This window comes from Centroberyx affinis, unplaced genomic scaffold, assembly GCF_046629955.1.
Source record: "Centroberyx affinis isolate AG114_WGS23_722 - 3 ecotype Tasmania unplaced genomic scaffold, CSIRO-AGI_Caff_v1 ptg002557l_1, whole genome shotgun sequence".
NCBI classification, from domain to species: domain Eukaryota; kingdom Metazoa; phylum Chordata; class Actinopteri; order Beryciformes; family Berycidae; genus Centroberyx; species Centroberyx affinis.
The window spans coordinates 19,398-91,486 of NW_027280768.1; the positions used below are offsets into that span (position 1 = coordinate 19,398).

Here is a 72,089-nt window from a genome sequence, read left to right on the forward strand (position 1 = left end):
CACTCGCTCTGTGCCTCTCAAGACAGAGTGAATAACATGAACTCATACAAACTCAAATAATCACATTCAATTCTAAGGGGGCGATCACACCGAGTGTTGCTAGAAACGCGTCGCCACCAAAACCATTGTTTTCCTTTGGCGCGCGCTCTTCTCTTGCGACGCGCGTTACGTTTTTCTGGCGGTTTTTAGGCATTCAAATATTTTCAACTTTTCTTCATTGGTGGTTGTTCATTTAGCAATAAGTTTCATTTAGCATTCCTACCTGAAAGGTGTGACATTGCAGCAGACGTTAGCGTCACATTACAGATTGCTACGCAAGAACGCGAGAAACGCCCTTTACGTTGTTGCATACGTTGCTTACATAGAGTCTGTAACCGACCTTAGAGAGGAAGAAAGAGAAATGTGCCTTCATGAGAATCACACTATACACACACACACACACACACACACACAGAGCTTCCCTTTACTCTCACACCTTTACACCAAAGTCCCATCCAGTGATTGACTGAAACGAAAACTTTTCTTATCAGCGTCCGTTTGAAATGAAGAGAGATCTGAGCGGCACCGTCTTTTCCCTACAAAAAGATCAGCTGTCTTTGAAGCATCTTTTACTTTTTTTTTCCCCCCCCAATGGAAGCCCTCTTTCCCTTTAAGTAGATACATCCCTTCATTTTCCCCGAAGTCGTTTCATACCCGTGACATTTCGCTGGAGCTGGGCGGGGTCGCGTTTGTCGAAATGCGGTCGAGCTCAGAAAAGATCAGCGGGTCGGAGGGGAAGACCGGGTCGGTAGCGAGAGCGGGCGTCGTCCCGGCGCTCGGAGCCGGTCAGATGCTGCGTGACCGACCCAGACTTCCCTACCCAGTCTACATGGAAATGTTACGTTAGTGTTTTGCAGCCTGGTGAACTCGACGTCTTAAATAAAGTGAGAGAAATCTGTTTCCACAGCAGGAAAGGATTAGGCAGCGGAGACACGACTAGAAACAGAAGTTGTTTGACACTGAAGTAGCGCGGTGGAAAGTAAAGGTGGAGGAGAACAACACGTTTTCTACTCTGTTATAAAGGTCCCATATGGTGTAAAACAGGACTCCCCTTGCCTCTGTGATTATAAAGGAGTTGGATGGTCTATCTAAACATGGTGAAAGTATCAAAACGCACGGTCGCCAACTAAATCCACACAATCCATATTAGAAAAGCGAGCCTCTAAACGAGCCGTTTGGACTTCTGTAACTTTGTGGCGTCACAAAGGTTCGCTCATTATCATTTTGCAAGAAATAATAGACTAACAAAGTGTTTTTTTCAAAGCGGTTGAGCGCTTGGCATTGTTTATTACCGGAGAGTTTTCCCTACCTGTAGCTGCCGGGCCGCGGCGTCTCAGGTTTCACTCTTGAAACGGTTAGCCAATCAGAACAGAGGGGTCGTTAATAGTAATGAGCCTTAAAGACACAGCGACAGAAACAGCCTGTTCTTGGTAAGGCTCAGAGAGATGCTGGAAAATGAACGTGTAAAAATGGACTGAGAGTGTTTTTGGTACATGACACCACACACACAGCTTTGAATGGACCTCAAGACTCAAAATAAAACACTGGAAAGTGGAGGATATGGGACCTTTGACTGAAGATGTAGCTGCCCAAACTGAAGCGTTAGCTAACCTTTTCACATGGGTGGCAACAGGTGTCACTTACAGTTCCTGCTGTTGTCACATGATCCTTTCACGGTGGAAGAATTTAATCTTCATATTATTCCCGACCACAATATGTAAATCTGCGTTTCAAAGTTCAGGCTCATTTCACCAAATTTTGTGAGACTGTTTTGGGGAGAGACTAAAGTCAGGATCTATTTTCTTATTTTCTGTCTCTGTCTTGCCTGTCTGTGTTGAACTGCTGATTCCTCCTTGTCAAACTCGATCCTTGTCAGTCGTCTCGCACTATATTTGCAATAAAGATGCATCTAATGAGGTGTCTCTCTCTCTCCTCTCCCCCTCAGGATTGTTGAAATCTACAGCCGCCGGCTACAAGGTACTGAGGAACATTTTGCTGTCAAATCAATAAAAAAAAAAGTCTGTTGCCTTGACCTCTGCTGTCTGTCACTTGCTTCATGTTTGTCGTCTCTCTGGTTCACAGTTCAGGAGCGGCTGACCAAACAGATCGCCGTGGCGATCACCGAGGCGCTGCAGCCGGCCGGCGTCGGCGTCGTCATCGAGGCGACGTACGTCCACTCAGCACAAAACAGACAAACAGATTTATGTTCATATTGTACTTCAATGACTCATTATGTCCTTCTTTTCGTCTCTTTTCTTTTTTGTTTCCTTTCCTTTCCTCCCTTTCCTTTCCTTCCCCCTCCTTTACTTTGCCTTTGTTCCTTTCCTTCTCCCTCCTGTCCCTTCCTTTCCTCCCCCCTCCTTTCCTTTCCTTCTGTTCCCTTCCTTCCCCCCTCCTTCTCTTTCCTTTCCTTTGGTCTCTCCCTGTCCTTTTCTTTTCCTTGCCTTTCCTTCTGTCCCTTTCCTTTTCTTGCCCCTCCTTTAATTTCCTCTTTCCCTTTCCTTTCCTCTCTCCTCATCTCCTCTCCTCTCCTCTCCTATCCTCTCCTCGTCTCCTCTCCTCTCCTCAGTCACATGTGTATGGTGATGCGTGGCGTTCAGAAGATGAACAGTAAGACGGTCACCAGCACCATGCTGGGAGTTTTCAGAGAAGATCCCAAGACCCGCGACGAGTTCCTGACGCTGATCAGGAGCTGAGGAGGCTGCAGCTCTTCCTCCTCCTCCTCCTCCTCTTCCTCCCCTCTCTCTCTCTCTCTTTCTGTCTCTCTCTCTCCTGTTGCCTGCCTGGGGTTTACCTCCATCTGCGCTGGCCAGCTGCCGTGCAACCTGTGTGTCTGTATGTGTGTGTGTGTGTGTGTGTGTGTGTGTCCGTGTTTGTGTGTGTACATGTACGTTTTTCTTTCCCCACCTCGCTGTGTTGAAGCTCCAGCGGCGGTACAGAGTTTCATGAGGCCATGTTGACTCACAGGCTGTTGACTCTGGAGGGACGGACTTTATCCTGTGGATCCAGTGTCAACCTGCGTTGTTGTTTGTGCTTTTTAATCAAGTATCAGTCAAATTCATCGATTTGGAAATGCAGTAAGAGCTTTTAAAAGGAAAAATCCACCCTAAAACAGCTATTGGTGATGCACTTTGCATTCCTGGCTCCATTCAGTAGTTTGTTGTATTTTTCTTCTTCCTGGTGGGTAACCGGCCAATCGTAGACGAGGTGACGTCACCTCCAGATATCTCCAGAAGCTACAATGGAGTTTGATATGAGAAAATGTTTCAGCGATCTAAAACATCGTCAGGTTTTGGTGTCAGTCCCTCAGAATCAAAGAGCGAGGGCTTCTTTCTAGAGCCGCCATTTTGCACCGAGAGACGTTCAACAATCACACAGGGAGAAATCCATCGTAGAAGAAGAAGAGAGACCAATTTCTCCACCCACAGGAGCAGGAGAGAGACCAGAACGCAATGCAGCAGAGAGACAAGGTTCAGCTTTGAGTAAGGAGAGCGGGTTATGCTGGGAAACAAAGGGAATCACTCACTGCGGTAGAAGTAGACGAGGCAGGTTGAGGGAAAGTGGGTAAAATAAAAAAGGAAATTACAACACTTAATCACAAAATATCTCGTTCATTGAACATCGCAGACTGATGAGGTCTGACAGCATAAAAATATCTGATGGTGGATTTTTCCTTTTCGCTCCATTATCTGAACAAGAGACGTGGCATATGAAATGTGACTGTGAGGCTCCAGGTCCATTAGATAAAAGTGAGACAGAGAGAGCGTCCTTTACACCTGGACTCACATTCCTCTTCGGATCAAAAGTGCGACATGAAACGCCTCTGATGCTCTGCATGCTTCACCAGCCAGACACTCATCACACAAAACAGAAAAAAAACCTTAAACTCTTTCAGTTTCTCTGCTCTGTCTCGTCTCAAAGCGGTGTGTGTGTGCGTGTGTGTGTGTGTGTGTGGTGTTGTGGTGTGTTGTGTCCACCCGTTTTTTACTCCATCCTCCTGAGGTTTGCAGGCTGCAGCGACCAGTCGTCAAATTCTCATCATCACCATTTGTACTTCTACATGTCACTGCTGCCATGTGAAAACCTTGTAGCTCTGATTTTGGTGTCTTTCATGTTTTCACTTCAGTTAAAAGATCACAGGCTCCTCTGGGTTGAGGAAATTAGCTTCAGAAACCTCCGATGGCGTATCAGGGCCATTGTTGTTTTTACTGCAGCAAGAGAGAGGGGGGTAATATTCCGAGAAAATACTGAGATTTCCAAGATTGGAGTCAGAAATTTACAAGAAAAAAAAACTCAAAAATTTGCGACTTTCTGAGATTAAAGTCGGAAATTTGTGAGAAAAAAAAACTCTGAATCTGAATCATAACCTACCAACTTCATTCATTTCACCGTCTAGATCAGTAAACCTGTTTGTTGCTCCTCCTCCCGTGCAGGAAGCCTCTTCTCTGCCTCATTAATTCATTTTGATTTTCACTCATTTGTAAATCAGTGAGACAGATATTTTTTATTTATATTTTTAACCTTTATTCAACCAGGCAAGTCAATTAAAAACAAATTCTGATTTATAATGACGGCCTGGCGAGAGGCAAAATGTTTCTTAATGGGGAATCGGCGGGAAAGGGGAGAAAAAAAAAAACAGAAGGGAAAACAAAACAAAACAAAACATAATCATAATCAGGTTATAATCTGAGATGTATGATGCCTTCTGGAAAGCGATGCTCTGTCCTGCGCTCGGCTCACACAACATGACAGAGTGTGTTCAGTGTGTCTGAATCCACACACACAACACTGAAATGCACTGAAACTCAAAACAAACACATCCAAACTGGGACATTTCTCTAATTCTCTGTACAGTAAAATTGGAGTTTCCATACTGCTGCTTTCATGGATCAGTATGGAATTCCTACACATTACCAGGTCTGTGTGTGTGTGTGTGTGTGTGTGTGCGTGTGTGTGCGCTTTCCTGTCATGATAGCCACTCTTAAGCCACAGCCTTACAGATATGATGTGTGTGATGGGGAAAAGCAGACAGAAGAAAGTGGATTTAAACTTTTAAATCCTTGATCTTTACTTCCGTGATGTGATGTCATTTCCTGTTGAAACAGGATGTGGGGGCGGGACAAAACACAGAGAGGGAGCATTCAAAAGTCTAAACCAATGGGAGATCAGTTAGGGAGAGAAACAGTTTTATTTAACGGGAGGGGCGGGACTTAAAAAATCTGTGATGGTTTTATTGGTTGGAGTTCTTATTGATGCCTCCTGATGATCCTGCATTCAAGTGGTGTGGGGTTTACGGTCTGAAGGAGTTTCCGACCAGGAAGTGCCTCATGCACACCTTGTTCTGTCAGATGATCAAGTCGCAGAAATCAGGATTGTAGAAACAGCAGGAATTGGCCGCATTGTGATGTCATCGCTCTTTCCAACATAGAGAAGTATTCTGTATTCTGATCATTTATGTGAAATGTACAGCATATGGTGTAAATAACTTGTCGTTACCTTTTCACAGTTATCAAAGAGCTGCATCATCATTAAAATGTTTTTTTTTTCTGGAAGTCACAAAATGCTAACAAGCTAGCAAACTTCAGTGCAAACTTCCGTTAAAGAGAGCAGTCATGCTAGCATTTTGAGACTTCAAGAAAAAACGTTTTAATGAACTTGCTCGTTTGACAACCATGAAAAGGTAACGACCAACTATTTACATCTTATACATTTCACATAAATTATTAGAACACAGAAAAAGCAACCACAGAATATGTTGATTTATTGTTTTGCCCATAGAAAATGAATAGCGTTTCACACTTGTACCGCACTTTGTAGGCTTGGCCTTTTAGCCACGTCATCGCCGTTCTTATCTATGGCTGAACAGAGCGCAGAGTTGCACGTGAACAGAAGAAGTTTCATACAATAAAGCCCAAAATGAATTACAAGTACATATTTAAAAGACATGGATATTCCTTGGATGGATATAACTGTAGTGTTACACATAAAATTTCCTGTGGTGTTAACATTCATAATCCCCTGAAATAGCCGAAGATTGCTTGCTAGCTGGGCTATCGCTAGCTCGTTTGCTAACGTTAGCCTAGAAGGCTGCAATAGAGAGCCTAAGCCCCTCCCCTTCTGGTGGACCACCATGGGATTTTTTTTCGGAAAAAATATGTACGGTAGTCAACGGCGAGAGACAAATAATTGTTTGATCCCATTTGAATTGTGCCATGAATTACACATATGAGGTTTTGTCAATTTAAAAGATAATTTTGCAAGTCAAGAAAGTCGCAGTTTGTCGTAAAACTGTTGAAGTATAAGACTGTGAAAATACGTAATTAGAAAGACTACACACCCAAAAGTGGCGTGATGTCATAACTTTCTCTCTCCACAAGCTCCCCAGAGCCGCTGAAGCTCAGTCCCTCTCAGATAGCAGTAGTATTATACACAACCTGGAAGGTAGACAGTAAGAACGGGTTTAAACTGGTTTAGGATAGTTTTAGTACAGTGGGGGCTAACGTTAACGCCATGCCTGTGTGTTTCCTATGTTTCCTTCATGTTGGTGTGTTGGTGACGTATATTGCAAAAACTACAAGAGATGTAGTTCACTGAGCGCTTTCACACAAAACTAAACATTACTGTTTTACGACAAACTGCGACTTTCTTGACTTGCAAAATTATCTTTTAAATTGATAAAACATCATATGTGTAATTCATGGCACAATTCAAACGGGATCAAACAATTATTTGTCTCTCGCCGTTGACTACCGTACATATTTTTTTCCGAAATAAAATCCCATGGTGGACAGCGGAAGGGGAGGGGCTTAGGCTCTCTATGTGTGTAAACAGTTGTGACAAATTTGTGACAGTTGTGATGAGTTGTGACATATTCCCGACATCATTTGAATGCAGGGTGAGGTCGCCATTAAAGATAATCTGTTTTCCAGGAAGTGAAAGTAACGGGGGTTCATTTCACACGGGGACTTTAATAAATCCGAGTTCAGCTGTTGCTCTTGGTGTTTCTGCATGTCGTCAGTCGGCCTGTCCTAGTTTCTGTCCCAAATACTGCTGCACTTTACACAGCACTACATTCCATGTTATACACATATCATCTGTGTCCTGGGAAGTCCTTGAAGCTCTGTTTGTCCGTTAAAAAAAGAAATCTTGATAGAGGAAGAGCTGTGGAAATGTGTTTTACCACGAACTGTAGTCACCTGTCCCGACCTGCTGTGTGTTTCGTGTCATCACAACTCTCTTCCTCCCATTTTTCCTGTAACTTTAACTTTGTAATCATCTGCCGAATTAAGCAGAAACGCTGCAGATGTAATCTTAAAGGAGAATACCGGTGTCTTTTTTTTTTGTTAAGTCAGTTCCAGCGGTCCAGCTTCCTCTCTGGTTCTGCACACAGTCAGCATAGTTGCAGATATCAGCGCTCATTTTCCTCCTTCATTCATTCCTGTCCTGTATGAAAAACAAACTTCCACAGAGCGAGAGAATCCATCGGATAAACAATTGAGCCAATCAGAGCCTTTGTGGGCGGGACTTAAGTTTGAACAGTTTGTGCAATGGTTTTTCAATGGCATTTCAGCAGAATAGATTTGTTGACATTATCCCCTTAACCAACAGATTGTCTTTGCAAAGATGGACGATAGGAGGAGGAAATCTCAGGCTGAATAATGGAGTGCGAACCAGATTGACATTCAGTCTGAATATCAGGCTAAGACGGGACAGCAGTTCATTTCATTTCACATTTGACACTGTAAAGTTTGTATTTTAAAATCGAGGGGAAAAAACAAGGAAATGTAAAAAAAAATCAGATTACATCCAGCATGCTTTGCAAAATGATTGGTGGAAATGTAAGATAGACGTAGACAGAAGTCAATGAGCTTTAACTCTAAATGACACCGGGGTTCTCCTTTAAAAACGCCCTGTCAGCGGATCATATTGTCCTCTGTGTTCTCTATGTGCCAAGCTGTCTCTCAGATGAATCAAAGCAGATGGTTTCGGGGTTTCAGAGCGGCTGCCGTGTGACAGCAGACGGTCCGACCTGGTCCTGAAATGTTGATTTAGGAGAGATTTAGGAGGACTACTAGGCAAGTACTAGGCAAATTATACGTCTGCAGTGTGTGTGTGTGTGTGTGTGTGTGTGTGTGTGTGTGTTCTCCACATTGTTTAGTAGCTATCCATATGTTTGCTCATGTGTAGTGTATTTTTGCATTTTAATGAACTGTAGTGCTCCCAGATTGATTTTGCAAAGTTTTAACTGGTGTCATTTGGTTACTGGGGTCTTGTGTGTGTGTGTGTGTGTATGTGTGTGCGGGCGCATATGTGTGTGTGTGTGTGTGTGTTACTTGGGTTGGGGAGAAGATGAGCGCTGTAGTTGAACAGACGGCTCCTATGTTGTTTCTGTGGCCTTGTTGAGAAGGAAGGGCTGTTGTTTGGCCTCTTCACCACCATTGTCACTTTATGTACTGTGCTCATTTAAAGACTTTTTATCAAAGGACAATAAATCTCTATGTGACAGCTGTTGTCCTGACTGCCGTGTTTCTCTTCCACCCTGCCTCTGGAGCCACCCGGTCTCACCGGTGGCTCCGGCTTTACAAACGCTGTTTCACTAACCCTAAACCCACAGAACTTTATTGTAAATTCAAGTCAAGATCCCAAGGTTTCCAAAGATACCAAACATGTCATGCTAAATACATGGAAATGTATATAAAATGGTGCACAAGACATCTAGATGTTTAGCCCCGCAACAGCAGCAGAGCTCTATGGATCAGTGTCAGTCAGTCGCTCTGTTCACCACTGTTGGTAACGTGGTGAAAGTGTGCAGCGGGGAGTTCAACTGCAGACTCTCAATCAGGAGAGCGGAGTTCGATTCCCGGCTTATTTATGCTATAACCCTAACCCAAGTATCGGGAGACGTCTGCACAAGCTGTCTCAAATACACACACAAACACACACACACATGCTAGCTAACGTTAGCGATATCCAGCATCTAATGTTACCATAAAAAAACAAAAAACATATAGCACGGTTTAATTACTGTTAATGCCAAGGATTGTTATTGTGATTGTGAACGGCTACATTTGTTGCCACATAGAGCTGCAGCAGCTAATAAAGTTGACATTACTGTAAATTAAACAGACATAATAGGCTTAAAGCTTAAACCTTCAACAATTTCAAAGGAGAGAAAAGAAAAGGTTCAAGGGGGTTCAGGTTTAAGTAACGCAGTAACGGAGCATTACTGGGATTAGTAACTGTAATGTACAGAGTTCGTACAGCTTTTTAAGGGTAAAATTCAAGCACTTTTCAAGCACTTTCAAGGTACCCAAACCAAAAATTTCCAGACTCTCGAAGCCTTTATCAATCTCCTTTCTGCAGGTCGTGCAGTACGCCTTCCTTTCTGTGGCTCCTCTCCGAAGCCATTTTTTTATTCTTCATTAGCCAGACAACAAACAAATATGACGATGGGATCATTTCATTTCAAATATTAAAAGATTTTTGGTTTACATGAGTGATTGTGAAGATGAAACACCAGATTATGTGGAAAATCAAGCATTTTTCAAGGAGTATATTTGAATTCAAGCATATCCCTAACCTTGAAAACATAACGGTTAAAATTAAGCATTTTCCAAACTTTCAAGACTTTGTACGAACCCTGAATGTAATTACTGAATTTGAAGTTGTAATCCTTTACGGCAGCGGTTCTCAACCTTTTTCATATCAAGGACCCCTAATTTAGTCCACATTAGAGCCACGGACCCCCATTTGATGAGATGTTGTCTCTCGGACCCAAATCTGAGAATATTTTTATTGTCAGATATGATTTTGTCCAGAATTCCATGACTATCTGTACTGTAGGTAGAGAGATAACAGAGAAACTATAATCAAAATAGTCAATCTAAAATGACAAAATAATGAAGTTTAACAATTCATCAATTTGCTGGTGACCCCCTGGAATGCCCTCAAGGACCCCTGGTGGTCCCTGGACCCCAAGTTGAGAACCACTGCCTTACGCTACTCGTTACTGAAAAAAGTAATCACATTACTGTAATGTGTTACTGAGTAACGCCTTACCGCCCAACACTGCTTGTCTTAACCATAAAACTGCCTTTAGTGTTGTTTACATTTGTTGTAATGGTGCAACCATAAAAAACGTCTTGGGTTTAAATATTTCACCCAGTATAAGCAGGTATGGTGCGTCCTGGTGGCTTAGTGATCTGTGGTGCATAACGTGTAAAATGCAAAGTCTTGGGTTCGAATCTGACTCAGGACCTTTGTCATGTGTTTCTCTTTCTCCCAATGTTTCCTGTCCGTCTCTACATTCAACTGTCAAATAAAGGCGAAAAATGCCCAAAAGACAATCAGGTTTTGTTTTTTTTTTACTTTGAAGCTACTTAAAGGGAAATTTAAGGGGAAAAACAGGGTGAGAGAGGTTAAATAGAGAACAGTTGTGCAGCTACTTTGCTCCCCAACCAAGGTGTTTAAACACAGGCAGAAACTGGAAGGAAAGATGTTCAGTGGGAGAATATGGAGTCCTTTATTGAAACTGATGTGCTTCAGCTGCTGTAGCCTTCCTCAGGGCGAAGAGATAAAGGACTCGTATTCTATCTATTCTTTCCAGCTGTGTGTTTCTTCAGGACAGAATGGGAGAAGTTAGGAACCTACAGCCAATAATCTGTGATTGATAAGATGGACTGATCTGTTGGCTTGAAGCCCCACAACAGATATTTGATAATGTGAATTCAGGGAATCTGTCTTCTCTGTCTTTGGTGAAATTCAAGGACACAAACTCAGCGTGTTTTGGGGTCAGACATGACAGTAGACAGATAGAAACTAGAAACAAGACATACAATACATTTCTTGTATAGCCTTACGTAGCCCATTAAGTGTGGCAAACAGTTTGATTCTTATGGCTTCTCACCCAGTGGGAGACATCATAGCTGTCAAAAATCCAGACATCTCAGACTATAAATTACGGTCAAGAGACTGACACTAACAGTTTTTCTCTATAGGGGCAACATATGGCCATGGTGCACCAGCTTCTTTCCCCTCGTCTCGACCTCAACCCTGTCATCTTCATCAGAAGTGGAAAGGAAGATGAAAAAGAAGAACAAAATGAGGAAGCAATGCAAGAAAAACATAGAAATAAAGAATTCAGTGCTATTTGGTCCTCAAAGGTTTATAATTTATTTTGAAATAAGAAGTATGTTAAATAAAGGTTTTAAGTTAAGGATGTAAGATTTGGTTTTTAATATTATACAAGGCGTACAATGTACACTTAAGATTATAGCCGGCGTATCCTGTAGTTACCCTGTAACTAAATGTAACAAGGGGGAAACTAACTGTGCTTTAGATTACAGCCCGCACACCCTGTAGTTAAGTACATGTAACTAGGGGAGAACTACCACCGCATATATATAACTTACTCCAGAGAACAATGTGAGAACAGTTTGTTTCGATTTTACTTGCCTCAAAACATGGAAGAACAAACTAAATTAACTGCACAATTTGCTGTCAGAAGAGCATATTAACCATATATAGCCTATGCGTTGTGATTCATACGTTGTGTTTTATCTTGCTATATTTGTATTTATTTCCTGGGATGAAAGGAGGCCATGCACAGAGCTGAAAAAAAGGTAAGCTTACACCTTGAGGAGCCGGCTGCTGCCCATGCTTGACAATTGTGTTCGACAAAAGGTCCAGTGCAATGTTCGACCAGCATTGCATGCATGACATGCTTGCCGGTCCCTAAATACCTACAGAATTAGCAAAACAAAACATTTTCCCACCAAACCCTGGCGTGCTCTCATAATTGAACTTGCCTTGTTTAAGAATTTATATATATATTGGCCTATTTACAAAGGAGCTAGGGGAAGTGGGGGGGAAGAGAGGTGAAAAAAATAATAAAAAAGGAAAGTTCGGGGAGATAACTATGGCAGAAATCTATATAAATCTCTTCCAGAGGGTTTTAAGCAGAAATAAATACTTAATAAATAATAATAAAAGATAGTTTGTTCCTTGTATTTCTTCATTCTCTCTTGTGCACGCATATAATCCTAAAAACATGAAGTTTCTTGGGACTGCCAACTCCCATACACTGAAGCGGGAGGCCAACACCAGCCTTATAATCAGCAAGGCCCATCACAGACTTTTCTTCCTGCGTCAGCTCAGTATATTTGCTGTGACCCTGGAAGCTGTGGTTCACTTCTACAGGGCTGCTCACTGAGACTGTGCTAACCCTCTCCATCACAACATGGTATGTCAATACAACAGCTCAAGAGAGGAAGCAGCTGGAGAGAGTTACAAGCACATCATCTAAGATCACTGGCTGTGAGCTTCATATGCCACCTGTATTCACAGGGAGAAACTGTCCACCAACCCATCACACCCTGCCAGTTCTTTCTTCAAACCCCTTCCTTCTAGGAAGAGGTACCAGAGCATTAGCTGTCCAACCTCACGCCTCCATATGGCTCCTACACAGAGACTGTTTGTCACCTGAATGTGCAGGCTAGGTGATTTTCAATGGAAGCATTAGAAGTCAGGTAAATGAAGGGCCTTCATTAGGTCACTTTATTAAAGGGTGGGCACTCTTATTTTAGTAGTTCAGTAGTTCTTATATTGCATAGTGTAAGGATAATGTGTAGGTGTGGATTTGGCACATGTTTTTTTGTATGTATGGTATGCTGTATGACTGTTATCTCATGTACTTAATTGTCATCTGTGTCTGTGTCTTTGTTTTTAATGGAGCGGCATCAAGGCAAATCCTCTGCCTCCACTGACCCCACCTATTGTTTTCCCTGTTCCTCCAAGCTGCCAGCATGGACTGGCCCAGAAATAAAATAAAATACAATACAATAAAATAAAATAAACACACTGAGCAATAAAAATAGAGCGTTTCCATTTTAGCAGCATCTCTTCAACATTGAACTGTGATGTCACAGGGCACAATGGAGAGTTGTGGAGTTTAGAATCTATGGAATCAGAGTTTCAGGTCCAAGATGCGCCTTGTGTGTCAGTTTACACGGATTCCCTCTGCGTACACACCACGTCTTCACGACTGCGTTTGACTGTGTTTACACCTTGTTGTCTGCTGTTGCTTTGAGCGTGCATTCACCACTTACTTATCAGTAACCACCTTCTCCAAGACCCTGCAAAGGTAGGATTTTCTTCACTCACTTATCTAATTTCACTGCTTAACCTGTAGCATCCTAAGTGTCAGTGAAATGTTACATGTTACAGTTAGTTATATTGTCACCAAATGAAACACTATGGGTAGACTTACACTGCAAAACTCAAATTGGACACTTTTCCCTCCCTTTATAACACAAATTTGATGTTGTAAGAGGGAAAAACAGGTGAAAACGGATAATTCTCTGTGTAGACAGCAATGTATTGGGATCAGGATCCCAAAAGCATCCTAGCAGCAAGATGCTCTTGGATAATACTAAAATGCCCTGATCAGCCTCACATGGGGGAGTTACGCTTTAATATGACTCTGTATCATACCATGCTGTATGTTATTTTCCATGGTGTTCAGGTTGCCTTGTCGAGATCATGGACTCCTGTCCCTCTGAGGTGGAGAAAGCTGAGGCCCAGCCCCACACCAGGATCCAGACCTGGACGGAGCTGGTCCACAGCTACTCCCTCAAACAAGTCCTCTCCCAGCTGGCAGTTCAGGTACATTATCATGGATGTGTGTTCAATGTGATATGAAATGAGAACCTTTGAATCCAAAGATAATCACAAGATGCTCCAGTAGTTACAGTTCAGGCTTCTGCAGAATTATTTACTATTAAACTTATTGACTTATATGACATGTATAGTTGATCAAATCTCACCTTATGTTTTTGCTCCCTCCCTTGGTGAGTTACACAGTACATGCATGCTTCTCCTTCATTAAATCTTCATGGTTGAAACTCAAGTTGTCTCATGCTGGTCTTCTGTGCTCTCCAGATCAGCCCTGGTGCCCTTGAGTCTGCAGATTGTCTGCAGGCCCATGGCCTTCTGAACACACAGCGCCTCCTCTCTCCCTCCTTCCCCTGGGTCCAGGTGACGGAGGAGAAGCAGGAGGCCAACTGTCTGCTCCAGCCCACTGCGCACTACCAGGTGATACTGTACTGCCGGCATGTTCAAATGTTGCAAGTGCAGGAGGAATCCCCTTTAATGTGTTGAAAATATTATGTCAAAATACACTGAATGACTTGTTAACACAAAAATAAAATGCATTGCAGTGTAAGATCAACAGCAGGCCTATATGTTGCCATCATATTATATCTAAGGTGTATATTTGCAGGTGGCCAAGTGCGTCCTGGGCAGCTTGGAGGAGGTTTTAGGGCCCAGAGCCGTGCTGGAGAAAGCTCTGTTGGTCTCTTCACCCATCCTCCAGCAGTATGTTGCTCACCTGGTGGCTCTGAACATAGCCCAGCTGGTCCCAGATCAGCTGTCACCTAACCAGGACAGACTGGTGAGTGAGACGAGTTAAACTTACTTTCAATTAAACTTAATCCTGTCTAGATTTGTTTATGTTTTTATTGTATTTTATTTTAATTTTGTTCAGCTGACACATTTTAAAATGCATGACATGAATAACATAAAATGGTCAAGTATGATGACAAAAATGATTCAGAATTGTGAAAGCACTGTGTTTGCAGTCACATATAATTTCAGTAAAGTTCATTAAAAAAAAACCAGTAGGTAACATTTACATTTTTAGACATTTTCAAGACAAAGTGTTTGCAACAGTAACATAAGCTTAAATTCCTACATCACCAACAAGCAACCAATAGTGAGAGTTCAAAGGTCAGAGCCATGGTGTCCTGACAATGGCCATCAAACTATTCCTGTGATCTCAGAATGATGATCTAAGACAGAGAAAAGGGAGGAAAGCTATGAAAAGAAACCAGAGAAATGCAAGCTGAGGAGAAAAGTTGAAAAGATTTTGAAGTCAGTTAGTTCTAACATAAAAGCTGATGAAGTAAACGCAAACACTTACCAGCTTGTGATTTGACAGAGTCTGTCGGCAGCAGACTGCCTCCCTCTCCCTGCTACACTCACTGTCAGCAGTGAGCTAGTGGAGGATCTGCTCATCCAGCTGATGCTGAAGCTCCACCCACTGAACGGCTTCGGTGTCGGACGGCTGGATCAGCAACAACTGCTGGCCTTGTGCCTCCATGTAGGTGTACGACTAATACTACTATTATTACTACCACTACTAATACTGCTGCTGCTACTGCTACTACTACTGCCCTTACTACAACTACTACTATCTAACTCTGTTCTTCTCTTCTCTTCTCTTCTCTTCTTGTCCAGATGAGTGCTGTGACTCTGGAGACCCTGCGGAGAGTTCCAGGCGTTGCCGTGGATACCAGTCTCCCTCCTCCATGGTGTAACACCAGGAGAGCCGCCGTGTTGCTCCAGAGCCGCCTCATGAAGAGCTTTGGTTCATCTATTCAGGTACAACTGGATATCAGGGACAATCGCATCCCATTTGTTGGATATGTTTTTCATGCAATACTGTGAGCACATGCATTTTCAGAATGGATTGTCCCAGTGGGATTTGAACCCCTAACGCCCTAATCCTCCTAAAACTTGTCCTTGGTCCAAATCTTTCTGGACTGCCTCTCACAAAAATGCCTGGTCTGTTGCTGTAGGTGAAGAAACTGCTGGCGATGAGAGACCCTGCTCTCCTCTGCTCAATCCCGCGTGTCATCATCGAGGCCGTCCTGACCATGTACCAGCCAGGCAGGCAGGCCGAGCTGTCAGGTGCTTCCAACCAAGGTGATCAAACGGAAGAAGCTATGGTCATTTATTGCTATACATCCCACAATACCTTGCACTTCATGCAATAGGTGTTCTCGACACAACCAGATTCATGTTGCGGGGAGGAATGGAGGTCTGGCCGGTCCCATGATTTTTTTAACTTTTAGAAATACTCTCCACTATGACACTGCTTTACCCCTCCTTGTTCTCTGCTCCCAGTGTTACGACACTGCTTGACTGATCCTTCTTTTCTGCTCTTAGCACCCAGCGAGAGAGATGAGATGGAGACCAGGCTGTTCTCTCAGCTTCTCCCTGAGTCTCTGCGGGAGAAAATGTTCCAGCAGTATGGAACTTGGATCCGGCGCACTAAGGTCTTCCAGAAGGCCCTGCGCCGGATCACTGACCAGGAGATCCTGGAATACCGGAGCAGAGTCACCAAGCCCCGCTCGTCCAACAGGGATGTGGTGTGGGTGGACGGCACCTTCTTTGTTGGTGACGACTATGAGGAGGTGAAGACATCGACGGACAGCGGCTCGCTAGCCAAGAACCCTGTGGCCCTCGACTGCAGCCTGGCTGCCTTCCTGAAGCAGTTCCCTGAGACAGAACTGTTTGCAGAGACCAAGCCTGTCACTGATGGGCTAGACGGTCGGTCTCTGCTCAGTGTCCAGGGAACTGCAGGAGGGAGAGGACACCAGGGGGTTGTGTATGGCTTCAGGTCTCTCCAGTCTTCTCCTCCCCAAACATGGGCTGGTGACTCTGCTGCTGTCCAGCCACTTCTGACTACAGTAGGTTTACTTCAGCTAAATAAAACTGTGCGTAAGAAAGTGTTTGTGAAACTATAGGTTGGGACCTCAAACTTGAACCCTTAAATTACAGGCCTGTTTCTACTGGCTCTTCACATGCCAACAGTACCAGCAAATTTATATTAGTCCAGGTCAAAGATTAGAAACCCCTAACTACCTAAGCTCCATCTGCACTGGGTTCAGCTGAGCCAACCAAAATCTGATGTTCTAACACAGGAAATAGCTGTGGTGCAGGAGTCCACCATCAAATCCATCCTGGTGGAGCTTTTCCGAGGCAAAGACGAGACTCTGTACCGGCCGCAGCACCTGCAGAACCGCACCTTTGAGAAGGAGCTGGTGCAGCACATCCACTCCCTGCTGCAGAAGGATGCGGCCAAGTACCAACGCAACAGAGTCTTCCTCCGAAACCTCGAACGCCTCACCGACCCCGAGCAGGAGGTTTGTTTTGATTTCATTTGACATAACGCAACTCAATATCAGGAAGATGTCCCCAATATTTTGTACATTCAGTGTATAAATTCAGTGTATAAACTCGCCCACTTTCTCCTCTCGCAGGTCAAACTGAGCCTGGATCTGTCCTGGCCCCTCAAAGTCGCTCTGAATCAGGCTCTTCCTAACGTCTGGCTGAGCAGACAAGGGCTGATGGAGGATCCTCAGATCGCCTTGCTGGCCTGCAGCCTCATAGCCACAGAGATCCTCAACCACCTCAAGCCCTCTGTGAGCTTCGCTGAAGGCACCAAGAGCGGAGATGAGACCCCGTTCAGCGTCAACATCCCAGTCCGGCGAGAGGAGGGGGAGACAGAGAGAGACCAGACCCTGCTGGAGCTGCGTCTGCAGAAGGAGCGCAAGGAGAGCAGGGAGGAGTTCTGGAGCACAGAGCTGGAGGTGAGCCGCCATTCAAAGCAACAAAATATTAGGGACACTTGCTCTTTTCATGAACTACACTGATGAGGTGAATCCAGGTAAAAGCCATTATCCCTTATTGATTTACCTCATTATAGCAAGCACAAATTGACATGTGGATTGTGGGGCTGCAACTCAATATCAGGAAGCTGTCCCTAGTATTTCCTACATTCAGTGCAGTTTTACTGCAAAGCTAAAACTTCTTAACCATGGTACTGTGTAAACTGTAACTTTACTGAAACACAGGCCATTTCCTACTGCTATAGTATGAACATGATGCAAAAGGAAACATCAGTTTTAGAAGAACAGACCAACCGTCCAGGTACAAATAAGATCTGACATTTTGTTTTACTCGACAGGTTGCTCCAGCGACAACAGAGCTGAAAGAGAAGAAGAAGAAGAAAAAGTGGGTCTCTTGGCTCTGTGGCCTCTTCAGGCGCAAGAGGACATAGACAGACAGACACACACACATTGTATTATTGTATTATTGTATTATTGTATTGTATCGTATCCCAAACATCTCTCTCTGACAAACTGAGAAACCTCACAGGATGAGGAGCCATGATTTGCCTCCATATAGTGCTTGGCTGTGGCATATCACCAGACAGATGACTGATTTTGACCAACATATTCAGAATAAGCCTGATTTGCTGATGCTGCTGATTGCTGGTGATATATCAGTAGAACATTGTGTTCTATTCTTGTAATATTGTATTGTATAATTGTGTAATTGTTCACAAGATTGTAAACCTAGTGAACATTCTCAGTGAATATATTCCCACCTTAACATGTCAAGGTGATATGATGATTCTTCTTTTTTTATATACTTTTTCAATTCAGAGCTTTATTTCTTTAAATAAAATGTTTCCTGAATATCAGCTGTGCCTTCAACTTTTCTGTGATGTTTTGGTCAAATTGGACCGTTTTCATGTTTACTATGTAATAACTACCAGATTATTTATCATGTTTACAAAAGGCTTCCTGATAGTTTCAGCATAGGTTTTTTAAACACAAAAACCCACTGTCACCATTCTGCTTGGGTTTAGAAAATAAATAAGCCACATTCCATATATACAGTCTCTATCACTCAACTTTGACCCAGAACTTTTATTTGCAATGCAGTAACACCAAACCCTACTCCAGGGGTACTCAAATACAAATCTTAAAGGTCCACAAAGAAAATTTTCAATTAGACAAAGGTCCGTTTATTAAGGTCAGTCAAGCTTTTAACGAATTATAATTAAATTATTAAATTAATAATATAAAATTAAATATAAAATATATATAATATAAAATTAAATTATATAAAATATATAAAATTAAATTAAATAAAACATAAAATTACATGTAAAATTAAATTAAATTAAAGCTACAAATCACCATTTCCCCATTATCCCCATCCCCCAAACCCGGTTCACACACCCAGCCACCAAAGGTGAATCAAACCATCCTAAGAATAAAAGTCCAAATAAGTCCAGAACTATTGTACATTGTGTCAAACACTGTTGCTTAATGAGAGAAGTGGCACCTTTGGTCTGCTGCCAAGACTTTGAACTTTGGCACAAAAGGTGTGATGGCCAGGCAGAGACACTGATGCAAGTGTTCATTGGTGAGTCGGCTGCGGTACTCGTTCTTCACCGTGTTCATTGTTGAGAATGCAGACTCACTGCTGTAGGCTGGCCACCTTTGAACACGCCATTTTAGATAGATTCACGTTCCAAATCTAGGCTAGTAGCTAACAGCTGACGAAACGAGCTGCGCTGTCAACTTGATTACACCGGTCTTTGTTCTCTTCTCTTGTAAAAATAAAGTTTGGAAAAAAAAGTGCGGCTCTACAGTATGACGTCGCGTCCGCGACTCACCGCTGTCATGGAGATGACGGGACGCTGAATGTGATTGGACCAAACCAAAGCAGAGTAGACGTCCTCACAGACAGTGGAGCAGTCGGGCATTCAGAGCGCTGCTTGCAGTGGAGAAAGCGGATAATTTTGACTCGTTGCGTTGCGGCGAAGTCTCGCAGATAATACAAATAATACATATGAAAAGTATAATTTGCTCAGAGTCCGGAGACAGTTGTGGTTCGGTCCGGATCCGGACCGGAGTCCGGACTTTGAGGATGACTGCCCTACTCCATACATATCGCAAATATCTGTGGTGACAAAGTTGTCTTGTCCCTCCTGTTAGTTTAAATACTTCAGAAAGTGTCCCGTTTACTCTAATTCTTGCATTTGGATGTTGATACATTATTTTTAACCATGCAATAAACTTTTCATGAAATCCAAATGCTTCGCACGTTTCAAATATAAATGAATGTCGAATTAGTTGACAGTCTTTTGGTCCTCTGACACTTTGGTTAAATCTAAAGAATTCAAATGTAACTTCAGTCCCTTATCATTCCTATCTGTTCCTTTATAGAGATTTTGGTAATATTTCAGAAAACGTGTTGCTATTTTAGATTTTTCAGTTTGGTACTTAGAGTATTCATCCTTAATTTTAGAAATTATAGTTCTCTTCTTCTGTTTTTTTTTAAACTTAAATTTAAACTTTAATGCTTTAATGCTTTTGGACTGCTATCGTAATACGTTTGTCTTGGGCCTCTGAAGACTGTCTCAGCTGTCGTTCACCTCACCAGCAAACTTCATTACTGGACGCTCGTTTATGGCCTGGTGAGCTGAGACAGTCTTCAGAGGCCGACAGTATCCATGACAATACACTGTCCCCTGGACCTTTGTTCCGAAGTAAACGCACAGATGAAGCCTAACCCGTAGTTATTTTAAGTAGGCCAACCCCAAAATTATAAAGGAGTAATGTAGTTTGCCTGTGTGTTGGTAATAAGGTCATTTTGAAATAAAATCACATCAGATTTATTAAGTGCTGCAGAAATCATCACTCCATCTTCCCTGAAAGGTCCAGATTTTTGTTCAGTTTTATGGTCATACTGTACCCTGAAATAACAGAATACGTACCCAGTAGTTAAAAATAACTACAGCATAAGTTCTCTATAAATTGCCTCCCAAACTTCCAGATTATTGCTCAGTAGGTCATACCCTGTAATAATAGAATAGGTACCCGGTAGTTAAAAATAACTACAGTATAAGTTCTTTGTAAGTTCCCGAATTGTTACCCCCTTATTCCATAACTTCACATCTTGTTCCCCTGTACCTACATATATGTCTTGGTACGTACTGTACTAGTACACCGTTAGTATAACCGTAACTCCGGAGTAATTACGCTGTACGTTGCGGGCTGTAATCTATAGCTTTACCAAATCCCAACTCTACAAACTCGTCTAGCTGCATCTGATCTTGGTGAGTAGTTTATATTCTGGTTTTCATGGCGGTCAAGTGCCAAATAACCTCCATGTTAAAACTAAGCGGAATGTTGCTTAAAAAGTGTGTAAAATTTGAACAGGCAGATCTCATGTCCCATTTCAGGTCTAGTCATGAAAATGTGAAACAAGTTGGTAATGTGGCATGGAAGAAATTATTGACTTTTGGTGAAAATACGATGTGGAACTGGCATATATTGACAATAACATAGTGTTGGTGGAGGCATATTAACTCACTCATAATGTCAAGTCTAGAAATCAGTGGTTGACAGAAGTTAATGTTCACTAAAAAAGAACAAACTGTCCCATGGAATAAGATAAAGCTCTGTTAACTGAGATGGAACGAACCTGCTGTGCGTTTGGTTTTCCAACAAACTTACATGGAGTTTCCACTGACAGGCAGGTTAACAGAGCATCCTCTAATTCTATGATGCTCGATCTGTACAAGGGTGGAAGGATTTACATTTGCTCTCGTTATTGTAATTTTTTTTGTGTACTTGTACTTGAGTATTTCATAAAATCAGTAATTTTACTTTTACTTGAGTATGTTTTTACTGAAGTATTGCACTTCACTACATTTTAAAATCACATCCATTACAAAATACACATTTTGTGGCTCTCCATAAACATCAGAAACTGGATCAATGGAAATTGACAAATTGTGGATCCATTCACAGTGGGAAGAGGAATCTGACGTTATTTTGTTTCTACACTTTATTTTGTAATTTCCAAATTTTCCAGTTAAAAGAATCTCATTTGAACTCTGTCCTCTCTCTGTTTAGAATCACATGGAAGATCCACCACTGATGTGTAGCACCCACCTGGGTGATGCACGGCAGCCAGTTTGCACCAGAATGCTCACCACACATCAGCTAGCTCAGTGGAGAGTAGAGGACTGAAAGAGCCAATTAGGTAACGAGGGATGATTAGGTGGCTATGATGGAAGGAAGGCCTGTTTGGGAATTTTGCCAGGGCACCGGGGTTACTCCCCTACTCTTGCGATGAGTGCCGATGGGATCTTTATTGACCACAGAGTCAGGACCTCGGTTTAACGTCTCATCCGAAGGATGGTGCTCACTCACAGGACAGAGTCCCTGTCTCTGCCCTGGGGCATGTTACTCATGAGACCAGAGGGAAGAGCACCTCCTACTGGTCCTCCAACACCACTTCCAGCACCAGGTGGTCTCCCATCCAAGGACTAACCACAGCCAAACCTGCTTAGCTTCCCAGGCAAGCTAGCAATGTGATGCAGGAGCTATGGTGCTGGCATAGCTGGCATATTTATATACTGTATATGTGTATATATCAACTCCCACCACTTATCCTGAAATTTGAATGCTACACTTATCTGCAGGAGTTGACCTACAGGGACAGGAACAGACAGAGGAGAGGACTCAGCATCCTCATGGCCCTGGTTCACCCTGATGGATGAGGTCTTGGGGCAGAGGCACTCGATCAGTCCACCAGTGGTGCGTGCCTCAATGCCCCTGGCCTCCTCCTCAGATGAGCCAGGGCCATCAGATGCTGTGGCCATTAATTTGAATGTAGAGGACAGTGAGCCTCTGCCTCTGCTTCCTCGCCCTGCGCCCCAGCGCAGGGCGAGGAAGAGAAACTCCTTTTTGGCGTTTCTAAGGGAGGAGGCAGAAAGGGAAGAAGCCAGGGAGGAAGCCAGGCAGAGGGCGGCTGCTGAGAGGGCAGATCGGCTCTTCAGCCTCTTGGAGAGGCTGATTAGAATGATTAGTAGTGTTATTGTTAGATCAGTTCTAAATTTGTTAGTTATTTTCAATTTTGTTTTCATTCTTAATAATAAAAAACCCTTCAACTTTCACATTTTGTGTATGGTTAAAATCAAATTAGGTAAACTGAAGAGGAAGAACATAGACAAGTTCAGTAGGCTATTACAGTTGAATATTTGTGTAGTAAAGTTACACATGGAATATTACAGTTGAACATTAAAACAATGAAGTGGTGACGCAAATAGGTAATCAACATGCATATAATTAAATATTATACAAATATTTACTGTACATCAATTCAATTGAACAGATAGACAATACCAGTAAATATAAATAATGTAACATTTTAGGGATTGAAAAGCATTTAATACTGCTACTACCACCACTATCACTGCCACTACTGCTACTACTACTACCACCACTACTACTACTACTACTACTACTGCCACCACCACTACTACTACTACTCTAGTCATGGTCGCCCACGTGGTCCTGCAAGGCAGACAGCTGAGCAGCAATCTGGTCTCTCAGGTCACTGCCACTGACTGTCTCTCCATCTCCTCCTTCCTCTTCGCCAGGTTCTCCATCCTCCACCGGTAGGACATCCCCATTGGACACACAGACAGGATTGTACAGGCCATCACAACATCAGGAATGAACGTGGTGTACACCTCCAGGGTGTGGAAGAAGATGGCCCTCCACCTGGTCTTCATCATGCCAAACGCCCACTCAATGACACAGCGAGCTCTAACATGATGAGCGTTGAACCTGTCAATCCAGGTAAGTATTTATTTAAAATGGAATATTGCAAGCAATCCTTTCACATACTTAACTCACAGATGGAAAAATAATAAACCTGTGCTGTGCCACTCCTCTGACTGGGTTTTTATAAGGTGTCACCAGGGAGATGGGCCTCTCCATGCATGGATACCCTCCATCACCCAGAAGGAAGGTACTGTGGTGGATACACTGCTCGCCGATACAGGGGACTGTGCCGGAGGACCCTGGAGTCGTGCACGGAGCCAGGGAAACCAACAGAAACATCACACATGGCCTGCAGCTGGATGGAAGGGAACAGCTTGCGGTTCCAATAGCACTGGGCATCTGGCTCTGGAAAGCAGGATGCCCAGCCAGCCTCCCTCTGCTCCTCCACGGTGTTTGGGACCCGGATGACCAGTGGAGTCAATTTTTGCAGAGCCACTGCCACTCGATGAACTGTGGCTCTTGGCATGTCGAATGCCCTGGACACCACCCGGTAGGAGGTCCCACTCGCCAACCAAAACAGAAAAACCAGCACCTCCACAGTTGGACCCCACCCATGGTGCCGCTTCTGGTCGAGGAGCTGGAGGAGGGCCCTGATGGTTGCCCTACCCAGCCGAAAGTCAGGTCGAGTGTCTACCATTGGGGTCTGATGATTCCTTTGGTGCAGAATAGTGAGATGGATTGGCTTACATGATTTGTGGGCAGGTTTCCAGGAAGTGTTCCAGGTTATTACAGCAAGGACAGGCTGTGGGAGACTCTCTCTTCCGAGGTTCCTTCCCAGTAGCTCCTTGTCTCTTCTCAGCACCCAATGGGTGCAAGACCTGACTAGATATACTCTTAGCCTGGGCTTTAACCATCAGCCATGATGATAGGTCTGGCAAAGTCTAGATCTTACTGGTGCCATCTTGCAGAATATTGTGTGTACGAGAGTACTCAATGAAGCTGTCACGGTAATAGGCAGGCGACTTACTGGGCAACTTGTCAACATGGGAGCCACATCAACGTTCATTACCCTCAATACCCTCAATGGATTGAAGCATACCAATGAGAGAATGGACTGACAGGGTGAACTCTTGGAATGCATGGTTATCACCTGGTTTTATAGGCCGGGCATTAAGGATACTGGAGATCTCACTCTGGACCAATTGACTATACTACTTTGCTCTTAAATGGCCAACTTGTAGGTATTAGGAATATTATGAATGCCCAGCAAACTCTCTAAAGCCATGTCAAGGATGATGAAATCACTCTCTGTCCCACTTTCAAAATATGGTAAACTAGGCTTCGGGATACCATATGCAGAAGCTACAAGGAGCTCCATGATTCCAGGTCCTTCTGCTGTCCGGTCAGAAGGTAATGCAGGTCCAATTAACATATCTGTTGAAACAGACCTGGAGGCGGGGATGGTGGCTCACTGTCTCCTCTCACTCTCTGTGGAGCCTTACTAAGATGAGCAGCAGTATTGGGCAACTGATTTCCATCAGTTGAAGGAGTCTGCTGCAGTGTAGTTGGTTGCTGTGACATGGAAGATGAGACTGCAACTGGAGCTTGGGAAAGAGATGACGTGGGTGAAGAGGATTTTCCCTCTGCTGGAGAAATATTTATCTCCTCAGGTGGCTGGGCGAAGTAGCCAGGCTACTGGGCTCCCTGTAGCCCTTGGACAGGATGGGTAGTTGGTTTGCTGAGGGGCTTGTTGAAGACATTGATGAGATCCTTGCTGTTGAGGCAATTTTGAGGGTATTTTACCTCTATTTCAGTAAAACTTAGCAAAGCAACAGCAGCTTACTTTGCGTCTTCATTCAGTTTACATCAGAGCTGTGAGAGGGAGGGGTGGAGGACACGCGCACAACAATGCTTTGTACTTAATGCTCTTACAGCAATTGACTTTTATGGACATTCATCTGCATTTTCAATAGGACTGCGAGGGCGTGTCATGTACAGCTTTAATTACTGAAATGATTTGAGGCAAGCCAGAGAAGAGAACGAGAGGCCTTCGTACAGTTATTCTTTAATACTTTTTTGTCTGTGGTTATCACAAAGACATCAAGCATTTGAAAAGAGCCCACAAACATCCAGTCCATTCAGTCAATGCCACACACACACACAAGCTAATAAGCACATGCATGCCTCACAGCTCTCCCAGTTTGAATCCAAACTAATCATACTAATCAAAATCATACCGATCATACCAGCAGCACACAGTAAGCAGATTCTCCATCGACACATTTTGGAAAACATCAGCCGTCGGTTTTCGTCCCAAAGCTTTGTTCCCTAAACTCCCTCAATTGCAGTTAAGCGTACACGTACTCACCGCTTAATCTTAATGTTTTTAATTCATGCTGATAAATGAATGAGGGCAGACCTCGGATTAAAGGTTGAAGCTGCTCAAACTGAAGCTTCTTGGATCCAGCTCTAGGTGTGACCGGACATGACGCATGTGTTGGTGAAAAGTAAGATCCTGAGCCGGGTTTTCCCAAAAAGCTTATTGACATCACTGTTGTTCCATTGTAAGTGAATGGTTGAAGAGAATGATAGTGCTCCGATTTTTTTTTTTTGGGGGGGCCCAGTGGGATTTGGAGTGACAATTTTAACCACAGAACTTGAATGGATATAACGGTCACTCCCATTCAATCAACATTCCTTGATGGTCGGAGCGGCGGCCATTTTACATGTGAACCATTGACTAGCTTTGTATAAAGCGATTTACAGCAAGTCACTGAGCTGAGAGGTTTTACAACAAGAACCAAAGCAGCTTCTCTGTCTCCTTGCTGCCATGGTTTGCTAACAACCTAATGTTGACCAGAAGAGCTAGAGAGAGAAGTAGGAAGTAGGAAGTCTCTGATAAAGCTACGTTAGCCTCGTCGCTAACGTTAGCTTTCAGTTGAGTTTTAACAGCTAACGGAATTGTATCCAATTCCGGCCACTCGTTCACTTGCGTAATTTCCGTTGTTTACCGGCATTTTTATACGGAGTTCCCAACTGAAAGCTAAGTGACATAAATGCATACACATTTCAGAAGCTAGGTATCAAATTTCATAAATATCTATACACATTTAAGCATATAAAACACTAAGTTACAAACTTAGTCACGAACAAGAAGCGGGAAGCCTTAAATCCCACTGGGCGACAGTTTCTTCATGTAGAGAATCGGTATTTGCTGATAAAATGGAAAAATAAGAGCCTTGAGTACATAGCCTGCACTTCTTACAAGTATCTGTAACATTGTGCAGGTACAGGAAGGGTTAATATTGAGTATGAATACACCGACATGGACGAAAGTAAGTGTCCGGAATTGGATATGAATTTTGAATCTCAAAAATAGGTGTGCTATCATCCATTTGCAGGGACTGGAAGAAAATCAATTACAAGTTAAGGTAAAAGCGATATTAAACTTTAAAAAAGACAGATGGAGGATTGTTAATTTATGAGAAACTTCAGCGAAAACAGTACAGGATGAAATATATTGGTATATGATTGTGATTTTTTTGGTCATATGCTGTCCGGAATTGGATACCCTGATGTTAACAGACTCACAGAGTTCTCAAGCAAGTGTGACAGACTTTACAGCCTGATGTCCAGAGTTGTGCTGTCGCCATAGCAACTAACCCTTAAAATTCCAAACTACCCAAACTATCTACTACTATGGTAAACAGTGGAAGAACTGTTCTATCCATTCAGGTTCTGTGCTTCTAACCTTGGGACTGTGCTGTGTACAAGCCATCATGTATAATTCAGCACTCAGGGTTCCCACACTCACTTGGAAATCAAATTTAAGTTCTTTTAAATTACTTTCGATGTCTTGTTTGGTGAAATTCAAGGATTCAAACGACATCGGTCAACATTCAACCTCATACGCTTAATTTCTTGTGTGATTTCATCTAATTAAGAAATCCTGGTCAAATCCTTCATGTCAACCCATCACGTTTTTTTCCTAGGACCTAGGAGGTGTGAATGAAGGCATATTGATGAAATTTAGTAAAACACTCAAGGCCATCCATTCGTTTTCAAAAATGTTCTAGGCCTTATATTATTTTTCCTCAAATCCACAAACTTGTAAGGATTTTCCAGGCCGGTGGGAACCCTGTGAAAACTGGAACACACACACACACACACACACACACTGGAGGAGTTACAACCTTTTATGGATAACGGGCATGCCAAGTCACAGCATTCTGGTACGTTGGGACAAAATTACAGCAAGACACATTGAAAAACACATGAATGTACACACACACACACACACACACACTCTCTGTCATTCTCGCTCACACACAGTCACCCACACATTTTTTTTTTGTACAGACCAGAATAATTCATAACTTCATATCAGCATTGAGAAGTACCTACAGAGTACAGAAACAACACGGCGGGCGTCACACAGCGCCGGCTGGCCCGGTCTCACCAGGATCTCATCATCACGGTTCCTGTCAGCGGATTGGTTGAGTTCACCGCCTCCGCCATCCAAAGCTACGTTCACACCGCATGGCTGTAGTGCCAAATTCAGAATTTTTGTTTACATTTTTCTCGTTTTTTTTTTTTGTCCGACTACTCGTTTTTGAAAGTGACCCATATCTGATATCAGTTAGAACAGATCTCCATCCTGAAATGACCCGACTGCTGGGTTTATCGCCCCAAAATACGGTCAAGTTTGATCGGAGTCTTTCCAATCCTTGAACTCGGATTTGAGGCTCTTGATTCCCCCCCCCCCCCAGTGAAGTCGGGGGAGGGACTAAGGATCGGCCCCGGTCCACCGGTTGGTCCGTCCGTCTGTCACGCACAACATCTCGGACGCCACTCTTTAGATTTTGACGAAACTTCAAGTAACGATGCGTGTCTTTGTTACGGCGTTTTCAAAATCATCTCAGACACTGCTTATTGGATTTTCACTAAATTTAAGAGAACAATGCATCTCATTGCTCTATTCTGACATCTTTTAAATTGCACTGATTGTGTACTTGCTGGATTTTGCTGAAACTTTGGGGAATGATGCATCACACCGCTGTTCTCACATTTACAAAATTAGGCGGGGCGCTACATAATTTGTTTGCTCATCCATGTCACGCTCAATATCTCAAGACATCGACTGACCCGATTTCGACAAAACTTGGGGAAATGATGCATCTTAAAATCCTCAAAATGACACTGACCGGGCCCAAGAGAGAACTACAGTTACAGCTCAAAACAAGGAGACAGATTTGTTGCTGATCGGCTCAGACGGGAACTTCATCATTCGTGGAGGAAGACATATTTTCTGTTGACGCGGCAGCCAAGTTCTGTTGCAATTGTTTCAAACCCTGGTCGACTACGATCTGTCCCCTCTAGTTCGGTTTGAATGAAGGAATTTCCACAAATACTAATTAAATCTGTGACCTTGCTGTCTCTCCACTGGCTGCTGGAGCTGTCATCCTCCATGTCTTTCTGGTCAAATGGACACAGAGTACCAGATGAATTCTGGCATGGCCGTCGATCAGATATGGATCAGATTTCGGAAAACATATTAACATGGCCCATGGATCAGACTCCATGTGTTTTTTTTTTTCTGTTCACGCTGCACTTAAAACATGAGACCTGTGTCGCAGAATGAAACCAAAAAAAAACAACCAAACATCAGAATTGGGACACTTTCAGCTGCAGTGTGAATGTAGCCCAGTGGAGCTGAAGCTGGTTTCATCTTGTAATATTACAGTTTTTAAAGTCCATATAAAACCATTTACATTTGGGGTAAATGTCTCGAGTACAAAAAAGGCACTGCCATTTGTTATTCTATATGACTTTCCCAGCCTTGTGCATGCAGTTCTAAAATATAAATTACACTTTTTCAATTTTCTCCTTTTCTTTTTTCTGCATTTTCTTCCATTTTTTGTCCTTTTTGTGTGTTTTTTTATTATTAAACATACAATATTCTTTTGTCAAATATATACGTAAGCCTGCAGTCAATACAGGACATCGGCTCTTTGATAACAAAATAAAACTAAACGAAATAAGGAGCACAGTCAAGCGGTAAAACTTTGTTACAGAATGGATGCTGTCGAATTTACAAAAAAAGTCTTGGCATCCCATATTGACAATAACTGACTGCAGAATCTATGACAAAAATAAAAGAATGATAAAAAAAAAACACAACAGCATATATGTCTTGATTTAAAGTACATTAAATATTGTTTTTGGAATATCAAGGCGGTATCTAACTGTTAATACTGCAGTGTGTATGCCGTTAAAAGCACTCCCAGGACGCCCACAGAGTTGATATGCATTTAGAAAAATAAAAATAAAGCATTTGGTTTGAAGAGATGGGTGGTGATCCAGACTGTCACCCTCTTCCTTCCCACCACAGGATTTTTCTGTGTTCAGGTAAAACAAAAATGTCACACTGACGCTCCTCTACCTTTGGCCTGGAAATGCTGTTGGAAACCAGGGTTGGGTAGCAACAGGAAATCTGTGTTATGTATATATAAATACAAAAAAAGAAAATTAACTGTATTCTGTTATGTTACCTAAAAAAAACACTGTATGTGACAAATGAGAGGATTACTTCTAGGAATACTCTTAAACTGAAAGCAAGAAAGTTAGAAGATCATTTAAATAGTGTCAGCTGTTCTTTGTCTATAAAATGTGGCACAATTTGTGTTTGTATGCAAACCTGAAATTAATTTCCTGAACTTTGTAATTTTTCACTCTTTCTTAACTGTGCCTTTATACCTCAAATATGGCAAAGTGATCTGAAAAGTGAAAGTAATCAGAATACTTTACTGAGTTTGGGTAAGCCCTTGGATTATGTTCCTGATTACAGTTTTGATGATTTAATTAGTAACTGTGATGGAAAATGTTTTTTAAGTAACCTACCCAACCCTGCTGCAAACCCATAAGCCCCTCCCACTCAGGAACATACAATTAGTTAACATTTGGCCCAGGGCGCTGATCTGGGTTCAGACTCCAAATACCAAATCCTAATCTGATCTAATAGCGAGGATATTGTTCCTAGTGATCCTAGGTCAGTGTCTGGGGACATCTGCCAGTCAGTAGGTTGATTACAAGTACTGCAAGTCCCAGAATGCACTTGACCAGTCTCCTTTCTGGCCTGCCAACCCGTACACACACACACACACACACACACACACGCGCACACACACACACAGTTTGCTGGCGGCTTGTCCTACAGGAACTCTGTGATCAAACGCACCCAGACTGGGTTTGGACTGGTATGTGGACTGGTATGTGACAGACTGGCTCCTGTTCTCAGGGTGCGGCTACGTTCAGGTGCCACCGATACCAATGCTTCACAAGAAAAACCTCAACATGACACTGATAGATACAAACGAGATTATAGATCAAAAAAAGAAGAAAAATAAAAAGTCAAAAATAACTATGTTAATATTTGAGATGTACGTATGGTCACCAGCCATAACATGTTAATACATATGGTACTTTAAATAATAATACACCTAAATGAGTACAAGAATCACCTCTGCAACAGTTATGGAAAAAAAAAAGAATAAATAATTGTCTGCATCTACTTTTAGTATTGATTCATATGGCAGTGACACTGAAAGACTCTGAATACGATGAGATCCCAACGCTTCCTCCCACTGAGGAGCATCCAAGTAAAAAAACAAAACAAAACAAAAACGATGCGCTGTATCAAAGCTGTAACATCAACTTCCCATTCACCATTAAAAAAACGGATCCATGCCAAATCCATGCTTTGGTGGAGTCTCCTTTCCCCACACACACCGGCCCACATCAGAGACTCAAACTCATGTATAGACTCACACTGGCTACAAGAGCAGCAAACACAACTCTAAACACAGCGCCAAACGTCTGAGTGTGTGAAGTGACACACAGACGCTGCCTGTGTGTGTGTTTGTACTGCAGCCTGTGTGTGTGTGTGTGTTGCTGTAGTGAAGAGAGGCATGGATCCTGTGATGGCAGTCTAAACCTGTCAGTGGATCTCAAGCCGCATTCAACCAAACTCCCCGTTTTAAACAGAGCAAGATGGAAGACAGCGTATTCCCCTCCTGTTTGTGTATTTAGCCGTTGTGATCACGGGGGTCAAAACCCTTGTGTCCTGTGTGTCAAACCCCGACATCTACCACTAGACAAACAGGAATCCATGTTAGTTCAACAAGTGGCGTCAGGAGCTTTTTTTTAAAATCTTTTTTACCACACTACCTCTGTCTGTCTACTGCAGGTTCAACGGTCGAGCGCGAGTCGTGCTTTGACCGACACCTCCCTCTACAGTCCATCCGCTGCCTGCTCAGTTTGATTCAACTCTATTGCACAAAATGTTGTTTGAGCCTCACTTGTTTGGATGCCCATTCAAAGATTTTAGTGTATCGCAGCACCAAGTGCCGAATACAAAAAGGAAATACTTGAGAATTACAAGAAACTAATAAAGAAACTAAACAATAACAATCAATAACCCCCCCCCCCCCCCCCGCGATGACATTTCAAACCGTTCCAAATCGATCTGAAACGCGGCGTTATGTGGAAACTGGGAAACCTCTCCCGGCTGTCGGAGCGAGCGGCTCGGACACGCTCGGTGACGTGAGGCTCGAAAGGGACGCAGAGGAGAGTTTACTAACCAGCTTATTTCAACATAAACCTTTCCTTATACAGTCTGTTAGCCAGACACAATAAACTGAGGATAAATATTAAGACACAGAATAAACATGAAATTCAGAAGTACAAAAAAAACAAATTCATTGTAGGCCTACACCGACAGAACAGACTGTTCAGAGAGGGCCATGTTACACAGGCAATTCTTGCAGCCAGTATTTAACCAGTACTTTTTTTCCCTAGCACTGACTCGTTGACCAGCAGTTATCTTTCCTCAACACCGCTCACTCCCCCGCCTGGTGGCATCTGCATATCGCCTGTGTGTCCATGGACCTCAGCGTCTGTTCAGCCTAGACTGCGTTTGGCCAGCAGGTGGAGGTAAGCGCTAATGAGACGATCTCTGGGAACACAACCCTTCATGGACTGACCGTGTCTGATATCTCCCATGTTGCAATGCTCTCAGCAACACGGTTTGATTGACAGCCAAATCAACCTCCTGGTTTATCTCCCCTCCTCGCTCCGTACTTCCACACAATTTATGGTCTTCCTTTCCTCCAAGAAAGATTTTTAGTTGCGACATGCAGCTTAAGCATATCACCCTGCTTTTGAAAAATAACTATACCCATTATCTGAACATGCAGACAGATCCCCCTGACGATACAGATGTACTGATCTCCCATTTAAATGTATAAAAGCCTACATTTTCCATGTATAGTGCCTACAAAGGCTATGAATTCAAAGAGTACATACATGCTATATATAAACAAAATGTAATTGACCGGTGCCAAACTCACTTCCTCCTGCGCTCACTCACATGAATAGACTCACAACATGATTGGACATGACATCATCTTCCTCTATCATCTTCAGCCAATCAAAGGTCCTGCCTCTGATTTCATTCTTTTTTTAAACATCCGCTTCCCTTTCCAGCATCACTTCTCAAACTCCCAGCTTGATTCTTTTCCTTTTCCTTCTACTTTCTGTGTCTTTCTCCTTTCTCCACGTCACTCTCTCTCTCTCTCTCTCTCCCTCGTCCCTCTTTACAACATTTGCTGTTCCTCTTTCCTGTTCCTTCTCTCTCTCTCTCTTGGTAAAGTTTCAAGCCAACATAGCTTGGCTGTTGGCAAGTAAAATAAAGAATAAGCACATTGGTTGTAAACTAGCATGATGGCTACTCATGGGACGTAAAGCAACTATGGTAAAACGCCAAGGCTTTACAGAAATATCACAACATTCATACCTGAAATTCATACATGTTTCTGTACCCTTTGAAAGTAGCATCATTATGTAAACAATAAATACATACAATACAAATAAATGATTTTTGCCACCCAATACTGAGCAAGAGGCTTTCCCGAGCTCCAAGAGCATCTGCACTAGACACTCAGTCCTCAGTCAAAACAGTCACAGAAATCCCAAACTTCCTTCTGCGTCCTTTAGCTTTGCTTGTCTTGTTTTTTGTGTCTGAGGTACTGTTATGGTTTTGAAAAATGCCACCTGCTGTGACAGAGCCGGGAGCTGCGGTCGGTGTGCTGGGACCAGAGGGGCGGAGAGGGGAAGGGCTTCCTGGGACACCTCAGTCTCACTGGACCCCGATCCACAGTCAGGCTTCTCCGTTCTGCTGAGGCGGACCGGACTGCAGTACTTCCTCCGGCCTGCTGGGGCGCTCTGCACACACTGTCCAGGCCATTTTCAATGCTTTTCTCTCTCCTCACCCAGACCCAGATGACTGTGAGCATGCTGGGATAGCAGGAAGTGTGTTTTTCCAACCCGATGGAAGGTGCCAATGTGATAGCTTGTGTTAGCCGTTTGCCGATTGGCTCTCTTGTGTTACTTGGACCCCGCCCAGTCCCTTGGTTGAGCTCTACCATTGGCTACGGGGCGAGGGGACGGGAGGGCTGGTGACCTCGAGGTGACTTATCGTGAGAGAGCCTCATGCACCTGCTCATAGTCCTGCTGCTCTCCCTCAGATCCTCATCTCATATCGTTGATGTGCGGTCAGCACCATCTAAAGAGGAAAAGAAAACACATTAGAATTCATCTCTGAAATCCTGAATCAGCAGCCACCCAAACAGTGTGGAGCCAGACATCCTGATGGAGATCAAACTCAGACTGAAGTCTGTTTGTCACAGTGAACAGTGAAGAGGCAGCAGCTAGTCTGCCAGCTTCTACACTACCACAGACGGATTTGTGCCAAAAGAAGGCAAGCGTTCACTTTTCTGTGGATTTCCTAAAAGAACTATTAGTCGCCTTCAACTTATTAAAAATGCAGTGGCATGGGTTTTTATCTGGAGAAGACAGACCATATCACACCAATTCTAAAATCTCTACACTGGCTTCTGATTAACTTTTATTGGGTTTTTAAATCTCTTAACGGTCTGGCACCAACTTACTTATCCGATCTGCTTGTTACGAGCCAAATAGATGCCTCGGATCATCTGGTGCTCGTCTTTTAACTCTCCCTACAGCCAGAAACAAAACGGCTGGAGAGGCAGCGTTAAAGCTTTTATGCCCCTCGCCTTTGGAACAGACTCACAGCTGATTTTTGAAACACCAATTCTCCACCAGTTTTAAGAGAAAACGTAAAACACACCTTTTAACTGCTGCTTTAGAGTATCTTTTGAACCATATTTCTATATCTATCCGTCTTTCTTTTTCATGGCCCTGAACTGTTCTTAACCGTGTTTGTAAAGCACTTTGAGTCACATTGTTGTCTGAAAAGTGCTGTATAAATAAAACTGTATTTGATTTGAAGTTTAGTAGTGATCTTACTGTGCCATGTACTGTTTGTGATTACGGACTGAAGCTTTTATGGCTTGGTGAACAGTGAGGGGCCCGGGGCCGCACCGCCACGACGGGGAAACAACACATCTGTCAAAATACTGATAGAGCCTTTCGGAGAAAAACAACAGTCTGACAGCTGTTGCCTCTGGTGTGGCTGCAGAGGAAAATGTTATCAAGCTATGTGCCGTGGAGGTTCTGATTTGGCAAAAATAAAGCCTCCATCATGATAGTGAAAGGGCAGTTTAATGTCAGTGTGAGCTGCTGTTGAAAAAGTTCAGACTATATGTGGGAATGTTGAGGGAGCAGAGTACATGATATATCAGACACAATAATTATGTGGCACAGTGTCAAGTGTAAACACACCAGGCTCAAACAGTTTTCCAAATCCCTTTCCACTGTTTCTGTTTCAGTGATTGGTAACACTTGGTTTGAACCAATCTGGTACCGAGATAAACATTCAGAGAAGCTCAATGTATTTATGTTTGTTCTCGGTCTGACATGAACTGAGGTTTGGGGGTTTTAAAGCTGCGTTCATTCTCCAAAAAGAAGTGGCTTGTCTGCAGTTTGATGTCGTTTTGGTGCGGTCGTGGCACAAACTTTTTGTGGCTTGTTTACCTTCCTCCAGCAGACAGTGTTTAGGTGACTAGTGGTTGATTCTGTGATGGTGACCCGCCACTTCACACCCTTCACCCGAATTTCAGTCTCATACACTCAGGGTGCGATCACACCTACAGTTTGTTTTCTTTGGTGAAGTTGAAAAGTTTATTTTGTTGTACTGTACTTTGGTTCACTTAGGTTCACACTGCCCAATTCCAATCAAACCAGGGCTTGTAAAAAAAAAAAAAAAAAAATGTCACATGGATTAATGAGTAGCTCATTTATTGAACAGAGTTTTGGTAAACTGTCTTCCTGCTAGGTTACAGATTTTGGTGACGGGAGTCGAAACAAATCTGATTCCAGTCCCTATAACTTAAGCTAAGCATGATGGACTTGTCTGCGCTCTTTACTATAATTTACTTTCTCTGATGTTCATGAAAAAATAGCTGAATATGAGCATTAGTCCAGACTGTGGTTTGTTATGCTAGGCTTTCCAAGCATGAGGAACTTGCTGGCTATCAGATGTCAATATTCGTCTCCCTATACCCATAAAACCTTAGGTTTTGGGGGCGTTTTGGTTCAGATTTAATTATTCAGTTACGCTCTCACTCCTAACGAACCGCACTGCAGTTTGCTTTGGCGACTGAGACTCGTATTTTCAGCCGACTCTGTGCCGTTATTTGGTGCCACCTGAGTTCGCCTGAACTGCTCCAAACATGCTTGGTATGAACGCACCTTCATTCTTCCAGTGAGTGGATCAACATATGATTGCCCAGTTGCCACATCTGGTCTTGGCTGGCTAGTTGGGTGGATGTTTGGGTGCGGGAGACTAGAAAGAGCCAGGACTGTAGTTAAGACCGGGTTGGCTTTCTTTAGTTTAACACACTCCCTCCTCCTGTGTCCACCTCTGCTCTCTGCCTTCCCTACTGCTAACCGCAACACACATACACACACACACACACAAAGCAGCACTTGTCCACCGCTCTGTGTTGAGCACTGAGGCCTACTGTCTGAGCCTGGGAGCTTGGTAGAGTGGGGGGGGGGGGGGGGGGGGCACCGACTTTATCCCAGGCTAAACTCCACTTCACACGGGAATGCTGACGCCGTTTCCTCCCCCTCCCTCCTGTGGCGGAGTCAAACTCTGGCTACAGCAAACCTGCACAACCAGGTCACTGACCGACTGACTGCACTAAAGCCTAGGTCAGAATACCAGACGACGAGACCAGTTCAGACTAAATGAAAGGTTTTGAGTAAGGCGTGCACACTAGGCGACGGGGTGAGGACAGGAAGTCACACACATGAAGACGAGGAATCACTCGCTACCCGATTCTGTCATTCAAAAACCTTTTCTCATTTGTCCAGAACAGTTCACTGCAAAAGCAATTACAAATTATGTGCTCTATCTTTTTCTTGTGGAACATACATTACAGTTTACATTTACATTACAAATATATTTTGAAGTGACATTATTACAAGGATAACATTGATGAAGAATTCTGTATGAGAATTGTCATACTTATGTTGATTGATGCTGGCATGTTGCCATTTTATAACATTTTACATGTGGTTTATTCCTCCAAATATAGTTGTATAGCAACGTATCAAGATTCAGGAGCAAGTGGAGTTGGGAATTTCTACTGATGTAAAATGTCTACATGAGTGGGAGCTGTTGTTGTTAAATCCACTTCTCTTCCGGTTCATTCTCTTTTTCTTCCCTGTTGAGCTGAATTCCCACTGGCCGTTGCCAGGATCGCTCTCAGATTTCAGTCTCAGTGAGTCTTAGACCGCTTAGCCAGACTGGACCGACCAAATCAAACACATTGGAAAAAACTCTTGACTGAGGCTCTGAGTGAGGCTCTGAAGTCTCCAGTCCTGAAGCTGTTTACACTACAGGATAATCTGACCGAGGATCGGGATTGGTCCAGTAGGTCTCCGAATCAGAGTTAAAATCGTCTAGTGTGACCTAGCCTGAACTTGACTGACTTGACTGTTGGACACTCTGGACTGTGTTCTTGGCTTTAATCACAAAGCAGACTTCCTGCTCTGGTCAGATCCAAGTGCTAGCCTTTACGGAAGCTTTTATGACTTGGGTCCTGGCGAGGAGACACTGTGGCTGACTGACTGCAGCCAGTGAGCTGTGGGGGTGAGAGAGACTGTGTGGTGTGTGTGTGTGTGTGTGTGTGTGTGTGTGTGTGTGTGTGTGCGTGTGTGTGAGAGAGAGTGAGAGATTGAGGGGACGGTAGCCAGGCTGTGCAGCCGAGACAAAGCTTTTTTCAGCCTTACATGTCCTTGAACCATGTTTAACCTCTGGAACATTTGAATCATGTGTATTCTAGTTAAATAAGCATGTTGAATTAAAGAAGCTGAAGTGTGTGTATTACCTCCCAAGGCGTGTTCTGTCATGCTCAGACACAGAGACTCAAGGCGATTGTTGATGTCTGGCTCCGTCACTGGTAACTGAAGATCTAAACAACAACAACAACAACATCCACACGTGAATAAAGTGCTACAACTGAGACAAAGCTACAACACTTTTTTTTTTTAATTGTTGTTTACATTCTAGCGAGCCAATGCCTCGCTAGAAAGATTTGTGTCTCAGAAATAAACAGAATGAGATCGTCCCTTCCCTAGATTTAAGTGTGAAGACGTCAGACTTGCCTCTAGCATCCCAACTAAGTAACTTTTTGCGTCTGCAGTCGATCTTCTACATGACAGAAATTGCCTACAAACTCAAAGTACAGTAGTTCCTCTTGCTGTATCGAACTGTGAAAAACCACACAGGATTTTAATGACCTTGCACAGTACACCCCCTCGTCATTCAGGGCCTTTGTTCCTAATTGAATCGAATCAGGATAATACTTGAACATTTTTTCCCCTCGGCATCAGAGGAGTTGGCAAGGGACAAAAGAAGTGAATTCAGATCAGCTACAAATCCCTGAGCAGACAATGGCGTCCACTCAACCAGAGTATAGCCTCCGTAATCAGATTATACCATGCTGCCAATTAACTCCAGCACTGGAGACATGTTGCATCAATACAATGAATGCACTGCAGCAATAGAGTCATGGTGTCTTTTGTTGCTTGGGGTGGTGTGTGTGTGTGTGTGTGTGTGTGTGTATTGTGGAGGTGGCAAAACTTTTCACCCACTCGCTGAGCGATATAGACAATATTAATGTCACAATAATCATCCGCAATTCTTTCAACATCGATATATAACAATCTGCTCACATATGCAAAATTACACGTTAAATAATCAAATTGACCTGAATTGTCAAATAATATTCTGTAATTAGATTCAGATTTCAATTAGTGTTTGCTTTTTAATCATTAATTTAGACTTGATTTTGTTATCACCATAACTCGTTATCATAACTCATTATTCCATCACAATATAATTCTACTGAAAGGTGATAAACCATAATATTATATATAATATTATAAATATGCCATAATTATTGCAGAGTTCTAATTAAACATGTATTCACCCTGCCAGACACATAAACACACCCCTCTCTCTCTGTTTTGAACTTTTTCTGCATGATGCTACATCATGGGTTGTGCACTTCACAGTATGCACTTTATGTACATGCACGTTATAATGTATGTACTTTATACGTATGTACTTTATCTTGATATGTGTGTGTAGACGACGCACAGTATGTGTTTCATTTTAATAGGTGATTCCACTCCTACCATGTGTTATGAGTGCGTGCTGAATGTTGAAATAACTGCTGTCTGCTGTAACTGTTTTTAAGCTGCAAAACAAATTGCCTCAGTCAGGACATTTACGTGTTCAATTCTATTTTACTCTTTCCCCCCCTTTTCTCCTATCAGCTCCCAGTTGCTGTTGGCTGCCTTGGACTCAGCTATCGATAGGATGGAGGCAGCTTTTCTTTTTTTTTTTTGGGAGGAGGGGGGTGGGGGGTGGGGCTATCTGGGCTTCAGTACAGCAACCCCTTCCAGCATTTCAGTCCTTAGCTGAGTCGTCAACAGGCCAGCCGGGCCAGGCGGTGAAAATCCCTTGTGGCCAGAGAGAAGAGCTGAGTTAGGCCCAGCAGTCCACACTGGGCTATTTATAGGCTCCAAATCCTGCCCCCCCCCCCAACCCCAACCACACCACACACTTACAGCGAGACAAACACACACTGAGGAAATGCGTGCACACACACACACACACACACACACACACACACACACACACACAGGAAAAACACACTTGTCCCCTCATCCCCTCATTTTCTCTGCTGTGTCTAGCTTAATAAGTCCCTTCATCTGTCCATTGGCAGAAAGAGAGATAGATACAGAGGGAGGGGTGTGTGTGTGTGTGTGTGTGTGTGTGTGTGTGTGGAGGGGGGGGCTCCAGCCTTTCCAATCACATACTTTGGCTGAGGTCCAACTCTAGCCAGCCTGCAGGGTGAATGCTCTGTGTGCATGACTCTGCAGAGTTGTCAAAAGAAAGGGGGGGAGGGAAGGGAAGGGAAGGGAAGGGAAGGGAAGGGAAGGGAAGGGAAGGGAAGGGAAGGGAAGGGAAGGGAAAGGAGAGAGAGAGAGAGAGAGAGAGAGGAAAGTGTGCCACTGTGCCCCATCCAGTCTGCACAAAGAGCCTCATTGTGAGATTCCCCTGAACCCCCCCACCCCCCTCTCTTCCTCTCTCACATACATTCCCCAATTTCCCCCCCTCTAACTGCCCTCCTCCCTCCTTCTCCTTTTTCATCCCCTTTTCCTCTTCATTCTCAAAAGAGGTTTTGGTGTGTGTGTGTGTGTGTGTGACAGAGGGGAGGAAGTCCCTGCTTGTCCTGTTACTGTCCAGTGTGCCTGCGGGACAAAGTCCAGTCAGCAGTGGCCGAGCGGCTAGCGGCAACAAGAGACATCCCATGTTGCGCTAAAATAGGCTTTATGTGCACCTCAGTAAGTACTAGGGATGGGACAACATGTCGAAATTCAATATATCGCAATACATAAATGTGACAATACGTCACGTGGGACAGAAAAATGAATGGTGATATTAGCTCCATTTTGCTGTAGTAATCACAAATGAGACAGCTTGACCATCACAGTTTCACATGCTCTCCATCCTAATTATATTATTTGCACTTTGTAATGACATTTTTAAATTGTTGTTTACAATTTACAAAAATGTACAAATTTAATAAAAGACCCCATATATCGTCAGACTGATATATCTGTCTAACCCGACTGCAAACAGCCACACTTTCAGGAATTGAGGAAAAACTAGTTGATTTTCCCTATTGTTGGCAATGCACTTTTAACAGTTTACAATGCGAAGGATTAGGGTTAGGTTATTTTTGAAAAACAATATTACTGTAGCTGTAAGTTACAGTAAGATGGTAACATTGGGGATATGAGGATTGTGGAGGACACTAGTGTTATTTGTGTGTGTGTGTGTGTGTCTCTTACCGGCTTGCTGGAACATGACCATGTTGTGAGGCGTGGTGTGGACCGGCAGGGAGCGGGTCCGCTGTACGGAGCTGTGGGTCCGGCTGGGCATGCTGTTGCTGCCCCCGGGGTTGGCGAACCACAGGCCCTGAGGAGCGACACACAGGACGACAGCAAGCTTACAGCAGGAACCACGCAATAGACAAACCCCCCCAAAACACAAGACATGTCTGATTTACTAACCCTAACCCAGGGAAGATGGAAGGAAGAGATGAGGATTTGACCGCTGCCGGTTAAAAAAAAAAAAAAAAATCGGAAATGCTGAACCAACAGTCAGACTGCTCAAAGTCTCTTAGATCACACATCTTGCCCATTCTAATGTTTGTGGAACAAAGAACTAAACCACTTCACCATGTCTGCATGCTTTATATGTTGAGTTGCAGCCACATGATTCACTGTTTGGAGGATCAGGCTATTTGTGTTAAACGAAGTGTACCTAATACAGGTGTACCTAACACACACCGCAGGTGTACCTAATGAAGACCGATATATTGGTCTAACCCTACTGCAAACAGCCACCTTTTCAGGAATTGGAATCAAGTCTCTATCTGTGTTAGTTTCATACTTCTGGATAAAAAATGATAACCGTCTGAAGGCACAAATCCCAGACCAGATCACCAACAAAAATCTAATCAATTGTTCCTTGGCCCAATGCCTATCTGTCCACCAAAGTTCATGGAAATCCATTTGTAGGTCACAGACAGACAAACTAACAGGGTGAAAACATAACCTCTATGGCCGAGGTAATAAAGTCTCCTCCCTCTCCTCTCCAGTGCCAATAAGTTAATTAGATAATTCATTCATTCAATTAGTTAACTGTGCTTAAACAGCCATAAATATTACGATAAACTACTGTAACACACATATGTGTGGCAAAGCAATTTTGTAGTCTGATAAAAAGTGGTGGGAATTTCAAGCAGGCCTTGCTCGTATTTTATGTATTGTTCATTACCTACACTACCAGTCTAAAGTTTGGACACACCACATTTTCATTCTTCATTTTTTCAATTTTCCACATCAGACATGACACAAAATGATGTGTGATGATGATTTCAAGCATTTAAGCATAAGCCTTTAGATCAAAATGGCTTTAAGATAATGAAAAACATAGAACATTAAGTCAGGTGGGTCCAAACCTTTGACTGGTAGTGTACATTATTGCTTTTCAAAGTTCAATCGCTCATTGTTAAAACTTTCATAGATCAAAAAGGTATATGAAATGTACATTAGCTGGAAGCAAGTGATAGGTCAAAGCCAAATTCTCTTCAATATTTCACCTCTCTCTCTCCACCCCCCCCCGTCTGGCTGTCTAGCCTATACCTAATGACAGTCTCAGACATTCACCACATGAATTCCTCACTGTAACCTGCCTATTATACGTTCACCACCCCCACCCCCCCAACCCCACCTCGCCCCTCCTCTCCCTCCCTCTCTCTCTCTCCCTCTCGCGGCCCTCCAGTGCTGAGGGCCAGGGAAAAACAGGAAATGCCTGTGCACTGTTCTCACTGCCTCTGACTAGCTCTCTCTCTCTCTCACACTCATATACATCCTCTCTCTCTCTCTCTCCATTGCCCCTCCTCCTCCTCCAACACCACAGCTACCTCTCCCAAACTATGACTCACACATTTCCCTCCCACCCTCCCTCTCGCTCCCTCTCTCTGTCTCTCTCTCTCTCTCTCTACACATCCATACTACAGTCCCACACAGGGAGGTCTAGGGTGAGGAGGAGGAACTTAGGTATTTCCTCCCATTGTAAGGGATGAGAGAGAGAGGGAAAGAGAGAGAGAGAGAGAGAGGGAGAGAGCGGTTCCCAATAAACTGGGCTGGGCTAGACCAAAGCGGGCCAGGTCGGGCCTGAAGCGGCTCCACAGCTCCTCCTGTTTGGGCGCTGGGCGCTGACGCAGGGCCTCTGGTATGTGGGGTGACCTGCCTACGAGTTCCATCCACCAAACACCACCGCTACTCCTCTTCCTCGCCCCGCATTTTTTCACCGTGGGATTAGGGAAAAAAAAAAAAAAAAGCCTATTTCAGGAGAATACGTGCTGAAGAAGGAATTCTGCTGCCCAGGTTACTGTAAACATCCTGGAATGTATTACTATACGCTTCAAAATGTTCCTCCGTCTGGTCACGAACACTGCTGTGTTCAGTGTCCCAATCGCTAAATACACAAATGATAACACCGTGAACTTAATACAAGAGGATTTCTACACTAAAGATCTGTAATCCACAAGTCTTTTACGACATAATCTGAGCCATTCATTCCTATCTGCTCTCTCTGACCTTCTCAACAGACCAGGCAGAGCACGTGATAACACACTACATCATATAAAAATGTTTCATGACTCTTGAATCCATTGAAAATCTCCTCAGGATGACCGTTCTGTGTAGAGCTGCATCTTAAAACAGTTTCAGAAACGACCGGCAAATTGACTCTTCTGTATTGACTCCCTCGTGTCCCTTCTGGTTTAATCCAAGCAACCAAAACCACGGGTGAATTTTGAAGCCAATCCTGAAGTGTAGCAGCAGCAGTTCCTCTAAAGTCCACTAGAGGCCGGCTCCAAAAAGACTCCAACCCCAGCCCAACTCTATGAAGTCAATGGGACCTGCAACCCAACTTCAATCAAAGTCAATACATTTCAAAATAATTGTGTCATTAACAGGATAGAATGGATATAAAACGGGGTTGTTTTCCTAGTGATTGACAGGTCTGCTCTGCAGATGACCCAAACTCCGCCCCCTCCACCTTGGCTCCACACTCTGCCTCTCTTTGGCTGCTCTGGCTCCAAAAATTGTCAACATGGCGGCGACCGTAAACACAATCTCCAGGCTTCAAATCGGCCCTTCAGAACCCAATGGGTGATGTCACACTCACTACTCCATCTGTTTTTATAGTCTATGGTTTAACCCAACCGTCTCCCTTGCTGTGTCCCTGCTGGACCCCTGCTGGTTTGACTCCCTGATCTCCTTGCTGGCTTGACTCCCTTGTCTCCCTGCCGGTTTAACCCACCCGTCTCCCTGCTGGTGTGACCCACCTGTCTCCCCTGTTTGAGGCCAGTGGGGGTGCTGCTGGAGCTGCGAGGTGTGGGTCCCAGCAGACCCCCGCTGCCCAGCAGGCCCAGCCTGGCGCCCGGCAGGCTCCTGGAGGGCATCTGGAACTGGCGAAGGCTCCTCCTGGCCGACACGCTGCCCCCCACACAGCCAGCGGTGGGGAGGGAGCTGGACTGACCGAAGCCACGGCTGGAGCGGGACGAGACCGAGGGGGAGGTACAGGAAAACACAGGTTTAGTTTATGATAAGTATACTGGTACAGCGGTTCTGATCCTGAGTGTCTGCACTGTGACTTGCTGATTGTTAACCAAGCAGCATTTGTGCATTCTGTGAGATTCAAATGATAGCCAAACAGCAGTTTCATGTGTGCCATAATACATGAGCAAGGGAAATTAACTGTGTACTGCGTACTGTTTTCCTCAATTTTTAATACTGAAAGTATAAAGTAATATTGAAAGTGAAACGGTCTGATTTAATGGGTTTTCATCTCAGGCCTTAAGGCAATAGAAACTACAAAGTTTGAGTGAGTACAGGTGTATGTACCTCCTCTGCTGTCGGTACCCTGCCATGTCAAGGAGGGTTTTCCTTGGAATGGACCGGAACAGCCTCTGGACCTGTTGTTTCCATGACAACAGCCTCTTCTTCTGCGTCTCGGTGAAGGACTGATGGGAAGGCAGGGAGGGGGGAGAGGAGGAGCGGAGCAGATGTTGTTGGGAGGGAGGGAGAGGAGAAGAGGGAGTAGGCAGCAGGGATGAAATGTTGCAGAGAGCATGACTCAGGATTTTCAGGTGTTTTTTGTCTCGTCAAATGCCGACTTCTCCAGAGTTTTATAGCCTGTTTCCTCAGGGCAAATCTAACGCAGGATGCTGCACAGTTTTAAGATACATACTGAAAGTGAAATTCAGCTCCAACTCTCAGTTTCAGACAGACATGGACAAAATTGTATGTGCGTATAAATGTGTGCATGTACAAGAATGTATAGTTTGTGAGTGTGTATGTATGTCTGGGTGATGTACTGCATGTGTTGTTTGCTGGTCATTGTATTTTTTGTATTTTGTTGATTATGAAATAATAGAAATTGCTATAAAATAAAAAAAGAAAGAGTGTGTGCATTCCAGAAGGTGTGTGTACCTCATGGATAAGGCACTTGTCGATGAGTTGTAGGTAGGAGCTGATGTTTTCCTCGTCTGGCCTGGACACCAGCAGCTGGGTGCAAACTGGGGGAGTGGGAGGAGTCAAAAATAAGGACCGAGGACTCTACTGAGGACTACAATATGGCAACATCTCTCAGTCGATGAAAACAATCTCAATCTCAATGATTCCTCTTATCGGTCATTAAGCGTTTTGAGCAGGGCACAGTGAGTTTGCTAGTGCAGCTTCATGGCAGCCTTCTTCAAAACAGAAGTTGCTGGAGACCATTTCTTTAGAGTTCCAAAAACGGCAAATAAAAGGCCATAAAATGTCTCCAAACAGCTTGTGCAGCATAAGCCAAGTGTTCTGAAGGCAAACGATTGCACGGTCAGTCCAAAAGTCCAATAATTACCTCATTATTTCCCAGATTTGCTGAACTTGTTCTGCAAGGCAACCTTCACTACGGCACTGCCTTCAAGTGCTGTCAGAAATATTGTACTTACGAGCACACTTGAACGACCGAATAAAGTGGTGAATATAGTCAGTGGAAAATATTTTGTTTTTGTTCCCTGATGCTGACCTCCAATTACTTGCTTTTTTTCACTTGGTCTTGTATTTTGTTCTCTAAAATAAGGCTTTATGCCAAATATGACTTTTTTGTTTTGAAAAGTAATTCAGACCGGAGACAGAGGTAACTCTACACAGCAGTGTGCTTTGTGAGTAATAAAACAAAGTTAACTCCACTAAAGCTGTATGTAGTCTTTTACCCCTGAAAACTTTTAGTGTAGGAATCGATAAGGGAATCAATAAAGAATTGGATCGATAAGAAGAATAAAAAATGGCACCGGAATCAGTAAAATCCTAACGATAACCAACCCTAATCTCAACTGACAATTTCATCTCAAACAGGCCAGTGTGGCAATATGAATCATGTCTGTTTGCTGCTACCATTGGCGCCTGGTGGCTCACCTTTGCCCATGACCCGTGTGAACTGTCCGGGCAGGTCGCCCTCTGCGATGAGGCTGGTCCCGGGCTCCGCCTCCCCTCCGCCGCCTCCTGCCAAGTGGGAGCCAGGCGCGGCGCTCTTGCCCTCGGGGCTCAGCAGGGGGCGCTGCGGGGAGGCCTCCTCGCTGCCGCCGAAAGCCTTGATGGGCGTGACGATCATCTGGTGGAGCTCCTGTAGTGGGGCGCGCAGGTTACTGCCCTCCAACACGTCCTGGTGGTAGGGAGGAAGAAGAGGTGAGGAGGAGGAGAGGTTTGAGGAGAGTAAAGGAGGGGAGCAGAGGAGAAAGAATGAAGAGACAAACTCCTCCTCAACAGGAACAGGAAATGTGATCTACGATGGCGCTTTGGCTACGTTCACATTACAGGTGGAAGTGGCCCAAATCCGATTTTTTTACCTAGATGTGACACAGATCTGTTTTTTTCAGAGCAGTGTGAACACCAAAAAACATCTGGAATCTGATCTTTTTAAATCAGATTTGGGCCGCATTCATATCGGCCCCTAGATCTGATCCATATCTGATACGCAGTAATGCGACCTGAGTCTGACCGGTCGGATTGAAGTTCACGTTCATGTTTTTACCTCTCACTCCACAGCAGGTCACTGTCTGTCACTCTGTGTTGACCCACTTTAGAAAAAGATGGAGGAGAGAAAAAACATGGTAGTTATCTCCATCAGCAGACAAAGCCTCATCCCACCTCCAATGCAAATATTCCTTAAAACTGACGCTTGGAGCACAATTTCACTTTCACCAGCTTCCATGATTTACTGTCTCGCAAATGTGACGTCATTTGTTGTTGTTGTTCATTTGCACATGCGGGTGGCTTCACAGTAGAGGTCCGTTCATATGGATCACTTTTCAAACATGAATGAGAACAGGTAAGACATTGGAAATTGGAACTGAGCGTAAGGGCCTGTAGTGTGAACGTAGCCTTGGACATTGATCCGAGAGACAGATCTTGCGTGCCGTTTACGGAGAGGCACAGAATGAGGTTATGTAGCTTCAGGCCAGTTGTGTGTCGCCTATAATGTCACAAGAATGTGAAGGTAATCGCTCTAGAAAATTCTGTCACTTATGAACGACGGGGTGAAAATTTCTCACGAGAGAGAGAGAGAGACAGAGAGAACACTCTGATCCACACTGTCATGTGATAGCGTAGAGAATAAAGTAATCCCAAAAATACATGCATGTTGTTTTTCCTTCGCTACTTGTGTCCCCTTGCATCATATCACCCCCCCCCCCACACACACACACACACACACACACACATACACACCCACCTCACCCAGCAGCGCCTTACATGAGCGGTGTGTAAACCCAAAATACCAAGCAACAGGTGTCCAGTTTCCCCCAGCCCTACAAATGCGGCGGTAACAAATTTTAAAATGAAGCGTTGGTGAAAAGGTTAGGCCTGAATTTAGCCGGCCCAAGAAGACCCTCCTGCGGTTTGCCCTTGAGCGCCATTGTCTTGCTTCGGAGGCTGAGCGGCGGGGTCGGGACAGGGGGCTGCGGGGGGGGGCGGGTTTAAATGTGGAGCCCAAAACTCTCCTTCCTGGATTAGGTGTTCCCTTAGCTGCCATCTCAGATAAGTAACACTGACTGAGACTGTCCCCCTTCACTCACACACACACACACACACACACACACACACACACACACACACACACACACAGGAAAGGGAGGGTGGTGTCCTGTGTGACTCCACTAAGGTTCAGAGTTCAATCACCATAAAAAACAAGACTTCTAAATTCAAATCACTTCACCCTGCTTTCCACTGGGATATCTTGGGAGAGACAAAAAAAAAACCCATCAGTGGCCCCATTTCAGGACCTGAAGATTTATCTAAGAGTGATTTTCCTGTGTGGAGATGAAGAGGAAGAGGAGGAGGAAGAGGAAGAAGAGGAGGAGAAGATGTGGTGTACAGTCACACTGACCTTTTCCAGGCAGCGCAGCAGGTTCTGCCTCTCTTTGAGCTTCTGAATGCTGATGACGATCTTGTGTCTCGCTCCTTTGGTGACATTCTGTTGGAGGGAAGAAAGTTTCAAAGATCCCTCCATTCAACTGCAGAACACTAGTTTATGGGACTGATATCTATTCCTTGAGATAAAGAGATACAATATGAACAACCACTGGGTTTTTAAGGTGCTTTTCAACAACATTACCCTCTTTGTTATTTAAGGTTGGCTGGCTAAGGCGGCGGTCACACTGATCCATTGTGTCTGTCCGTCTCTGTTCATTTCAATTAATTTCGAGCCATCTGTTGACCGATGACGATCCGTCTGTCAGATTTCCATCGCTTTTGACACACAGAAAGTTCAACCCAGCTGAACTTTTTTCTGGACGGACGGATTCGTCACCGTCCATTCAGCCAATCAGAGGCGTTTCTACATTTGCTTTGGAAAAACTAGTGCCGAACACAGCGACAACAGGCTGACCAAAACAAAGATAAAACAAAGAGAGCCTGGGGTAACATTGGGATGACTGGAGGTTTTCCAGCTCAGTTTCTTATTGAATTTATACTGTAGAGTCTGTTTCTATGAAGTAGCTCAGTTATGAGCAAAGCTTCCTGTTCTTCTGCCTCACCAACATGTTGATGGTCAAAAACAAACCAATGGACAGAAATCTACCATAAATTCTGTATGTTTTCTCTCTCGTTTCTCACAGCAGTACTTTATACAATATGGCAAGGTGCAGGATCCGAGGTGTCCTCTCCTGTGTGTGTGTGTGTGTGTGTGTGTGTCTACAGACCTGTGACTCTAGCTGCTGTTCAGTCAGTGACATCATCTCATCGTAGGTCATGGTGGAGAAGAGAGCGGCGTACTTATGGAGACGGAGACTCTTCAGCCACGCAGGAACATCTGTGAAGCAGGCCACACACACACACACGCACACACACACACACACACACACACACACACACACACACACACACGCGCACACACAGACACACACACTTCAGTTTTGGCTCTATACTGAAGCAGTGACATAAGGCAAGTATTTTCTAACTACGTTGATCACTGGATGTAAAAAAAACCCAACAACTTTATTATATCATACTTCATTATTTAGTAAGCCTTAAATCCTGACTTCATCACTGCTGCAGACGTAAATATAGTCTCGAGTCAGTATAAATAAGACAGGAAACTGCATCTGCAACAGAAAATGCTGCTGCAATACAGTCCACTCCATCCTTTACTTCATTCCAAGTAACATTGATAGTTAATTTTGATATAACATTGATAGTAATATTGTCCTTCTGAGTTCTTTTCCGTAGTGATGTCGCTCACTTGCTTCTGGTTTCTTTTTGGTAGACTGTAAATTCGCTTCTGACAAAATGTAATGCCTCGTTCCCGAATCTATCACATTCCATGTACGTCATCTTCAACGCAATGACACCCCCAGCTGGTGGGAAAAAGCGGTCGAGTCGTACATGTAGCAAATGTTCTCGACAGATTTTAAACCTGAACTACACAGCATAAGCGTAATCCGAACTTGTTGCAGCACAGCATTTTATCCTGCTACACCAGGTCTGTTCTTGTTCTGCCCGGTCTGCTGGTTATGTTTAGCAGAGTACTGAATCAGGACTAGTATAAAGGGTGTGTATAACATAAATTCACATATGTGTGTGTGTGTGCGTGTGTGATAGTTTTTTTTTTATTCATTTCAGTATACAACATTTCTGTGTAGCAAGTCACCTGTCAACATTAAGAAACACATGCTGTTTGCAAGGGGAACAACTCATCTAATGCTTTGTGATCACACGTTTAGTCAGAAACAGCTTATTGGAAATGCTGACATGCTTACTAATGCTTAGCTAGTCCCTACTCATAATGCTGAGAGTGGTTGATAGTTGTTGAGACGTGCTCATCTTTGTGGTAATTTGCAGTTCAGAGAACTGGTGCTGATTTAGCTCATTTTTTGCTTACAAGTTTTAATTGCAGAGAACAAACAAATTAAAGGGGCCCTATTATATGAGTTTAGATTTTCCTCTATACATACAGTATGATCAAAGATGTTAAATGGTGAAATCTGCTCAGCAGTGAATGAAGATAAGCCAAAGGGAGATGTGTGTAAATACTCCAGCACAGCACTACAAATGTTTCCCCCCACACTGATTTGGTTTCAGTCTCAACCCTACTGCAGCGTTTCATCATGGACTCCTGCCTACAGATCAGAGGTGTAACGGCAGTTCAAAACCAGTCAGTCTGCCACGTGGGGAACTGAACATTTTCCATTTGGCCAAGGGAGTCCATGTAGACTGACATCAGGGCTCAGACACGGCGGCTCTGTAACTGCATGGAAAGCAAGTACTTGTGCACTGTACCTGTGATAAGGCCTATAAGGACAGCGGGCATTATGGGCAGGCTAAGGAAAAAATGTGTGTCTTTAATTCAGGATACCTAGAAGTTTGTTTTTTTGTTTTTTTCTCACCAGGCACTCACCCAGTGGGGGAAACACAAATCTACCGTATATTGGCACTAACGGATGACTGAACAGTGTTAACATTCCTTTCTGAAATCAAAGGGTCCAACGAAAGGTTGTTACCTTGGGGCTGTTGCAATGAAGAATTTCACCATTGCTTTTTGGTTAGCTAAAGGACAACATGAAAAATGCATCATAAAACAAGCTCATAACCTGTGATAAGCTGCGACCAGCTAGGCGCTTTGAGAAGGCGTGGTGGTCACGTCACATTTGTTCGTTTCAGTCTGTGGCTTCAATCAGGAAACTAAACTGGCACAATACAATTTTTTTACTTTAGGCTATATATTCATCTATAGGCACAGAGCTGGGCTCCGACACGCACATCTAAATACTGGATCATAAAACGTGTCTGGTGGACACTGGCCAACCCAAGATCTCAGGTGTGGCAAAGCTATACTTTGCCAACCCAGCTAACTGAAAATGCTGCAGCAGTCAGGCTCACAGAGTCTTTACAGCTGTGTCCTGCATTGGTACATGTGCAGTAAAGTTTTGGACTGACCAACGTACGTACTAGCTGCGGGTCGCAGCTAAAAATGCCACAAAACATGAAAGGTTTAACCCCAGTGCAGACAGCAATAGCCTCAGAAAAGGGTCTCCAGGGTCAGCAGCTCTGCAATTTGCTTCCCCTAACAAACTGCTCTGGCTGGATCAACCACTTCTCACAGCCGCTGGCTGGATGCCTCTGAGGCACACACAGCAGACAGTTCTACTGAAGTTGGTTTCCCAACGGCACTGTCTGACCTGGGGTCAGCTCTGTCATTTCTGTCTAATGGTAACAGTTAGGACTGGTTGGGTGGTAGTGTTCAGGGGAAGCTTCATCCCCAGGGTAGGTTAGCGAACTTTTCCATTCCCCCTAAATCATCTCACAATGACATTGAACACAGTACAGCGCTATTTCATAGAAAAACAGGGTTTGATACCAAATTCTAATTTATCGGCCGTGAAAAAAGCAAAATCAATAGGGGGCCATTAGAATAACTCTACAAGACTGCACACATGAAACGATTATAAAATCCACCAACAACTCCTCTAACCTGAGCCAAGTGCTGCTCTTGCCCTATCTGCCTTTAACTTAGGAGACAACACAGTATCTGTGGTTTTCAGAAAACCAAATTTAAGACTTTTTAAAGACCTTTTCAATGCTACCTTGCATGGTGAAAAAATAAGACCTGTTACAACTGAATTTAACACATTTTAACACTTTAGGACCTTAGATTTAGCTAAATTATTTTAAAGGTGCTATGTGTATCATTTTTAAACATGTATAATAACAATGAATCATTGTCAAATTAATTGTAATATAATACATGTAAGCAAATGAGACCATGATGGAGACAATTTGTAGCCTCTCTCTTGCGTGGTAGTTTCACAAAATTAAGACCACATTTCCCATAATCCTGTTGCAAGAGGATGTTGCTATTGGTCCCCCATCCTCCTCCCGGTATTGTTGTCTTTACTGAAGAGGTTAAACATGTTTGAGGTTGATTTTTCCATCGGTCTTTCGCTTCTTCCATCATCTGCCATGTCCAGAAACTGTGCCCTCTTCCTGTTTAGTGCTGTAAAGCAATATCCATTTGTGCCATAAAGCAATTCAGCAGATTTCCCAACAAATCCGACCCTGTGGCTCACATAAAATGCTGTGTAGACGCTGCCAGTCTTCTCAGCGATAGTCTCGTTTGTTTACAGCATTCATACTAATGTCTCAACATGAATGTGGTAATAATTTATTGATCTTAAAATGATACACGCAGCACCTTTAAGACTTTTTCAGGACCAGCGGTTACCCTGAACACTTGAATTGATCTCACCCTATTCTGTCTTTTTGTCTTCCTCGATGCTGCCTGCCTATCTGTCCTCTCTCTGTCGGTCTGTAAATCGGTCGTTCCCACTCACCCCTCATGCCGCTGCCCTCCTCGTGGAAGGTGCTACGATGCAGAGCAGAACCTCCTCCTCCTAGACCAGCCTCCTCCAGATGCTCACTGCCTCCGCTGCCCGAGGAGGCGATGCTGCTCTGGGGAGAGAGGGGCGCATGATCCGGGGCCGGGCCTCTAGGGGCCCGCAGGTCCTCCTGAGACAACCAGACGTGGCCCAGAGCCTGACTGCTGGGGCCGCTCATGGGAGGGGTGAGGGACACCGAGCGCTTCAGGGGACTGTGCTGCTGGCCGCCGCCTCCACCCGTCAGGACTGCAAGACAGGCAGGGCAGGTTCAGACTGTTAGCGAGGGCTCTACTCAGACTGGAGAAATGATAAAAGGGAAACTGCTGTTTGCTCACTGTCGAAGGAACTCTTATGTTTAGGAGGAGAAAATGCACCCTAGGTACTGCAGACAAACATGTAACACACGTTGCAGTTTCTCCCCACAGTTTTCCGCTCTTAGCGTTTACACCGATGTGAAAATTGAGGCTAGCTGAAAACAATGGGACATGGGACAGGGTTAAGTAGTGGTACCTTGAATTCGATACCGGTGCCATTACCTAACAAGCCAATCAGCAGTCACTTTAGGTTTTCAGAACAGGTAAGGCAATTGTATGAAAAACAATGTAAGATTAACCATTAAAGTACCAAACTTTGGCACTGAATGCTTTAACATATTTGGGAATACTGCTGGTGACAAAAAAGCACCAGCAATCGCCACTCAGCCCCAACATTGATGCAAGATCACTCTTTTGCTTTGAACTGTCAAGAGTGATATAATACACCAGGGCTTCCCAAACATTTTCATGTTAAGAACCGCCATGCAGATACGCTTTAGACCATAGACCCCCATCCGATAAAGGTTTGTTCCATGGACCCCCATCTGTCAATACTGTAGGAGAGGTAACAGTGGGGAGAGTGAAACCTCTGATCTGAATATTCTTTATGCTATGTTCTAATCAATGAAGTGCCAGTGTAAGCCATTTTGCTGAAATTGCCATCTACTATTGGCTGATCTTTGGTGCTAGGTGATGTCACCACCTGTTGTACTCTATAGAAGGTGACATCACCTGGCACCAAAGATCAGCCAATAGCAGATGGCAATTTCAGTAGCATGCTTTTTACCATTAGATGTCACGCTTTACACAGATTTGGGTTTGGGGTTTAGTTACTCTTTAAGGACTCCTGGGAGTCTCTTGGCTTTAGTTTTTAATCACAACCATTATCAATATTAGGCAGATCCTTACATTGGATGGGTAACATAACTGGTCCAAATAGCTCTGAATTAAATGGATGAAAGAAACTAATATTGCCTAACAATGATTCAGGGATTTAACAATATTATCTTATGTGTTTATACTTTCTAAATGATGTAATCAAGTTAAGTCTATTCTCCTGTTTATATTCGTACCGTCTAGATTTAAAATTTCCCCTTCACATGCTTGCTTTGGCCACTCAACTTAGCAGCTCAATGATAAAACCTCTCAAAAGAGGCAGAATACTAGTACTAAGAATATTTAGTGATCAAAATTACTCTTCATTATGGACACTTATGGCTGGGCAATAATTCAATATCATCGTTTATCGTCCTTCAGTAGAACCATGCCATGATGAAATAATGATATTGAGCTACACATTCCTCTTGTTTATGTACATGCTGTACTAAAGCAATGAAATCCATTTCTCACTGACTGATTTTCCACCACGAAGCTTTCTCCTCTTCTTTCCATCTCTCTCACCTTATTTCCCTATCAATAATTGAAATCTCTGCTGCTCGGACGGCATTTATGCTGGAGAGCCACTGGGGTCAAACTAAGCCAACTGTTCCTGTTTGGTTTAGGAGGTGGAAACCCAGTGAGGTGGTGGAGGAAAATGGGAACTAGAGAGGGTGGTCAAAAAAAACAACAACACAACTTTACACATACACAACAGGTAGGCCTTTCTTTACTGCCCAACGAAAGCTGCTCTGGCATCACGGAATATTCCAGAGGCGGCTGGAAGGAGGTAAACAGAATAAAAAGATGGAGAGCAAAAGAGAGCTTTTTGTGTCGCCGCTCTGACGGGGTAAGCTGCCACCAGTCCTCCAGTCTCTCTCCTCCTCCTCCTATATGCGGTCCTCTTACTGTTGGCGCTATGTATAGGACTTCACGGGCCCCGTTTAAAATAGGTGCCCAGCTAACATTACAAGTTCCAGTCCCTAAATATTAGCCATTTTCCCTAAATACAGTCTCCCACAAAGGCTGCCTTACAAGGGAAGGGATGGGTGGTATGTGCTGCTGTGGCTTGGGCTAGGGCTGAGAGTATTGGGGGGGTGGGGGGGGGGGGTGGCAACAGGATGTTCTATCAGTAGCATACAGGTTGATGTGGTTGGACAATTATACCCATGTATTCATCATCACAGCCAGATGAGCAGAGTGTAATGGGAGGGGGGTTAGAGACGTGGTAGCTGACTCTGAGTAATAGGAATAAAGCACTAAGATACTTAGTAATCAAAATTACTATTGTATTCATTATGGATGCGTAGCAATAATTCATTATTATCGTTTATTGTCTTCTAACAGAATCATACTGTGATTAAATAATGATATCAAGTTATCGTGATGCACAATTCTGCTGTCTAAATTAATGCTAATTAAGATCTCAAAATGACACCTGAAACAAATTAGGTTTTATCATACTTTATATTACTATGCTGTTCAATGTGATGAACATCAATGTGATTATTTAATGTGATTTTGCATATGTTAGCAGATACCGTTATGCATTGCTATGGCAGAACTTTTTTATGATTATCGTGATATTAATTTTGTCCATACCACTCAGGATATGAGTTTGGTGCCAGCTGGCCCAAACACTCACTTGACAAAGCCTTGTATAATTCCTGCTTTACACTCAACAGTAGGTTGCTGCCTGTGCTGCAGACTTTTGAACAATTAAACCAAAAGTCCTTAGATTTCTTCTGACATTTTTTTTTTGACTAAAATAACTTTGATCATAGAAAAAAATGACCCAGTGAGAACAGGAAATAGCTTGATTTGCCGCCGAAAGCGTTGACATATTTCGTCATTGTTTTCCTTTGTCTTCTCATACCGCTGAATATCTAGACAGGCATTCCAATTTGCTTGTGGTGCATTCAAGACTTCTACGCGTTTTCATTTGCTCAGAATGCCATCTGATTATTGTGTTAGCCAATCGTGCGCTGGTGGCCAGGGTAACTCTAGTTTACCAGTTGTGAAATCCTGAAGTCTTTTGTGTGGGACTGAAGCTGCTCGCAGTCCAAAATAAAATGAGGATCTTGCTTGGAGCAGTGAGCAGGGTTTTAAATGTGTCTTTATTTATAAACCCTCAGCTGTTTCCTTCATCTCCCAGAAAAAAACAGAGCCCTTGCATTCTTGTCTGGAAATATCCTGCTCCGACCATAGTTATGTTCAATTTCAACAGCCCTGCCCTGCCCTGTGTGTGTGTGTGTATGTCTTCCACCTTACACAGCCCATGTTCTCCAGTTAGTTAGAGTAGTTGCTGTGTGGGTGTGTTCAGACTGTATTTAGTGTTCAGAGTGTGTTTAGTGTGTCCAGCGTGTGTTTAGTGTGTCCGGAGTGTGCTTAATGTGTCCAGAGTGTGTTTAGTGTGTCCAGAGTGTGTTTAGTGTATCCAGAGTGTGTTTAGTGTGTCCAGAGTGTAGTTAATGTGTCCAGAGTGTATTTAGTGAGTCCGAAGTGTTAGCATGTTTAGTGTTACCAGAGTGTGTTTAGTGTGTTCAGAGTATTAGTGTGTTTAGTGTGTCCAGAGGGTGCTTAGTGTGTTCCATGTTAGTGTGTTTAGTGTGTCCACAGTGCGTTTAGTGTGTCCACAGTGTGTTTAGTGTGTCCACAGTGTATTTAATATATTTAGTGTGTACAGAGTGTATTTAGTGTGTCCAGAGTATATTTAGTGTGTTCAGAGTATAACCTGGATTTCAATTCAATCTCTTTTTGTTAGGTGTTACACACTTGCCCTTTGTGCCATTGTGTCACTGTCAATTCTGTGCAATTGTATCAAATAAGGCACAATTTACACCAAAGTCAATTCCTAATATGCATGTTATTTAGAAATAAATATGATTGTGGATGCAACAGAAAAAGTTCATACTCAGTCTTTCAAAGGGTGTAATGCTAAGCGAACACTTCCTTTCTGATTACCATAACTGCTTCCTTTGAGTCGTGTGCTACATTAAAGCCTAGGCCCCACTGGGTGATCAGCCGGCCAGACCGGACAGACAGGCTATCATCAGACCAGCCCACAGTAGGCGGCAGTAACCTCCGAGGTAGTGGGTTGTGCTCTAAGATGGTGGAGTGGTTTTGACTTGGCTTTGGAAGCACACAAACCTCTGGCGGGTCTGGGTTCAAATCCCCCGTCAGCCTGTTTCCACTCTGTGAGTAAAATGAATCCAAGCAGATAAGTCAACCTCTATCCAACACTAATGAATGATACCAAGAGGAGAGATTGGTGGATCGTTTTAAACTCGTCACTGAGGGCAGATCAACAGACCCCAGCCATTACTCTGGGCTGATCTGAGGCATCCAGTCTATCACAGAGACACTAACCCCATTATGCTTTTAACTGTTGCATGAGACATAAAAGAGCAGTACCAAACTGATTTGTAGGATCTACAGTCTATACTACATTTGTATGCCCCTCCAGTGTTAAAGCCATCAATCTGAAGGAGCGGAGATAAGGAAATGAAACTGTGTGTCCTTTCAAGAGGACATCTTGAAAGGACACACACTAAATGTGAATATGGCATGTTTGAAGGATAATTCTTTATTCTTCATGTGATAGCAGACTGAATCCAACTCAACTCAAACCAGTGTGGCATGTGGTGGTGTACTGAAGGTTGTAGAAGTGGGCCCCTGATTGAGCAGATGAAGAGATAAAAGTTTTAGGAATTAGCATCCTTTATTGGCCTATATACCTTACTTCTACTGAACATCATGTACCAAGTGTCATGAAGTTAAATTATGGCCAAGTTTGTGAGAGGTCAAGACCCTTCTCAAGTAGGACTGCAAGATACATTGTATTTTTATTGTCATTGTGTGATATGAATTTCTGTGAAAAACACATTGCAAAGGACTGCGATATCATGTGTAAAAAATTTAGTGCACATCTACATTGTACATTACGGTAACACGTTTGAGACGCCTTGCGTCAGACACAATGGTCAGACCGTAGTAGCCTAGTGAAGTCGACAACGTACACAGATCCAATTCCAAGAAGGATGAAATAGTCTGAAAAACCTTTCAACAACATATCTGCTCAAGGTTCAACTCTCCATCGCCCGGCGAGTCAGAGCCATGGAAGGCACACACAACATCCTGGTAAGTCATAGTAAATCTAACTAGTATCATACTAGTCATTTTCGCCGGAAGATGTATTTTGTAATTAGCTAATTTAACTAGCACAAATATCAGACCCTATGGGAACTGTAACGTTAGCTTGTGTAGCATTCCATGGGTATGAGTGTTACAGACAGATTTAGACTGTCCTTATGACTACAACTCTCAATTTGCTACACTGTATGACCATTACCAGAGGACCAACCAGGCACTCTGACTTCACTTGAGCACAGACTACTCTGAAAAGAATCATCTTATAGCAATATTCTACTTAGTTTTAACATGGGGGTTATTTGGCACTTGACCACCATGAAAACCAGAATATAAACTACTCACCAAGATCAGATGCAGCTGAACGAGTTTGTAGCGTTCAAATTTCTACTTCCCATTCATTTGAATGAGGCCACGAAAATAGCCTGAAAACTTTTAACATTGACCACGTTGGTGAACAGATTCATCAACAGATCCTGCTTTTAAGACAACAAAGCATCCTGGGTCTGTTGTCATTTTGCATTTCTATTCTTGCTTTACACAAAATTAGTATTTAACAATAAAAGTACATCCGGTCTCCCAAACAGGAACTATCTCTCCGAAATGGTATCCCTCCGCTATGTTCTCTTCGCTATTTGGTGAAATTATGTTAAAAAATAAATAAATAAAATAAAATAAAATGTTGGACCAACACTCAATTGAAAATCACAGTAGCGGGATCTGTTGTTGAATCTGTTCACCAACATGTTCAATGTAAGTTTCCAGGTTATTTTTGTGGCTTCATTCAAATGAATGGGAAGCAAAAATCCATAAGCTACAAACTTGTCCAGCTGCCTCTGATCTTGGTGAATACATGGTTTGGTCTCATTTTCATGGCGGTCAAGTGACGAATAACCCCCATGTTAAAACTAAGTGGAATATTGCTTTAAGTATTGTTGGTTAAAGAGCACAGATCAGCATAGGCAAGGAGGAGAGTGTACTCACTAGTGTTGCCGCCTCCACCTGTGCCAACCGTGTTGATGGTAGTGGGCACAGAGGATGATGGGTACAGCAGCAGGTGTCCGTTCTCACAGCCTTGCTGCTGCTGGTGCCAGCCTCCGCCCAGCCCCGAGTCCCTGGAGCCCTGCCAGCCGTTGAGCCGGTCGTCCGAGCCGTAGCGCTGGTGGTGATGCAGAGGGTAGAGGTTCCCCGACGAGGAGGTGTTGGTGGAGGAGGAGGATCCCGACGAGGTGAGGGTGGATGGAGGCGTGGACTGGTGGTGGGGGTGGTGCGGCCCGGCAGGGGGCGGCCTCTCCAGCGAGTCTCCTCGAGCGGCGGCCCTCTCCTCCAGGTGGTTGAGCCAGAGCGCCAGGGCGGAGCGGTCCTCCAGGGAGGTGGCGGGGTGGATGAGGGCGTAGGACAGCAGCTGGCGGGACTCCTCCAGGTGGCGGCCGTGCTCGATGGTGTGGGCCAGGATGCGCGGCAGCAGGCGCATGTATTCGCCCTTGGCCTCCACGTTGCCCGGTTTAAGCAGCGGGAGGTGGGTGAGGACGAGGGAAATGACGCGCTCCTTCGGCTCACCTTGCCACTGGCTGATCACCACTGTTGGGACAGGGAGAGGAGGGGAAACACAACGATCAGTACAGACTGATAACCGATTTACCTCAATGTGCGGAATTAACTTTTTGGCTGGTAAACAAAAAGACATTTTTACTGGTGAAAATAATTAATGTACATATATTTCCATAGAAATATGTCCCCCTATCCATTTCTAGTGCTATTTTGTGTAGAATCAGGTATTGAGAGTTAATTTAAAACTTGCAAACTCACTTACACACTGCATCAAGTTTGTCATTTATGATAAAATGCAGCAGAATTCAAATTGTCAGACAGCATTTTGAAGCGTTTCAAAGTTAAAGAACAGGCGAAGACCAAAAAAATGTATGACCTGTGTTACCATCTCAGAAAGTTACCAAGCAGTGTGGCGGTTGAACCTTACCAATTTATCCACCAAAGACAAAACTTACTGGCATTTGGCGCTGGGCGGGTGTGAATTTCGGACCCTGACCACAGTGATAAACCAATCAACACTAATAACAGATTTCAGCAATAAAAACGAGGCTGCTGCACGCTGCCAAAGCTGGTGGAAACGGAGAATGCAATGCATGGATGGACGGACAGATGGATTGATGAACACATGGATGGTTAAAGATAGAGGATGCCAACGTGACGTAGGGCCAACTGCACCGTCATCCTTCTATTTTGCTCCTTCCCTAAACACCAGCGCTGTGTGCTGCTGATGGTAGGAGTGCAGAGAACCGCTCTATACATAACCAAGAGGTCATGGAGCTCTATTGTCGTCCAAGTCAGTAGGTGAGGAGCCCATTCCTCTCATCTGGGACCGGGGCTATAGATACCTACAGGTCAGGGCAATGGCTTTGGACAACCACACAAATAGAGAGAGGATGTAACAGGACGCAGCCAGGCTTCACTTCCTGTTTGGGGAGCCACACTGTGTATGTGTGTGTGTGTTTGTCTGACCACTTCGGTCATTCCGTCCACAGCCAACAGCCTACTAATTCGGCCGTGAGGCTCTGGTCTCTAAATCCGACCTATGAGGTGAGACCAGGAAATAGATCTGCTGGTCCCTCCGCCCAAAGATATCCCAATGTCACAGCCGTTACTCCACAGTGACGTACGGCTCGCTCTGTCCCGTAGAGTGGACAAGTGACAAGCACTGATCTGGACAGATGCAAGACCACAGAGCCTAAAGCCGCCCAAACAAGGTCCACATTCATCTGATCCCATGAGAGATGACAGATACTGAGGGATTAAGTTGGTCAGGTTTGAGTCTTCCTCACAGCATGGAACTGACAGTTACACTTACACACACACAGACACACACACACACACACACACACACACTCTCCTGGCCTGTGAGAGGATCTGCAGCATGTGTGCGCCAGGGTAAGAAATGTCCTTTTTTTCAGAGAGCTTCTTTTGCACCCTTGTTCTGATTTAGGTTTTTGATTTTGAGGGTGATTTTTTACCAAATAACAAAGCTTTGCATTGCATTAGCAAATAAACAATCAATTTGTACCAGTAAGATTTGTTTTAGTTTAAATCATAGTGTACCATCACACAAACAGAGTAACAATAAGAGAGTTTCAGGCTGGTCGTTTTCTGATCAAAAACCACTCCACTTTTGTCTTCCAGAATGCACCGGAAAGAGTCGCCTTGTCATTGGCTCCCACAAATCATCTACACAAGGGAAAGCAGTCGCATTCATGCATGAATATTTTACAACTCAACAGAAAAATGTGAACAGAGTAAAATGCAACAGGTACTAATTATCAGGGAAACTTCTTGCCCCCTGCTTTTTAATTTCATGGGCATTTTATGAACTCTTACGAACATTTTTTCTTGAGCTCACGTTAACTTCTGCCCTGGTGTGTGCCCATCTCTGCCACTGAGGTCATGTGTGGGTCAAGTCTACCCAGTTGTCTGGACGAGCCCCAGGAGCCAACGGCCTGTTTAGCACCGGCTGGCTTCCAACACAACAGGCACCTTTTTTAGAAAAGGCCCCAGATCCATGTCACCTAGTGAGGGAGGGGGGCTTGCGGGGACGAGAGAGAGTAAACTGGGCTAGGCTGGCCCAAAGTCAGGAGACAATCTATACTCACAGAGCGACAGAGATTCTGAGTTCGAGGCAGGAGGAGAAAGTAAGAGGGAGTGAGGTGGAGTGAGCGAAGGGAGCCAGGGAGTGACTCCACCCCTCTCCAATAATGATGTAATCCTCCATTCCTCTGAATGAGGCAAGATTCGGTCCATCTGAGAACAGGACCTGTTCCATGATTAAAAGTCATTTAATTCCAAAAGGCTGGAAAACAGTGAGATGTAACAAAGGCAACCCGATGAATGCTCTAAGAAAACTTGCAGTGGTGCACTGCCAATTTTAACATCAACATTCTACTGTTTTGACAGTAAAATTTTGTAAAAGTTTGTTTGGTGGTGTAAGAAAAAAGCTCAGCCTACAACCACAAGTTATGAACAGACCACCTGATTAATCATTATTATTAACACTTTACATGAACTCCAGTTTAGCATAGCATATTTATAATGTCTGAATAACAGCTTCAAAACTGCTAGGCTATACGACACATTCACAAATACTACTTCAATCCTTAAATATAAACTGTTAAAAGACGTATGTAATACATCATTTAACACTGCAGTGGAACAGTGTGTCAATTTCTTGCGTAAAAATGTCAAAATAAGTTCTGGCAGTTTTTGCTCAATAAACTGAAACACAAATGACATGAATTACATTAAAACCTTATGAAAGAGAAAGCTGACGTAAGGCTTGAATCAGTATTCATGGAACAGCCATGCAGCTGATATGAAGCTGTTCAGACGTTATGAAATGTTCCTCCTCCACTGCCTGCCACTCTTGCCCTCTCTTTCTTCATTCGCTCCAGCTGCTCTTTCTCCTTTTCTTCTTGAATCCCCCCCCCAACTCTCTCTCTCTGTCTCTAGGCCCTTTCACACATGCAGCTTCACCCAGAAATCCTCCGGAAATTTTCGGTGGCATGTGTCATCTGGGAATTTCCCCCTCAAGACCTACTGAAATTCAAGGGAATCTTCCTATGTGACACTAGTGTGAATAAAAGCTGTAAGATTTCCGGGTTGAGACGTGAATACACTTTCAAGTAGAGCGAGCGAACCAATCACAAGAGAATCTGGGGTGATGCATTTCATTCTGCAACTTGCTAATTTCTTCATTCGAATTTCATTTCATTCAAAAATGACTGGAAATTGGGCGGACTCCGAGACACGGGCGCTATTAGCCATCTGAGCGGAGGACGAGATTAACAGGCAAATTAATAATAGCAGGAGAAAGTTGGCACCCGGCCACAGGAGATCCTCATCTGCAATTTTTCTAAAACAATAACAAGTGACGTCTTCCATCGTGTACCTTAAACACAACATCTGGCCTCGTCTCACCTATCCAGGACAGTCATATCATGCTGCTTTCAACGCTTTCTATGCAGAAATGTTTCAGATAATAGCTAATGTGCTGTCAAAGTTAACACGTCAATCATACGGGTTCTGTGTGTGAAAGGGGCTTCTGTGTTTCTTTGTCTTTCTCCTTCTTTGTCTCTCTCTCTGAAGTCAGCGGTACTGGCAAGCGGCAGGCAGATAGAATACAAAAGTCCAGTCATCACAGTAATTCTCACTTCCTCCCTGCATACAGTCTCACACAGATAGGCAGTCCACAGGATATAGACGGTCAAATCCTATCATGCTCTCTCCCAAACTCCTACTCAAGGTCGGGGATGATGGGATAGAACCTGCTCATTCGTCAGCTCTAAATCACACGCTGAGTAAGGCTTTGTGGCGGTTCACTGATAGAGGCCAAAACTCCCTGGACCATGGCCCTGTGCAGCCAGCACTCTGCTTGGAAGAAGAAGAAAGAGGAAAGAAAAACTGGTATTGCAGAAACTTGGAATTCTGACTCTTGAACTTGGTTGCAGTTACAGTAAGGCTGCGTTCACACAAAGCGTTGTTTTTTTTCAAAACTGCCACCGCCTTTATTACACTGAAACCAAAGGGAAGCGGCCGCAAGGCGCACAAAAGGCGGAGGCTCCCAAAAAAGCGCTGCACCCGGCGACTTTTTTGGCAGAGTGGAGCGATTTCAAAAGTTGAGAAATGTTCAGCTTTTCAGAAAAGCGGCAAGTGACGTGAACCGTTTTTTTTCTCAGCCAGCCAATCACGATGGAGGAGAGACCGGTCATTTCCCACAAGAATGACTGAGATAGAGAAAGTCAAAGAGAAATAGCACACAGGACGCTACTTCAGGCTTGTTGACCTGTTCCTCCAGGGTTAAAAGGTCAAGGAGTCGACCTTGGAGCAGTGAACAGACAAGCAGTATCTTTTCCCACTCACATCCAGCCCAGGTCAAAGGTCGACTGCTAAGGTAAAGACTGAGCTACCTAGTATGCTTGGGCCAATATTTGATAATATGAAATAGTGAATATATTTTCTGTGGTATCGAATATCACCCCCACCCCCCCCACCCCCCCACCCCCACCTGGCCGCCGCACCATGTGTCGCTTAGATCACATTCAAAATAATCAAAGTTGTAGTGAAAAATGTGTCACTTTATTTCAAGTGGGTTCGGTTCCCTTTTCCACAATCAGCCTGCTTTCCTGGAATGAGCAAGTTACACCAAATGGCCATTGTTTCTTCCAATGCTTGAATAGTAAGATCAAATGTCTATCCTTTTAATGATATTGTTTTAATGATATTTTGGCGGGACACCATCGCAATATTACATTTTGGATATCGCCCAAGCCTACTACCTAGTCGACCAGAATCTAGCCAGCAAGAGAGAGGAAGAGAGAAGAAGGAACTGCAACACACCTCTCTGGGGGCAGGTATTTGCTGTTCATTTTCGTCCTTATTTGTACAATACAACATGACAAATTAAATCACAGTTTTCACATGCATGTCAGACTCGTTCCTTCCCTCCTCTCCGCCCTGAGCCCTCTGGGAGTAAAAGAGGAGGGAGGGCAAACGAGGAGAGGAGGCTGAAGTGAGGTTACGGCTCTGACAGAGGAGAGGAGTGGAAACACAGAGACCGTTCCTCCTTCTACCTCCTGTCTTTAGGACAGGGCGACACCCACAACTTCTTTCCTTCAGTTTCTTTTCTGACTCAGACTTTCACATTGCATTTCACTGGAACTAAGAGTCAATCTCTTGCCCCATCCACCTCCACATCCAGAGAGACAGACAGGACAGAGACAAGCTGGGCCTTCCAGTTAAGACACTGCTGGGATCCATAAAATACACATTGTCAACCCTGGGACCACGTATTTTTAGGATAAAGTCCAAATCGTGTGTGTGTGTGTGTGTCTCATACAGTGTGAGGTGAGTGATATAGAGACAAGGACTAGTGGACTATGGAGATGAAAATTGACAAAGTGAGAGAAATGTGTAACAGTCAGACAGAGAGATGGTAATTTTGTTCTTTACTTTCATGCCAGTAAAGCACATCAAACTGAGAGAAAGAGAGAGAGAGAGAGAGAGAGAGAGAGAGAAGCTGGGAACTGATGAATCACAGCAGAAACACTGAGAAGAGACACTGAAAGAGAAAGTCAGACAAACACAAAGAGAAAGACAGACAGAAACAGAGAAAAGAAAAGACAGACAGACAGACAGACAGACAGACAGAGAGAGAGAGTCATTTGTTCGGGGGCTGACACAGCGTTTCCCTGATGTGAATAATATGTGCTGGTGAACTGTGTGCCACCCTGCCCCAGCTCTGCCCTCTGACACCCTCTCTACCACCCACCGCCCACAACAAGGGTGCTGCTTTCAAAAGAGCCCCGCCTCTCTGTCCCGGCCGAACCCTCTCCCAAACCTGCCCACTCTCTCTTCACTGTAAAAGAGAAACCTTTCTTCATCGGATCAGGACATGCAAACCAGACAGAGTGACTGACAGGAAAGGACATGACTGTGCTTTCACACTGTGAGCAACTTGGTTGATGTGTTGCTCTTAGGAATGGGACGATCTGCTTATCTCACGATAGGATTCGATACGTGATATGAGGTTCACAATTCGATACAACCATGATATGATGTAATATATAAAAGTTCACAGACAACAAAAATCTTTCTAGCAATGGCATTGGCTTGCTAGAATATAAAAAACAATTACAATTTTTTATTACAAAGCGCAAATCATATTTTTTCAATGGCGAGCTTGTGAAATTGTGATGGGCAAGCAGTCTCATTTGTGATTATTACAGCAGAGTAAAACTGATACGTGTTGTCACATTTTTGTATTGCAATATATTGAATTTCAATATATAGTCCCATCCCTAGTATGGTAGCAAACAGGGATGGAGGTTTGTTTCATCTCAGCCAGGCTAACTATGATGTAACTGCTCCACTGACAGTGATTAGGACACTGACTGTATTTATCTGACCTTTTACATCCACATGAGCTTTACATGCGGTTCTATGACCCAGAGAACGAGGTCATATCTCTGTAGAACTATGAGTGATGTAATTGAGTCCACACAATCAGCCTCCCATCCTCTGACAGAGGAACGGCACAGTTGTCCCTTGATGGCATTATAAAGAGAGTCTTAGGCCCCCTTTACACCTTGCATTAAAATGCGTCTCGTATCCAGATTGTATCTAGATATGATTTAACCTGATTACATTTACACCTGGTATTAATATGTGTCTCCAGTGTCCACATTGAGATCCGATTGAGATCCGATCACAGCTCAAACAACCGAACGTCACATCCTCCTCTCGTCTGCATGGGTCCAAAAAAAAAAGAAAAAAGATGATACCCATCTGTGAAGCCGCACTATTGTAGGCAAATTTATGGTTTCTGCGGTGTGCCTGGTGTTCGCGGTGCGGAGGGTCTGTGCGGCAAGTGCGGAGCTCTGCAGGGGGTCTGTGGAGGGTCCGCACCGAGCTCCGCGCTTCTCTCAAAAAATGAAACTCTGCGGAGGCCTCCGCAAACGCCGCAATCAGTTCAGAGGCTATGATTGGTTAATGGTTGCTATGTTAGTCGGTTACCAGGGAAGTAAGTCTAATCGAGCCAAGTGACAGCTGACAACCGGCAAAAATGGACAATAGGAGGAGCTTCTGCACTCTCTGTGAACACCGCGTTGCTACCGCATTTACCATGAAATGCTGTGCCTCTGCGGAGGGAACAGTCTTGCCGTGAACACCGCGAACACCGGGCACACCGCAGAAACCATACACTTGCCTTGCTTGCTTTTGGAAGCGGGGGAAGAAGCTGTCTTCAACAACTGGAATGCCGAAGACGAACGTCAGCGCGATTACGTATTTCCGCCCATGTAGTTGTTGTATGTGGATTGAAAACGCAATTGCATTTACGCTTGTGTTCAATGTGGTCACAATGCGTCCCTGACCACCTCCGGAGGTGGTTTGGCCGATCGGATCACAGTCCGTCCTCAATGCGTCTTGGGTGCATTTACACCTGTACTTTCATGTGATCAAGCACTATCCGATTGCAATCCGATCACCCAAAACGCATTTTAATGCAAGGTGTAAAGGGAGTCAAAGATTCACCAATCAGATTCACATGGGACTAGTATTATGACTAGGGCTGAAAGATATTGACAAAAAAATCTAATTGCGTTTATTTGACAGAATATTGCGATTTAAACTGGAGTTTTTCTTGTCATCAATTTTTTAGAACTTTCAAATTATTTAAAGAAAAGTTATTTTGTAAAGTATGATAAAAGGTTTTCACCAATATATACAGTATATAAAGGTGTTCACCAATATTTCACCAATAATATCTACCAATATATATACTTGATTCATGGACCAAAGATGACCTGCAGCTTTAACTGTGGGGCTGATTTACCGCAAATCTGACATGACATGGACAAGGTCTGAGATAGAAACAGGAGGGGAAGGAAAGGGGGTTCTCAGCATTTGCAGTAATATTAAGAAACCCACTTTCTGTCACTTTCTGAACCTTGTTTAGAAATCCAGGGGCGTAAGAGCGAGAGGTGTTCAAAATTTGGATGCCTCTCTCTCTTTAGCAATTAATTGCAGCCTCTCCGATTTGTAAATTGCAGAAGTTCATATTATATTTTTATTATATTTTGATTAATCTCTCTTCTCTAGTAGGGACCTCATGTAATTAATAAATTACCCCTCAACCTCTGTTTTTCATGAAGCACACATACACGGAATACTGAAATTTGCTTAAATCCCTGGTGCGTTTGCACCAAATATGCATTCAAAGCTTTCCACTGTAGATTACACTAGTGACTACATTTTTCATGACAGGAGGAGGACAGAAATTACCAAGTTTGATTCACATGGGATGAGTATTATCAGTCTTCACCAAACTACAGTAGCTAATTTGCACTGGAAATTTTACTTTACAAATGACAGGCACAGCAGATCTCTGCAAATCACTTCACGTCCCGAAGTAATATTAGTCCCCTGCAAACAGGGCTTCTGATCCTCAGACCAACAGATGAGAACTGCGTGAAAGTTTGCCCTTTAACTTTGACTCTGAGCTGGACAGAGCGAGTTCTCGTCATATCCGAGGTTGTGATCACAAGACACAAGTGACAATGGTGGAAACAATGTGATGGTTTTAGCTCATTTGTTACACATTGGTTATGTGCACACACACTAACACACCACCGCAGACACACACACACACACACACAGGGAGTGTTTGTTAGACACATGATTCCTCTCGTTCTAAATATAGGTGGGTCAACAGCACACAAAGCCACAACAAGGCAGCTAGCACAACAGATAAGACCATATTAATGGTCAACGGGGGAGCACATTAACCCCCAATCACACACACACACACACACACACACACACAGAGTTTCAAGGGAGAAAAGTGTGTGTGAGAGACAGAGAGAGGGGGAAAGTGTGATTACGAGACAGAGCGTATGATATGGGTGTGTATGTGGGGAAAGAGCCCAGACCCCGACTCGTGCCTGAAAATTTCCATTATTAGCTACTGTGATGTTGCATAACCACTTTCCCCCATCGCTGCGCCACGGCTGGTGTGTGTGTGTGTGTGTGTGTCTTGGATTTCTGTATTTCCAAATGACGTCATCAGGATAGAAAGATTACGAAAATCCTCCAAAGTGACTAATTTAGGGTTAGGACTTGGGTGTAGGGTTAAGGTTAGAATCGGGATTAGGTTTAGGTTAGGGTTAACATTAGGTTTAAGGAATGAATGTAGTCAATGGAAAGTCCTCACAAGTACAGTCATACAAACCTCTGTGTGTGTGTGTGTGTGTGTGTGTGTGTGTGTGTGTGTGTGTGTGTGTGTGTGTGCGTGTGTGGCCTCGAATCCCCTGTCCTGTGCTCGTCCTGTTAGCAAAACAAACACGCGGCCGGCTCACTTTGCCTCACTACCGGCAACTTTCTATAGCCGTTGTTGAGTCAACACCACGTCCGACACGGCGTGTTCCCTTCAGCAGCGGGAGGACAGCGAGCGAGAGAGAGAGAGACAGACAGAGAGAGAGAGAGCTGACCCACAGTAAACAGAGCAGGGGGTTTCATTTAGGAAGGGGGCTGCCAAGGAGGCTAATGCAAGCTAGCTGAAAGAGGCCAGGAGAGAGGCATACTGGGAGAGAGAATAGGCTGGAGGAGATGGACTGTGAAAGGTCCCAGCGTTGGCTTTTTCCCCACAGAGACACTCAAACACTGTACTGAGAGCTGGATACACAGCTGAGACACACACACACACACCCACACACACACACACACAGACCAAACAAGATTTTATAGCCGAGCAAAGGCCCAGACTTGACAGGGGGAAAGAGTTTGGAAAAGACAATTTGGACTACTTTAAGGAAGTTGGGGAAAGAGGAAAGGGGGGGGCGGGGGGACTTGAGGAGAGCGAAGTAAAGTAAGACAGAGGGGTGGGGTGGGGGTGGAGGAGAAAGGAAAAGCTCCCATCCCTCCTTTCCGAGTGGATTCTCCAGCTCAGCAGTGGGGAATGTGCTGGCATACCACAGAGCCTGCTGCTGAAGAATGCAGCGATTCCTAGCGGATCCACAGCCCAGCTCACACACACACACACACACACACACACACACACACCAAGCCCCAGTCCCAGCCTTACTCGCAGCACTAAAGCCCTACCCAGCCCTAAGCAAGACACCAAGTAATGTGTTTTTTCAGTCCCAAAGGACCCAAACCTAAAACATCATGCTAAAAACATTCTGTACAACAGTATATAGTACACAATTAAGAAATACTTCCTGGACTTCTTTTTTTCATATCAGTATCAGTTACCAACATCATTTCGATAATGTGGAATCATTTTTGTAAATAAATGAGACCATAGCTGCAAAAGAGTGCCATCTACAGTATGTACATTTTTTTTATTCTGGTTTAACCAAATTTGAATCCCTAACAATGTTTTGAATTGTTTTTCCCGCCACACAGGAAGGGAGTCGGAGGGAGGAATAAAGCCAACATCAGATTTAGACGGAAAAGCAATACACTAAATCTAGTTTTACTTTACACTCGCAGGACTTTAAATTCAACTCTACTTAAATAGTTAACTCATCGCTCAGATTTCATAGACAGTTTCATGTGATCTTGTCTGTAAACAGATTGCTGCTGCTCTTTAGCTACACCAGTCTTGTTTCCTCTCTCGGCTTCGATTCGGTCAACAGCAGCACATGTGGAGATGAGGCAGGGAAACACATCCAAGCCTTGGAGCTGGCTGTCCTTACAACAGATAGAAACGGAGGAGAAGGACGTGCCCGGAAAGAAGGGGAAGGCAGTCACTGTATAATGAGTCGCTCCATTAACACCAATAAATGATAGAATTAACCATTTCTGTCTCTCCATAATGAAGCTGCCATGACTTTTCCTGTATTCCAACAATATAGCTGACAACTTTGTCTTGACCTCTGTCACATATTTTGAGAAACAGCTATACAGTTATATTCACACTAATACAATCAACTCCACTCGCGTATAGTAAGCAATATTTGCTGCAGTTCATTTATGGCTGATTTTAAATAGATAAATAATTATTTTGGATGTGGATTTTGGATGAGTTAAACATGTCAACTCTTCAAAGTTGTAGCAAAGAGATGTCATCCTGTTCTTTTGTTCCGATATGAATGTGGCATGCAGGCAGGTAAAGCAAGATAGTTTATGGGAAGTGTGGTCTCAGTTGTTTGATGATCCTGGCCAGTGACTACCAAAACCTAAAACTAGGGATGGGACAATACACTGAAATTCAATATATCACAGTACAAAAAATGTGACAATATGTATCGTGGAGCAGAATAATGAATGGTGATATCAGCATTTTATTCTGCTGTAGTAACCACAAATGAGACGCTTGACCGTCACAATTTCACAAGCTCTCCATCCAAATTCTATTATTGTCATTTTGTAATGACATTTTTAAATTGTTGTTTACATTCTAGCGAGCCGATGCCATCGCTAGAAAGATTTGTGTCTCAGAAATAAACATAATTCTGCACAGTCAGACTCTGTTGTCATTGAACTTTTATTTATTACATCGTATCGTGGTTGTATTGAATCAAGAAGCCCGTATCGCGTATCGCATCGTATCGTGAGATAAGCAGATCGTCCCATCCCTACCTAAAACCTCGAAAAATACAAGAGGAACCTTTTGAAACCAGGTGCTAAGACGATCGCAGCCTTCCAGCTCTCTTACGCTCCAGCCTCCTCTGCCTCGACATCGAGCCCCACCCAAACAAATAATTCCCCAGCATCAGCGCTCCAGCAGGGTGGGACCGCTGTAGAATACTATAGAGCCAACACACATACATGGAGGGGCTGCACGCTCTATTGGATCAGCTTTCACTGTGACTCCCTAGCTGTTACTCACACACACTTCAAGAAGTATCCTCAGCTGACACACACACACACACACACACACCGGAGAGAGCAAGGTTCGACCCAGAGCAGGCAAGGAAGGGACAGAGTGAGAGAGAGAGGAAAGTAAGGAGAGAAGAGAGTAAAAAAAAAGAGGGAAAAAACAGAGAGGGGGAGAAAGAAAGAAGCAGAACAAAAAAGCAAAAGAGCGAAGACAGAATGAAAGAACGAAAGAACGGAAAAGCAAAAGAACAAAAGAAAGAATGAAGGAAGGAAAAAAAAAGAAGAAAAAGCAAAAGAACATAAAACGAAAGAAGAAAGAAAGAAAAACAGAAAGAGAAAGTTAGGGGGTGGAAAAAGGGATAAAGGAAGACATACAGTGGAAGAGGTGTGGTAAGAGAAAGAGAGGGAGAGAGAAGCGTGAGCGCATGAATGAGCTCATCCTACACTAGGTCTGCCTCGCCCCACCAGAGAGAGAGAGAGAGAGAGAGAGAGAGAGAGAGAGAGAGAGAGAGAGAGAGAGAGAGAGAGAGAGAGAGAGACCATGCCCTGACAAGAAGGGCAGGCAGGCTCCCACAGGCCCAGCCCAAGCTAGGGGCCCTGCACACACACCAGATGCAGAGGAAAGGTGAGGGGGGAGGAGAGAAGGAAGGAAGGAGGTATGGAGCGACATCCCACTGTCAGGTTACAGAGAGATTGACACACACACACAGAGAGAGAGAGAGAGAGAGAGAGAGAGAGAGAGAGAGAGAGAGAGAGAGAGAGAGAGAGAGAGAGAGAGAGAGAGAGAGAGAGAGAGAGAGAGAGAGAGAGAGAGAACCAGTGTAAGCAGCAGTTACAGCCGTTGTGGAGATCAGCCTAGCCTTGGCCTCAGTCTGACCCACTGACACACAGCTGACTAGAGTAGGAGGGGAGGAGGGAAGAAGAGGAGGGCATTCTCTCTCCAGGAGTAGTCGCAAAGCCAAAAACTGCAAACGTTTTCAATCAATGATCACAAATAAACATTTTATGTCTAACTAAGGTTAAAGCAATCTTCCACTTAGTTTTAACAT

The 72,089-nt window shown here is 43.9% G+C and overlaps 2 protein-coding genes across 2 annotated transcripts in view; one reads left to right on the top strand and one right to left on the bottom strand.

Moving 5' to 3' along the window:
- The window catches only part of gch1 (GTP cyclohydrolase 1), a 21,533-nt gene extending 18,646 nt beyond the window's left edge, over positions 1-2,887 (top strand). Inside the window, exons 4-6 of the mRNA XM_071534488.1 lie at positions 1,985-2,016; positions 2,122-2,206; positions 2,609-2,887. Coding sequence (XP_071390589.1) covers positions 1,985-2,016; positions 2,122-2,206; positions 2,609-2,735 — 244 coding nt within the window. The 3' untranslated portion in view covers positions 2,736-2,887. The remainder of the gene's footprint in view (positions 1-1,984; positions 2,017-2,121; positions 2,207-2,608) is intronic.
- Positions 2,888-31,793: 28,906 nt separating this feature from the next.
- Positions 31,794-59,232, bottom strand: samd4a (sterile alpha motif domain containing 4A; the record flags this gene model as incomplete). The annotated part of the gene is made up of 11 exons (XM_071534487.1): positions 31,794-33,879; positions 37,634-37,717; positions 40,671-40,797; positions 43,742-43,946; positions 44,301-44,419; positions 44,889-44,974; positions 45,858-46,104; positions 47,827-47,913; positions 48,641-48,750; positions 52,268-52,558; positions 58,636-59,232. Coding segments are annotated over 11 exons (1,982 nt in total), but the record flags the coding sequence as incomplete, so codon positions are not given.
- Positions 59,233-72,089: the final 12,857 nt, after the last annotated feature.